This window comes from Musca domestica, unplaced genomic scaffold (genome assembly GCF_030504385.1).
Source record: "Musca domestica strain aabys unplaced genomic scaffold, Musca_domestica.polishedcontigs.V.1.1 4, whole genome shotgun sequence".
Taxonomy (NCBI): domain Eukaryota; kingdom Metazoa; phylum Arthropoda; class Insecta; order Diptera; family Muscidae; genus Musca; species Musca domestica.
Window position 1 is genome coordinate 15,142,031 of NW_026712328.1, and position 72,089 is coordinate 15,214,119.

General features: G+C 34.1%; 1 protein-coding gene across 2 annotated transcripts; it reads left to right on the forward strand.

Annotated features, from left to right (window-relative positions):
* The first annotated feature begins 27,674 nt into the window (after positions 1-27,674).
* Positions 27,675-42,607, forward strand: LOC101899593 (calcyphosin-like protein). Of its 2 annotated transcripts, none has more exons than XM_059126883.1 (6): positions 27,675-27,768; positions 41,157-41,305; positions 41,407-41,526; positions 41,600-41,657; positions 41,820-42,032; positions 42,352-42,607. In XM_059126883.1, the coding sequence occupies exons 1-6, from the start codon at positions 27,733-27,735 to the stop codon at positions 42,451-42,453; spliced, it is 678 nt and encodes a 225-aa protein (XP_058982866.1). In that variant the 5' UTR covers positions 27,675-27,732; the 3' UTR covers positions 42,454-42,607. The 2 variants fall into 2 exon arrangements, with proteins under 2 accessions (XP_058982866.1, XP_058982867.1); XM_059126884.1 differs by lacking the exon at positions 27,675-27,768 and adding an exon at positions 33,960-34,099.
* The last annotated feature ends 29,482 nt before the right edge of the window (positions 42,608-72,089 follow it).

The following is a 72,089-nucleotide window of genomic DNA, read 5'->3' on the forward strand; positions in this document are numbered from 1 at the left end:
CCATGAAGTGTTGCAGTAAATGGAAACGGGTTTAAACAAAGATAAAGCGAAAAAAATATTTTGTGGAGAAATTTATTTTACATTTTGCTACGAGGGGAAGAGATTATCACTAGTTTGTTGTGGCCAAGAACTTTCTTCACAGCCAGAAAAATATTAATATAAAAAAATACAATTTGTTATAAGGATCATAATATCACATTATTTTCAGTATTTCAAATACATAAGAGGCATTTTTGGGCTATGGGATAAAATAAGCACCAGAAACATTCAAATCAAATTTATGATATTGTTCAGAATTCTATAGATAGATCCACATTTAAGTTTGGCCCTATATAATTGCTGATATTTTCAAAGGGATTTCGAAACCAATAAACTGTAGTTTAATATTTCCAGTCCGCAGTGGAGATTAAATCCTCATAAAAATATTCGTTACAAGTGCACTCCTCCATATAACGGTGCTTTTAGATTTTAGCAATAACATCGGGATAACGACAATAACTTTACTATTGGAATAGAACCTAACAAGTAAACCAGTAAAGAAAGTCTTAAAGTCGGGCGGGACCGACTTTGTGATACCCTACACCACTTTGCTAATTTAGTAGAGCTTCATATAACAATTAAAAGTTTTTATGGGAGAATTCAATCAAACACGCTATGATTATAATTATAATTTAAAGTTCAAATAACTAAATATTCCGAAGCATTTGTATCTTTTAAATGAGACTTGTATTGCCCATTTGATGTAAAATTAATTTGAAATCAGATAAAGATATACATGGGAGCTATATCCAAATCTGAACCGATCTCGATAAAATTTGGCAAAGATATTTCTGAGCTGTATATGATATATTTCCATGAATATCGTTGTTACGGAGTGCATATTACGGCTGTGGGTAACAAATACAACAAATCGGATGAACAATATGTATGTGGGAGCTATAGCTATATCTGAACCGATCTTCACCAAATTTGGCACACTACCTTCTAGACAATTTCAATTCGGTCGTATGTGCCAAATTCCATCCCATTTGGACAAATATTAGACGTTTGGTACACAATAAAAGGTAAATCGGATGAAGTTATATATGTGAGCTATATCCAAATCTGAACCGATTTCGATAAAATTTAGCAAAGGAATTTCTGAGCTGTATTTGATGTATTTCCCCAAATATTGTTGTTACAGAGTGCATTTTACGGCTGCGGAGGACAAAAATAACAAATCGGATGAGCAATATATCTGAACCGATCTTCACCAGATTTGGCATACTACCTTATAGACTCAATTTGGTCGTATGTGTCAAATTCCATCCCATTTGGGCAAATGACGTTTGGTGCACAATAAAAAGCAAATCGGACGAAGATATAAATCGAAGCTATATCTAATTTTTACCGATTATCTCCAATTTCCATAGGGTTCGTTCTTGGGCCAAACAAATGTTGTTTGGAAAATTTCATCTCAATCGGATAGTAAATGCGACCTGCATTTTGTTCACAAGAATACATGGACAGACGGACGGACGGACTGACATGCATAAATCAACTCAGAAAGTGATTCTATGGAGATCCTCAAAAGTAACTATGGGTCTATCTCGCTTCCTTTTCCATGTTACAAACAAAGGCACAAGGACATAATATCCTTACCACTATGAGGTGTAGGGTATAACAAGTATCGGTCGGTTTTGCCGATAGATGTATACCCTCAGCCAATGTTCGATTATTTAAATATCTGTTATGATTATTCAAATTGTTGTCTTTCTATGAAGCAGGTTCTGAAGGATTAGGACAATATTGTCCATTTCGTATCGGACATAAATAAAAATGATATAAATATAAATAAATGCAGGAAATATATATTTTTCTTTTTTTTTAAATTTCGAACTTTTGTGGGGAAGGTACCAGAAGAAGTGGACCGATTTATTTCAAAAGAGAGTTATCGCGCGCACCAGCCAGATAGACAGATGGACGTACATCGCTAGATCGACTCCAAATGTCCTGAAACGGATTTGGCTCAAAGAGACCTAGGCTCTAAAGCAGTTATTTTGACTAAGCACGTTTTGACCATATCAAATTATATATACCCTCTCTAGCCACATGGCTGAGAAAATAAAAAATACCACGCTAATATTTAACAGAAAATATTTAAAATCCATATTATTCACATAGAAATTACGTTTGATTTTTTTTCATCCCCACAATTCGAACACATCAGACTCATTTAAATTATCTATTTATTGCTGTATGTCCATATTTAAAAGCTTACCAGACACTTTGCTACCAAGTAGGCCGACACGACCGGAACGCCTACATTACACTTTGATTACTGTTTTTCTATCAATTTTAACTGTTATCTTTTGATTGTTTTATTACACTCTGCTATTTGATAAATCTAAGTTAAACAATAAAATTGTAATGGAGTGTGTATTGTATAATGGGAACGGCTACCATTTTTATTGTCGTAAATCCATTGAAAAGTTTTTAATAGCCTGTGCTTTATGGATTTGTGTAATTGAAATTCATCCGAAGAGAACGAGAGACATGCTCGTGCATGTTATGCTTCAATTAAATAAAGATATTAATAGTGTTTGCTCTCCGCGGACTTACACTAATTGTCGCAATTCCGGACAGCGAGCAACGAAAATCTTGTAAAGTGCTGAAATTAAAAGATATTTGAACATAAGTAAGCATGTTGTTACATGAATCAACGAATTTACACAATGATCTATTCAATTTATTTTAAGAAAAAAACAACAAAAAGAGGCGTTTAAAATCTATATTATTTAAATGTTCATAAACATGAGCAAACATGCGCAATTATAAACCATTAATGAAAAAACAACAATTGGGCGAGACCGACTAAATTATACCCTACAACACAATATTTGTATTAGGAATTAGCGTGAAGTAAATCACATCAACTATGATAGTTATTGTATCAGGGATTTGGAACGGCTTAAATATGAAACCGGATTGAAATCATAAATTGGAGCTATATATTAATCTAAATAAATTTTCAAAAATCATCAGTTTGGTCTATAACGCTGTGCAACACAAAAAATAAATACGGGGGAAATCTAGCAGATTCTGAAAGTAGAGCTAAAAAGAAGACACGTGTATCGGTGCTTTGAAACTTAACGTCGAAAGTAACCAAAATTAAGGAGGCAATTTCCCCCCTCTCTCACAATTTCGGAAGTTTTCAGATTTAGATTCCTCGGAATCCGTGCATTTTAGGTATATAGCGTCGTCGGCAATATTGCAAATAAAAATAAAGGGAATACATTGATTGAAAATTATAACCCTTAAATTAGTCAACAAAGGATAATTTTTGGTCCTTTTTATACCCGACCCCACACTGTGGTACAGAGTATTAATGTTTTTTTTTTTTGCATTTGTTTGTAACATGGAGAAGGAAGCAAGATTGTTCCTTCTGATGATCTTCATAGAATCTCATTCTAAATTGATTTATGCATTTCGGATAAGATGTGGATATAGCTCCCATATATGTTGTCATCCGATGTGTGTATTATTCGTCCAAATGGAATGGATTATGACACACCCGATTGAATTCATCAAGTACTTAAAATTTGGTGAAAATCGGTTCAGATATAGCTACAGTTCCCATATACATATATGTTGATATATGCCGATTTGGATTCTAAGTTCCTCACATTCGTAATATGCACTACACAACAAGGATATTTGGTACCATACATCAGTTACAGCTTAGAAATATCTCTGCCAAAGTTATTGATATCGGTTTAGATTTGGATATATCTTTATCTGATTTGAAGGTTATTATGCACATATTATGCACATATATATACAGGGTGAGATAAAAAAACTGCAACCAACTTCAGACTGCTGTCATTTCTAAGTCACTCGTCCTACAGCTGTTAAAATTATTCAAGCGTGATAATGTGATTTCCTTACATTTGGCTGGAAAACCATTAGTGACTATCGTTAGAGCACTCCAGCATTTAAATATGTATAACTTTTTTGTGTCTCGTGCCATTGCTCGCTAGCGTGATAGTGGTAGCGTAGCCCGACGTCAAGGAAGTGGACGGAATAAAACAGCAACATCAGCAGAAATGGTACGAGAAGTAATGAAGCGACTTGAACGAAACAACGCACAATGGCCACTAAAATCTCCGGATACCAATTCGTTGGACTATTGTGTCTGAAGTATTATGGAAAGCAAGGTTGGGATTAAGAAATACCAAAGTGCCGATCACCTCAAGCAAGCGCTTCGTCGGGAATGGGCCTAAATACCGCTGAGCAATATTCGGGCAGCGTGTGACGTTTTCATTGGCCGTTTGAAGGCCATAATTCGTGCCAAAGGTGACCAATTCGAACAAATCTAAAACTATTCTAAAATTTGATGAAATTTCCGACATTTTTTTGCTTACACTATATATATATATATATATATATATATTTAAAAAACAAGAAAAAATAAAAATTATTGCGTTTTGTTGCAATTTTTTACCTTACCCTATAGTTCCTACACGATATTTTGTAAAAAATCGTTATAACATCTGACCATTTAATGTCGTGTCGGTTAAAGCCCAAAAGAATATTTTACATTATTTACCTTAGGCGTATAATTTTTTATTGACAAAATTTACATTATGGAAGTAGCGATTTTGGAAGCTAGACCTTTTTTGGACTCAATTCGAACATATTATTCTTAGCCATATAAGCCATATTATTCCGCCCGTCTGTTTTAAACTATGCAACTTCATCAAATTTCAAACTTGGCCTTAGAAAAGTTTCTGTCAAGAGCAAAATATTGGCCCATTCATAAAAGTCCAAATATTGGACAATAACAACTGCTTGACACACTGTCTTGAGTATCTCCCCCACAAGAACAACATGTATATCTCTCATTTAAATAATATATTGTTCCGTATAGTACACACCTCGTCCCTGATAATATTTACATTAAAAGCAGACCAGTAGGGGTTATGGAAAATATTGGCACACTGCTCCTCGTACTTCCCCCAAAGATACCAATTTTGAATAATAAATCTAGTGAAATGTAAAATTAGTTTCCAATTTTTTTTTGTTAAAACTTAAAATATCGTAATCATACAGCACTAGGTCTAGCATCATGATGTAAGATAATTTTGAGCAAAGCATTTAAATGTTTAAAAATCACTCACTTTTATAAAATGAAAAATTATTGCAGTTCTCTTCATACTTGTAACTTGTACATTACCAAACAAGAAAATGTCCTACAGGACTTATGGAAATTAATACGAAAATATAATTAGTTCCTGATTTTTTTATTGTTTGGAATCGGATGGAATATTCATCCTTCAGAAACAAATATCTTTAATATCTAATATGGTGCAATGTAAGTTTAGTCAACATTTTCCAAATTTTGCCACTTCCATCAAGCAACAAAAAAAAGTCTTGTAAATGTAAAACCCGAAAAACCAAGTCACGAATTAATCTTTTTTGGCAAATAAAATCATAGGCCCCTAAGAAAGTTCAAACGAAATCACAATTTAAAAAATCGGTATCACACTTTTTCTTTTAACATAGCCTTAAGCCTTACAGGATTTACGCAATTATGTTTTGCAGTCATCGCAACTGTACCGCGTTGCAACAGAATGTCGTTCCTTAACTGCCAATACAATGGGTCAGAACAACATCCAGACAAACCTTCAACTTGGCATATCATTGGATATGGCTTGGTGTCTGCTATCTTGGCAGGATTCTATTTAAACATTTGGAAAACTTAACGGGCACACAGAACGTTTACGACACATTCGCATCGCAACATGAACTTGCCTTGTTTGTTGTCGATGGTATTGTAATTGTTGCCTTAGTTAGAGTGCGATATGGGAACACCATTGCTGCACCTTCCAAACAGCTTCAGGATATCTTGGTGATAGCAGTTTACAACTGTTGCGAATTGTGCGCAATGGCAGTAAATTCGGTTTGTCGTTTCTGGCAATGGAGTGTCTGGTGTATCTATATCTATATGAAACGTATTTTAAAGATTGTTTACTAATATAAAAGCTTCATTCGTATACAAAATATTGTGAATAATATTTTTTATGAATTTTCGGAAAAAAGTTTTAATATAAACACTAGAATTGGTTTAGACGGCCAAAATCATTTCAGTTTATAACTTGCAACGTATTTTTTATATTTATTGTGGGACTTATATTGTCTTCAATTTTTCAAATCAGGAATTATACGGATTAAACCAGCAAGACGGTCAAACAAGAAGATGATTGTCTTTTCTCACGAATGATTTGGTCTTCTGGTAGACAGTATATCTCCAAGATGTCAAAAATGACAAAAACTCCACGATAATGAAAAGTCTTTAAACTGCAACGTAAATATTTTGCGATCATCTCCAAAAGCAAGAGGCAGCTCTGTATCTCCAAATTCAGGCTCATGCTAGTCTAGTCTACGGTATTTGGATATATTCGTCAACGAAATCAGCATAAACAAGCCAGAAGTTCGCGCTTTGTGTATTTTGGATTTCGCCTGAGAGTTATTTTCAGCGTTTCGGTAGAATGGAAATGTAGGCTTTTTTGCACAAAATAGTGGTCCATTCTACCTCTATTTCGTGTCCTTTGATTTCTATTTGTGACCTTTTAGTTGTCGGTCCATTTCAACTCTAAAAAAATACTAGAAAATGAACACTGCAATATTAAAAGTCAAATTGAAAAAATCGCATTCAATAAAAAGTATGAAAAAAAAAAATAGAAAAATATCACATAATACTACAAATTCTATATTAACATGGTCAATAATTGCGACCTGTAGAGCAACTGCAAAATCAGGAATTTTTTCAGGTTTTGGTCCATTTCAATCTCTTAATATTATGCGATCATGTCCAAAAGCAATAGTCTTCTATTCTGATCTTAACCCCACCCACATTTTTAATTTCGTGAGTATGGGGCCATAATTACGACCTGTAGCTTGATTACAAATTAACATGGACTGACATACGGAGGGACGGATGTACACAGCTAGATCGACTCAGTTCGGCGAAATAGGAAGATCCATATATACTTTCCTATGTGGGTAACCAATATTTACATCGCCCAATCAAACTTATAATACCCCCAACACATAGTGTTGTAGCGTATAAAACTTATGCGCAACGGAATTTTGAATTAATCGACTTGCAGGTACTATACAATGCATTTCATTAACGTGGCTTTAATTTCTTTCTACAATAGTTCCAAGAGCCTATTTTCCAAAAACTATACAATAATTTTGAAGTTGCAAATCATTCTTTATTTTCTGGGTGTCAGCCTGCCTTAATTATTTCTCAACAAATTTATCGAGTACAAATTGAAAAGAGTTGGACTTCAATACTTAGCTATTGTTGATTTTGTTTTAGTTTTTTTATGGATAAATGTTTAATAAAGCATGTCTAAACATTAAGCGGTCATATAACAAATCCCCCTGATCGAAATCATGTTACTACCAAGTTTCTAAATTAAAAACATCATTGGTCAATTTTTAGTTTTATTTTATTGCCAGGCAAAACCGATACTCGGAAATGGTGGTTCTTTTTTTAGAATACCAAATTTCATTTATATTGTGAACTAAAAAACCCGTTGTTAGAACAGCAATTTCTCTGATTCATTTAAAATTTCTGTTTAATCACAACTGGACTTTTTTGGTCTTAGGCCTTTATTTTTCAGTGAGCACTACAGTGTTGTCGTTGTCATCGATAAAGCAACACTTCCTGTCATTTCATCGTCTCCATCAAATGAAAAACATCCATTGGACAGCATTGATAACATCGATGGTGTGCACTTTCACAGCAACCAAATAAAATATTGAAAGTTCCAATCAAAATATACAATCAATCTTTTTTCCTACACACCACTCAATCAAATTCACACACTGCGACCAATAAACTTCACTCGTGCTCGTGTCGCAAATGCTGGTGGAACGTGTGCCGAGCCGTTTGTGCTGTAATAACAGGGAGCGAAGAACAAAGTTAATACTTGGAACAGTGTGATAAATGTCAAATGCAAAACAAAACAAAGTCGGAGCATTCGGTACGTATAAGTGATCACATCCAAATGAAAATCGATTGACACCACGGCGTAGAAGTGTATCCAGACACGTACTCATTTTGAAATGAGAACTCGTCATGTGCCATGCCAAATGTCCAGTGGCAGCAACTGGGCTCGGATGAAACTTTGTCAATTGTAATTGTAAAATGTTGGCAAAAAGTTGAACGTTGACACGCTCATACATAAACTATTCTAATAACTCTAAATTGAATCTAAATGATAGACAAGCTTTTCATTTCATTGACACATGCAACTGCGCAAAGATATTCGCAATTTTCCTGCCAATAATTGGGTCATTTAATATCAAAACCAACAATAACCGGAATATACAAAACCAAATCCTTCACTAAGCAATTTTAATTATTATCATTGCATTAACAAATAATTGCATTTATTGTTGTTGTAATCATGCACGTATTTATGTACATTTGTGGCTTCTTGGAATAACATAAGGTTTTCCAATGTTTATGTACTTGGGAAACGTTTTTCGCCAATTTTCACATACGACATTTTTCTCAATCAAATTACATTTTTTTTTAATTTATTCTCTCTTTGGTAACCCTGGCTCTACATGAGTGCAATCATCTTTCACATATGACATTTTTCTCAATCAAATGACATTTTTCTTTAATTTATTCTCTCTTTGGTCACCCTGGCTCTACATGAGTGCAATCAGCTTTCTGCGGCACACGGTGCGTATGCTTAACTTATTCACTGAATATACAATATTAAGCATACGCTCCCATGCACAAACCTATAATTCCTACGAATTCCATAAGTAATACCAGTGCTTAATATTTATATACACAAAAATTTTAAAAACAAAACCAGTAAAGAAAAGTTAAAAGTCGGGCGGGGCCGACTACATGATACCCTACACTACTATGCATATTTAGTAGAGCTCCCGTAACAAAATAACTTATTTGAAGTAGATCATACCACCTATAAACATTTGGCTTTATTGCAGTTATAGTTTGGTTTCAGAAGGAACTAATATATAGGTGGCATATCAAATTCTAAATCGATATTCACTAAATTTGAGATAGACATTATAATCTTTTGTACCAAATAACATTGCTAGAGAGTGCATGATATCATCTCGAGAATTATTAATCTAAAAAATATATATCGGAGCCAAGTTCCACAAAATGGGAAGGTACGTCCCGAAATTTGGGCTGATATAAGTGATTATTTGCACAATAAACTTGAAATCGGATTCCAAATCTTAGCCGTCCTCGACAAAATTTGGGAAATGTATTTCTGAGCTCCATAAGATATCTGGTACCAAATATCAGTGTTTTCGAATGCATATTGATCATGTGAGGGACTTAAACACTCCAAATCGGATGAAATATATATATGGGATCTATAGCTATATAAAACTTACACCGCATTGGAAAGAACATAGACTCAAAAGAGTTAAAGAGCTCCTTCGCTTGGCCGAAAGTGGTTAATTGGCGAATTTGGTTTTCTCCGATGAGAAAACATTCGTTGTCCAGCAGATTGTAAACAATCGTGTTTACTTTCCAAAGAAGTTAGCTGAAAGTGTGCACCTCTGGTTGGCCACCAGAACCCAAGCGACGGCCATGGTGATGGTGTGGGCCACAAAAAAAGTAAAAATTATGGCTTTTGACTTTTTTGCTTGTTTGGATATAGCTGATATATATATTTTCGTCCGATTCCATAATTTGATGCACCCGCTATGTATCTGCAATTTCAATGAAATTTGTGATGGAGTTCAGTCAACAAATAAATTTGTCATATTATATTGATATCGCTCTGGAAATATGAATTTACGGCCGATTTCATACATTTACGCACAGCACTAAGAAAAAATCGTCAATGGCTTAAGTACTCCAATAATGCAAAATCATTAATTGGTGTAAGTGACAATGAGCTATAATCGTTGGAAGCTCTGGATCATACTTTGAAATATTTGAGAAACAACACGGGACTCTTTGAGGAAGGAAGTAAAATGTTAACTAACCGGTGCTACATAGATCAACATCAGCAGATAAATTAGATGCATGCGTTAAATTATATTTTCTTTATACGAATTCAATCTAACGAATCGATTCATCAAAACGAATCATTCTAAACAATTGCTGAATCTAGGAAGTGACAAAAATACAGTTGGTCCAGGTACAAAATGTATAACATTTCCATCTGACTTCTGTAGATTAACCAAGTATATCGAATAATTAGTATATTGCGTATTTCTCAATATTGATTGCTCCCAAAAACATTGACGTTGCATTCTAAATAGAATTACAGGAAATGCAAGAATATATAAATCTGTCGACACTGTGGCAACTGAATTCCTAAATTCCTTAGATCTGCCAGGCTTTTTTTCAATCGCATTATTTAGTAATCAAAGTTTGTGTTCCTATAATTTTATTAAGGAACATAGATCAACCACACTTATATAGCAACATCGTAACAGGATAACAGCAAAAAACCACACAACAATTTTATTGAGGCTACGATTATTATTTTGGGAAATATGTATGTTAAGATGCATTTCTACCTAGAATCCCTATAATGGCAACACAAATGCCAGACTAAATTTGGCATGATCCTTTTTTTGTTTGATTACTCCCCTGAAGGAAAAACAAAATTCTTAAAGTTGTTTTATTTCTATTAAAAACCACAAAATATTCGTATATAAAATTTTGAAAGCATATAAAATCAAAAGGTGTACGAAGCGGACCGGATTCAGTTAGTCTGTGGCAGAGGCTATAAAACCGCTAAATATGAATTCAATATATTTTATATGTGACTCCCACATGGTTTATAAGCTGCCATAGCTCTGTTAATTAGCTATAGTAGAACAAGTATTCAAATTGTTGGCCACGCCCGACTTTATCTTTTCCTTATTGTTAAAAAAGAAACAAAAAACCACAAAGTCTCGTCCAAACAGCATATTTTACACTTTTAAATTCATTCTAAATGCCCAATGTCTCCAGCCGGTTTCTTAAAAGTCATCGTTCTCTTAAATTGCTCTTGCAAGTATCATTTCTTGCTTTAGTTTATCTCTCAGATGCATACATTGTTGGTGGGCCACCTTTCTTTTCTGCTGATTTCACCGTTTACTATCTGGGCATTGTTGGATGCATTTGAAAACGATAACAGAAAATGACCATTGTACTCGTTATTGCCGCAATTGCACGGCATTTGATACGAAAGGATTCGATGGCTGCAACTGTAACGGCATTAACTGTTTGCTGTGGCCATTTTATACTTGACAAAAGCAATTGGCTTGGGACCAAGCATTCATCACGTTGGCAATGTGTTTTACTAGCAACGAGTGCACACAACCGGAGGGACCTAGGAGGAAACTCGGAATGGTAAAGCAACGCCAACAACAGCAAGCACAACTCCAATAATGTGTTTTTACGGTGCGGCTGGCGGAGTGAACAAAGTGTAGTTTTCAGAACACTTGGTACATACCCAGAGGGAGTGCAGTGGAAAACATTGTGTTCCAACAAACAAACATGGATGCATTGCCCGAAAAATATCACCGGCTACAGCATCAGAAACAATGTCATCAGCAACAAAGGCAGCAACGGCAGCGAAGGCAACCAACCACACAGCGTAATTCTAATGTGTTGTGCTGTGCTGCTGCTTCCAAAAGCAAGCAAACGGAGTGAGGTCGTTTACGCCTGGTGGACAGGCTAGTAAGTTAGCTAGCTTGCCGATCAGAAACTAGTAGAATAATGTGTATGCGCCAATTAAAAGAGTAATGGCCACTCGGAGCTGCTGTGTGAATTCAGTGCAAAACACAAAATAGTCATGTCATTGCTTGCACAATGGAATAGCTAGTGTCGTAAATTCGACTACGCGATCATGGTGATATCGGATGTGTTTTTAAAAAATGCTAAAAATAATGACAATTGTATTGGATTCGAGACAATTCGTCTTAATTTTTTTGTATTTATAGTTATGATACAATAACGACAGAGTTTATAATGTATTAACTCTGTCTCGTCCAATCTTTATACTTCTATGTCTTTGCACCTAAAAATTAGGAAAAAACTATTTTATTTGTAACCCAGCATAAAATATTACTTTAAACAAGGTTTTATCGTTCGATAGAAAAGACATCATATTAAAGTCATATCTAATATTACATTCAGACAACTCATTTAAAATTGCCTCGATTTCTAAATCCAACTAAAAAACTTACTTGTTAAGGCTAGTTTAAAATTATATAAAATGTTAGCCAGATGATCTGTGTTTACGCATACATATGCGCTATTTTATCTATATCTCTTAAAGAGAAAGATATTTGTATGTTTGTAATTTATAAACTCGAAACCCGCTGATGGGATTTTCCTGAAAATTTCCAAGTATACTGCAACATTGCCTGAAAGCAGCATAGGCTATATACATTTTTGAAATTCCACATGGAACTGGAGATATGGCATCAGAATAGGATTACAGATACAGGCTCCATTCCAAATTTGGAGCCAGTATCTGTAATCGATCAATAGATATGTGCATAGATTTTATATGCTCCAAATTTGGAATGGAGCCTGTATCTGTAATCCTATCTTGATGCCATATTTGGAATGCGTAACGGAATTTGCAAAAAAAAAAAAAAAAAATTGCCAAATTATATTGAAATCGGTTAAGAGTTGGATATATCTCTCATATATATTTTCAGCCGATTTCATGAACGCCACATTTCAATGAAATTTGTAATGTATGATGGAATGTCTTACAAATTTGCTTCTTTATAAGGAAATCGATTCAGATTTGAATAAAGCATTTTCGGCCGATTTCGTATATTTGAAGACCCAAACACGATACATATGTTCGATTCCAATGAGATTTGAAATGTGTGACGGGATTTGATTTGAAAATAATTTTGCCAAATTATATTGAGATCGGTTCAGATTTGGATATAGCCCCCATATATATTTTCGGCCGATTTTACATATTTGATGCACCCAGCGCGATATATGTATGTCCGATTCCAATGAAATTCGGACAGAGCCACAAAGAAAAATTGCAGATTTCTATTGAAATCGGTTGAGGTTTGTGTATAGCTTTTGCTACCTCGAGTTCTTTCATTGCAACAGAAATGCCACCCAACTTCAAAAGATAGCAGTTTCCTGCACGCTTGGCATTTGCTATGAAATTAATAAATCCGAAGGACAAACCCTTCGTGTATGCGGACTACATTTTGCATGTTCATAGTCAGCTTTTCCTGTCATGTACACGCGTTGGTAGACCGAGCTATTTGTTTATTTACGCATTTGTTTATTTACACATATTACAATATATATTTTTTAATTTTTGAATTTTATTTATTTATTATTTTTTTTTGTAACCAACAAATATTCGTATATAAAATTTTGAATTCATATAAAATCATACGGGGTAGCAAAACTCACCGGGCTCAGCTTGTTTATATCATAAACAAGTAAAAAAACCTTAAATTCGGCCGGGCCGACCATTGAGTAAAGAAGACATTTTTATATTAAAGTATTCGGATTCAAACGGGTTCCACTTTAAACTACAAATAGCAGTAAGGCTGTTTGGATAATGCTATTAAACTTTTCAAAAAACCGCTGGGGTCCGTTGTATGGGACCATACCAAAATGGGAACCTCTATAGACAAGTTTATACTTCAAGGAAATATTAAACAATTATGTGGGTAAATGTGACGTGACTATCAAAATACCGAATATTGGTGGGTATCGTTTTATCTGCATTTAAGGAAAACGTGAAACTAAATAATCAATGTTCTGCCACCGGATTTAAACCGATTATAAACTGCAAATACCAATTTTTATTATAATATCGAATAAATGGAGGTAACCTTACATGGGGGCTATACCAAAACGTAGACCTATACATACAATGTTTCGCCATACGAGCTAAAACCCATTGTGACCCACAAATACTAATTTTTAGACAAATTTGTTGGAAAATGTGGCAAAAACCATCAGAATACAGAATATCGCTAGGTATTGATATATGGGGCTACACAACAACGTTATACATACAATGTTTCACCACCGGAGCTAGAACCTATTATGACCCACAAATACCAATTTTTATACAAATTCGCGAAAAAAAATGTGCCAGAAATCATTAAAATACCGAGTATCGGAAGGTACCATTATATGGCGCCTATACAAAAACATGGACCGGTATATCTCATGTTCAATACCAACCATCCTAGACACAATGCAAATTGTTCTGCCAAATTTTGAAGCTCTGCGTCATATACTGTGGGCTGCATCGTGATTGCAACAGACGGACATCGTTAAATCAACTTAGAATTTTTACCTCGGGGTCTTTGAATGTCTGGCTTCTCGAATCATACCCATATTCTTTTCCCAAAGCTCAAGTGAGCAGCCCATACGAGATTGTTTTTGTTGCCTGCGAAAGTAGGTGCATCAGCACATGTAATCATAAACTCTATGGGGGGATATTAAGTTCGTCATTCCGATTGTAACTAATCGATTTAGCCCTGTCCGTCCGTCTGTTGTTATCAGTTTAGGGTCAAAACGAATTAAGATAGGAGGCTAAATTTTGCTCAGATCAGTCTTTTGCCTACAGGCAGGACAAGTTCGAAAATGGGCTATATCGGTCCACAATATTGTATAGCCCCCATACAACGGTATCCCCCCGATATACGGCATTTTGATGATTTTAGTGAAAATTTTCAATGGAATTGTATGAAATTCTACACAAAGAGTTCCTTCTGAGTACTTTACTACCTGGAAGAGAACTGTCTATATAGGTCCATGATATCGAAAAGCACCCGCATTAGCGAAATTTTTTTTGTAATGGGTACTACAGCCTATAACAAAAACGGTTTCCTTCCTTTCCTTTCATTTCAAGTTCCTTCAAAATGGTGGAGAGTATTTAAAGTTTGGCCGGGCCGAACTTATCTGCTTTTTATTTGTTATACCCCCCCCCCCCCCTAACTTTGTCATTCTGTTTGTAACATCCCAAATATTCGTCATAGATTCCATAAAGTATATATTCATGATCAGCATAAAATTCTAAGTCGATTTAACGATATCCGTCTCTCTGCCTGTCTGTCTGTTGAAATCACGTTACAGCCCATATTATTTGACGTAGAGCTTCAAAATTTGACATAATAATTTGCATTGTGTCTAGGATGGTTGTTATTGATAATGAGATATATCGGTCCACGTTTTCGTATAGCCTCCATATAACGGTAGCTTCCGACACTCGGTATTTTTGAAAATTTTTGGCATATTTTTTTACGAATCTTTCTTAAAATTGTTATTTGTAAAACATAAAGGATTCCAAATCGTGTGGCGAAACAATGTATGTATAGGTCTACGTTTTCATATAGCCCCCATATAACGATACCTCCCGTTATTCGGTATTTTGAAGATTTTTGCCACATTTTTCAACGAAAGTGTTTAAAAATTCGTATCTGTTGGTCATAATGGGTCCTAGCATTGTATCTGTATGTGCATGTTTTCGTATACCCCCCATGTAACGGTACCTCCCGATATTCGGTATTTTGATGATTTTTGCCACATTCTAAAAATTTGATCATTCTAAAAATTGGTATTTGTAAAACATAATGGGTTCTAGCTGTGGTGCGGGAGCATTGTATGTATAGGTCCACGATTTGGTATAGCCTCCATATAACGGTACCTCCCGATAGTCGGCATTTTGATAGTTTTTGCATCATTTCTTCGCGGATTTGTCTAAAAATTGGTATTTGTGGTTCCTAATGGGTTCTTGCTCCTTTGGTGTTCTAGCTCCTTTGGAGTTCTAGCTTCTTTGTATAGGTCCACGTTTTTGTATAGCCCATATATCCGTATTTCTCGATACTCGGTATTTTGATGATTTTTGGCACAATTTCCCATGAATATGTCTAAAAATTGGTATTTGTGGGTCATAATGGGCTCTAATATTTCCTTTACCCTAAGGTGGAAGGCATTAAAAGTTGGGCCAGGCCGAACTTAATGTTTTTTACTTTTTTATGTGAAAAAGATTAAAAATGTCTTCAAAAATTTATAGATTTGTTAATCTTTTTTTATACATTGTCGCTTTGAGGCCGTTGTATATGATATGTGATTTTCAACAACCGTTTAATTAAAATAAAATTTCATTTATAATTTTGAATTCCAAAAATATTTTGTCATTGCGACCATGAGTTCACAGTTACTAATTTCGGCAATGGATGTATTTTTGTATTGCAAAATATTTCGATTTATCAGTGGATTTAAAATAGATTCAAGTTTTAAATTAATTTAATTTTGTATGGAAAAACATCGCAAATTTGGGAGGATTAAGCACATAAATAGATAATAACCCTAATCATAGTATAAGGGTATAGTCTAAACGGACTTAAGAGATAATTTTTCAGATCTTATATTTATGCTTTGTATTGTTTTGTATTTTGAGCCGATTATAATTATAATAATGGTAAGGATAACTATAAAAAATGCCACTTTACATATGACTATTATAGTTATTTTCTTGTAGTTACCAAAAAATGACTGATTTTGTAAATAGTATTTGTTTAGCGCAGAGGGCTCCGCCAATGGGTGTAATACGCCGAATGCGTTGAGCAATGGACCGTAGGGTATACGCAAATAAAAATAAATAAAAACACAAGAGTTCTTCTAATATATATGCAACTATTTATTCCTAGTTTGGTTATTAACGATATTATCTTAGGCAACAATATGCCCTTGTATGCACAACGATATGTGCTTGCAAACGATATTGCCGGTTTTGGTACTTGAAAGGAGGCGGCAAAACCGGTGACAAGTAATTATGTTTGGCTTCCAATTTCTCGAATTTTTAAAGTTGGCCCTAACACAAGTCCACTTACCAATTGTGACAGTCCGAACTGTTCTATTCCGATTTACAGACAGGAAAGAAATTAACAACGGATTCTTCGCATTACAGCCATTGTGTACTATTGCCACTATATTTGTATACCTTCCATTCTTCCGTTCCTTCCGTTTGTAACACCTCGAAATAAACATTTTAGACCCCACAAAGTATATATATTCTTAATCAGCATAAAATTCTATGTCGATTTAGCGATGTCCGACCGTCTGTCCGTCTATCCGTCTGTGGAAATTACTCTAGCTTCCGAACGAAATGAAGTAGGTTGATAAAATTTTACTCAAATGTATATTAGTCTGCAGGACTTTTGGTATTGAAAATGGGCCATGTATGTCCACGTTTTGGTATAGCCCCCATATAATGGTACCGTTCTATTGTCGGTATTTTGGTGATTTAGCCGACATTGTTCACCAGTATTGTTTAAAATTTGGTATTTGAAGTTGGTTGCCTATGTAGGTCCACGTCGTCGTATAGACTCTAATATAATGGCTACATTCGGCATTTTTAAGATTTTACCAGAATTTTTAACGGATTTTATTTTTTTTTTTAATTGTCAAATTCGTTCCAAATGGTGGAGGGTATTAAAAGTTCGCCCCGGCCGAATTTTCAGCTTACTTACTCGTTTCGATTCTAATCAATATCATCCCATTGTGTGTATCTAATGTATTCGTAAATGTGGTGGTATCCTACAAATGTACGGATGTGACACCATTAAAAAAGAGTTAACACATAAGCGGTAATTATGTGTGTTTCTGCCATCTCCTTGCATTGTGCCTTCCACCGCTCTGACGAAGTTCCAACTTGTTCTTTCGTGTGGAAATGTGTCGTCTGGTCATGTGGTGGAACTGCCGTGCGGGAAGTATGAGCGAATGCGTGAACGTGGTTGTTGGCTATTATCTAAATTCTCGGCGGATTTGTCGACATTAAAACTCATTAAATGTATTTTTTGTTCGTCGTTTTTTTACAATGCCCAGAGATCAAATGCTCGGTATCCTGACATTAAAAATATGTATCTGCCCGCAGTAATTGAGTTTTGGTGTAGCACACTGTATTCCCTTACATTTAATGTATTTGTCAAATTAATGTTGTTGTCGTTTTTGTTGTAATGCAATGTACAAATGACACGGAATGGAATTAAATTAGCGTTTATTCTCAGTTATCTGAATGTCAGTTGTAAGAGTCACAGAAGTGATTACATTTCCACACGATTTACAGAAGTAATTTGAAGTGTGTGTTAAAATTTCATTTTAAACATATGCCTCCACAAAAATAAAATCCTATGTTGAGACTAATTGAGAACAAGTATCTGTCAGATCTCCGAAATAATAACGAAGGGAAGCTCATTTTATGTTTTAGTTTTCCAAGAAACAAAATACGGAAATAGGCAAATTCAAAAGAATTAGGAATACATTTAAAGAAAAAACTGACTGAATTTTTTGATCTTAGATAATATCTTGTTATATTCAATATATTTTTCCTAATGCGAATGTTCTGATTTCAATCATGTTTTGTGAATTATATAAGCTTTTCAAATTATGAATTTATCCGTTTTGTTGCTACAAAATTCTTAAAATTTTAAACACTTTTAATTCGAATACAACCTTAATAGAGACAGAGCTAAAAACACAATGAAATATGTATTCTGGCGCCAGGTTTATCCACGCAGAAAATTTTCGTTCCATATTTTTTTTTTTTGGAAATAATGAAAAAATCTTGTTGTTAACAAACATTAATGCGAATTTTTTTGTCCTGCTCAACGGGGTGTTAACCCTAATAAAGAAATACTTTTGAAATAAACTGTTCTTCAACAAGTTTTTGATATACTTGAAATGCTCATTAGTAACGATTTTGACACGTATACAAGGCACAAAACTTTTAACATTACTTGACCACACATACATTTTCTATTTTCGTTGGATGTGTGTGTGCGTGTGTGCAATCTCTATTTACACTTAGAAAAATGAATACCAAATTAAGAGGATTTCTTTGCGCTCAAAAGAAACTCCAATGCAAAAGGAAAACACCATTTCCATTTTATACCCTTCACCATACATAGTATGGACGATGTCGTCATTCCGTTTGCAATTCATCGAAATAATAATTTTAGACCCAACAAAGTATATATATTCTTGATCTGCGTAAAATTTTAAGACGATTTAGCACTGTCCATTCGTCCGTCTGTTGTAATCACGCTACAGTCAAAACGAATTAAGATAGGATGCAAAAATTTTGCACAGATATGTCTTTTATCTGCAGGCAGGTCAACTTCAAAGATAAGCTATATCGGTGTACGATATCGTATATCCCCCATATAACGGCACCTTCCGATACTCGGTATTTTTATGCTTTTAGCCACATATTTCTATGGAGTTGTCTGAAAATCCACACAAGGAGTTCCTTGTGAGTACTTTATCTTTGAAGAGAATAATCTATATGGGTCCAACGGTACCCCCCGATATTCGATATTTTGATGATTTTAGCCATATTTTTCAACGCAATTGTCTAAAAATTCACACAAGGGGATCCTTCTGAGTACTTAACCCCGTAGAAGAGCATTGTCTAAATAGGATTATATTTTAGTACAGCGCCCATATAACGGTATCTCAAGATATTTGGTATTTTCATGATTTTTGCGACATTATTTACCGGAAATGTTTCAAATTCCGTATGTAAAGTTCGGAACCGTTGCTGTAGCCCATGACACAAATTACTTATGCAGGACCACGTGTTCGTATAGCCCCAAAAACGCTCTTCATTTGAGCGGCATAGCAAAGCGTGGACCAATATAGACAATTTTCATGTTTGTAAAACCCAAATTGTAATCAATTCCGATGATAAATTTTGCAAAGATCGCCAATGTTAAATTCCATACACGCTTGATACTAGGGTGGGGGCATAAAAAACAAAATTAGCTTACATTAAAATATTTTTTTTAAGATTTCGTTTACTAAAATGAATTTTAGGACCTTAGAATCTTTATACCATCCGCTATATAGCTGCAGAGGGTACTTATAATTTGATGCGGCTAAGATGTGCCTCACCGTAATAACGGTTTAGGCCCAAGTTTTTGGACCAACTCCGCTTCAGGACATTTGGAGTCGATCTAATCTGTCTGGTTGGTGGGCACGATAACTCTCGAAGGGAGTGTCCAATTTGTCCAAATTTGGTACATTGTAATAATATTTTCAATCTATCGAGTTCGGAAATGGACAAAATATCGGTCTACTCCTTATGGTACCTTTCCCACAAAAGGTAAAAATTTTCACACAAAATAATTTATCTTATAGAACTAGTAAGGATCATCCCAATAATTTTGTCAGTGTTGGTGGAAAAATGGACTATATTGATCCAATCCATCAGGTAGCTCCCCCACAAAGAGTCAACATTTGAAATAATTATAATTCTTATAAAATGTAAAAAAATTCGCACAAATTTTATAATTTTTAACACAAGATCTGGTTTAAAGATGGAATATACCGGTCCCCACAACGAATCAAAATTTTGAATAACTAAAACGATCATAAAGTGCAAATTGAGCATGCAAATCTCTTAAAATTTCACACATTCCAATATTAACACTAAAACTATATCTGGTGTGAAGATGAAATACATATGACCATTCATTTTCGTACCTCCCCCACAACGGGTCAAAATTTGGAATAACCCAAACTCTCAAAAAAAAACGTATCTGATCTATTCTAAACTTCACGTATTCCAATATTTACACTAATACAAGATCTGTTGTGAAGATGAAATATATTGGTTCACTTCTTCTGACACCTTCTCCCCAAAAGGGTAATTTTTTTGAATAACTATGTTTCTCCAAACATGCGAAACAGGTCAGCGATTGTTTACCTTGGTGAATCCCAATATTTCTATTAGCCATAGATCTAATAAATATTGCGGTCCACCTCTTCTGGTTAAACTTTGGAGTAAAGTTATTCCTATAGAACTGAATTGAAATTTTGCACACCCCAATATTTTTATCACTATTAAATGAGGTAGAATACTTCGGTCCAATATATCTTGTACATAGTGCACATTTGAACACTTTCCAAAAATCATTACATGCCTTATATAAAGTACAGGAAGTAGTCGATATAGGCCAAATCTGGTATCATGTTATAATTATATCAGACTCAGGTAGGATACGAAATGGACACTATTGGCAAAAACAAGCAGATATTTTTTGGGGGTATACATCTGTTGGCAAAACCGGCTGATAGTTTTTAGCTTGTTTAGATACATTTTTAACGGAATTTATCTAAAGTTAGTAATTGAAGTCTCTAATAGGTCAAGCCTTCTGTGGTTCACCTACATTTGGTTTTTGGATAATTTTGGACATCTTTTTGAACGGAGTTTTCTCATGGTTGGTAGCAGAGAGTTATTTGTCCTGGTCCACGGTTCCGTACATCCCCATATAACGGTAACCCATGACTTTCTGTATTTTGATGCTTTTTGACACATTTTGCTATAGAATTGTTTGAAGTTTGGTATTTGGTGAACAAGTTCACGTTTTTGTGTATACTTTATATAACAGAATGTCCCGAATCTCAGCATTTTGATAATTATAGCCACATTTTCAATAGAACAATTTGAAGTGCGGTATTTGAAGTTCGAATTGAAAACCATCCCATAATGTAGTCCCAGCATTTTACATAGCCCTCATGTAACTGTACTCCCAATATTACACACAATTTAGGTTTTGATCCCAAACATTCGTGCACATTTATTTTGAAAACGATTCTCCGATTTAAAGTTACGGTTACTTAAAGCGAGTTTACAGCTCGGGCCTTATGTACAAATATCAGACACAAAAATTCCAAGAAAAGTTATTCTGATTTTTGCGGGATACTGAGATCCATTTATAATAACCACATATACCAAAATGCATAAGCACATGGTGCAAATTACTTATTTTATCTTCTAAAAGTTATTGATTTCATTCTCAAGAGAAGTTCTCCTCAACCTACTCGATGAATTTTAATGCAAACAAATATATTTTTTAAGTGTATATGTAGAGTTGTGTATAAGATTGTCCATGTATATCTATAATCGATGTAGAACTTTTAACGAAAAACTCCCACCGTTGACGTTAAAGGGCACAAGGATATTGATGCTATTTGTAAACTGTACGCGTACGTGAACTGTAATCTAAGGAGAATATCCTGCGCACTTTTACGCTTTAGGTTAAGGTTGGTAGCTCACTCGCTCGCCTCGCGTGTACTTGTACTGTCTCATATGGGGCAGTTAATCCCGGCGTTCTTTCGTTTATACATGTTGTCAGAAATTCAGGCATGCAAGTATGAGTAATGTAAACAGTTTCCCTTGTTTTTCCAAGTCTTTTAATATTGAATTTAGTTTTTCTTTGCCCGTTTTCTCCACCTCTCCTTCCCCCCTTTCCCATTTTACTTGTCTTACTTTGTTCTAATGTTGATTAGCTTTTAAGCCTTAATGAATTACGTGATCATTATGTTATCGAACACATAACCCGTATCCTGGGTGTGCAGAGGATAGGGGGTCATGTACTAACTGTGTGCGATGTGGTGGCAGATAAAGTTTTCTCCGGTGCTACGTAGAATTTTGTTTTCTTAATAATTCGTTGTGTTTATTGGTTTCCAGTTGAGGTTTCCACATTAATAACGTTTTAGTGGAACTTTTCTAATAATTGTAAAAATATACAGTAATCGTTATTGTTGCCATGAAAGTGATCTGGCATTTAAACTTTGCTAATGAAAATGTTTATTTTAGGGAGCTTACAGAAGTTCATGATAAGTTTGGCATTTGTTATATTCTTGGTACAACTAAATTAGCAAAATTTTGTTAAATTATTGGCAATTATTGATTTTGGCATGTTCGATTCTCATTGTAAAGTGTTTCTTAGGGTCTGCTGCTAAGAAAAAATTAAAACAACGAAACATCAAAATACAAACTTTTAAAACAACTCAGAGAATTAGCTTCGCGTGGGTGTTATGACTGAGTATGACTATGATATGTTTTAGGCAAATAAAACAAAATTTGTCTAAAATTCTTGTCACCTGAAAACAGAAATATAATAACATAACTGAATGTAATTGCTAATTAAAATCGTGTTGTTTTACATTATATAGGTAAAATTAGAAGAGAAGCAAATAAATCCTAGTACAGCATTTTAAATAAGTTTATAATATAAAATAGTAAACGTTTGTAACCTTATTGAATTTGCATACAGAAAATTTTATATGAATGTTATATTCACTGGAAGCTATATCCACATCTGAGGCTTTTTTCATTAATATCAACAGGTATTGTGTTTGAAAAAAAAAAAAAAAACAAAAAAAAAAAAATAAATCATTAAAAATGTGAAAAACAAGTAAATAAGCAATCCGATGTTTTGCAACACATATTACAGCACGCAAAAACAACTTGCAATATCAAATATTGGGGGTAGCCCTTATATGGAAGTATACTAATTCGTAGACATATTTGTTCCTATATATAGGGTGAGTTGAAACAAAACTGCATTTCAGACTGCTGTTATTTCAAATCTACTCGTCCAATAGCTGTTAAAATTTTTCCAGTGACAGCTCATTATATTGTTTACAAACGTACAAAAGCATTTTGGTGAGAATTTTCCAGAAAAAAAGTTATTCGTGATGGAATTCATAAAGAAAATAGACTCAAAAGAGGTAAAGAGTTGACTCGCTTGGCCGAAACTTGAGCGAACTGCCGAATTTGGTTTTCTCCGATGAGAAAACATTCGTTGTCCAGCAGTTTGTAAACAAACAAATATCGTGTTTACTTGCCAATGAGGTCAAAATAATTTTTTTTTTGATCTAAAATAATTTTTTCTTATAGTCGAAATAAATGACTTCATTCCGTTAAATATTGTACAGTATTTCATTTAAATCACTTAATCCTATTTTATGTAATTCTTTAACAAATCGCTTACTTGTGTGAAGCTATAATATATTTATATGTGTTCTTAACTTGAATTCCTTAACTATTTTTATCTTCCATGTCGTTGACTGCACATTACTTATTAGACAAACAAACCCCCCACCTTTGGCTCATAAAATATGACATAAACTTCCAAACTCTTTTGGAGAAAGTAAACAACAATAATATATGCACATTCAAACCAATACCCTCATCAATACCGGTTTGTTCAAAAATATACCATTCGGGCCTTATTCAGCCAGTCACCTAAGTGGGGCACAATCACAAATGCTTTCAAATGTATTGTACTGTTGCTTCCATAGTCCATAATTCATCCCTAGGTCTGAGGAGGTACATATTGGCCGAAAAATAAATGAACATATTTTACCTAACATTTATTTCTCAGTCGAGCAAGCAGGCAGTCATGCATTTTATTGAGTGCTACATTTATTTAACTCTCCGTTGCTAAGACATGGCGTCGTTTTACCCCTCGCCGTGCCCTTCTTCATTGTTAAAGTGACCAAACATGTCATTTACCTTTGATTCCAAGCAACCACTATACGTTTTGGAATGAGGCGAACACCCTAGCAATTCGCTGGCCAATGACCATTGGTCTATGTCAAGGTCTATGTTTATGTTCATGGGCTTTTTTTATATATATTATTAATTTGGTCGCCAATACGCATTTCGAAACACACTCAAAAAATTATACTTTCCTAATGGTTCAAAATAAGGTTTTGGGGAATAGATTTAAAATAGGAACATATATATAATCATATTTATCGTTTTCGATTATATTCGATGCATACTAAGTGCAAAAGGAATGTACAACAAGCAGGCAACATTTCCAGTTAAGGTCAATTTTTGGTTCTTTAAATTGCTCCCGAATCTGTTTATTTTTTATTAAAAAGTAATTGACAGAGACTTACAAGATTTTTAGATTCTCACCAAGTATGATCCCCATGCCTTTGTCTCTAAAAGTTACTAGAATGACATACATATATACATTAGTCCTAATTTAGACTAGGCGAGTTTACTGGCCTCAATTTTTATCATTCTCTTTTAAATTTGCTTCTTGCATGTTCACATGTCACACTATGCACATTTAGTAGAGTAGTAGAAGAAATATATGGAAGCTATGTCCTAATCTTAATCAATTTCCATCCAAATTTGGCGCAGTCATTTTTATGATGTACGTGACTTCTCGTACGAGGTATCATAACTTTGTGAGGACCTTAATTAAAATCGGGTGTGGCATGTATATGGGAATTATTCGAACCAAATTTGATGTATTTTCTTCTATGTTCAATAGGGTCGTATGCACACAAATGCATCTATTTTGTGTTCAAATTAAACTTTTAATGCACAACAAACATCAAACCGAGCGAGCATATATATGGGATGTATCCAAATCGGCAACGATTGCTTCAAAATTTGGCAGAAGTGTTTCTGAGCTTCAACAGATATATTATACCGAATATCATTACTATGGAGTTATATAACGGCTCTGAGGGACTTAAATATCAAATCGAATGAAACATATATATATGAGCTATTGCTAGATCTGAACCGATTTTTACAAAATAGACTGCATGTGATATTGTATATCGATATATAAAATGCAAATTACGTTTTTGGGGGACTTCAATATTAATTCGGACGCTATATAAGGGAGCTATAGGTATATCGGATCTGATTTTCACCAAAATTAACATATTACTTATAGTATAGTTTTATATGCTTAAATTCGTTTAATTTGGGCATATATTACGCTTTTATTGCACAATAAACTTGAAGTCGGGCGAAGGTATATAGAGCTATATCTGACCGATTATCACCAATTTCAATAGCGTTCGTCCTTGGACTAAACAAACGATATGTGCCAAATTTCAACTCAATCGAACTATAAATGTAACCTTTGCTTACAAAAATACATAGACATACGGATGGACGGACATTCATAAATCGGCTCAGAATGTGATTCGATGTTGATCATCTAAAGTAACTATGATTTTGCCTCACTTCCTTTTGCCTTTTACAAACATAATAACATGTACAACAGTGGGGGTAAGGTATAAAAGCCCCAAAAGGTATTGCCAGAAATTACTATATCCAATATTGTCTTCGAATAAAATCTCTATAAAGGGTTCTGAACCATAATTTCTGCCATTTTTTGATGGACATAATAACATGTACAACAGTGGGGGTAAGGTATAAAAGCCCCAAAAGGTATTGCCAGAAATTACTATATCCAATATTGCCTTCGAATAAAATCTCTATAAAGGGTTCTGAACCATAATTTCTGCCATTTTTTGATGGAAAACTGACTGATTTTTTAAGTCATGTTTAATAATAATGTGTAAGATCAAAGACTGAAATTGAGCTAAATATGGCCGTTTGATTCGCTTTTGAATATTTTTCTTTTAAGCGTCTGCAGTCCATATCGAATTGTTTGATTCACATTATTAATATTTTTATACCATCCATTTATACCATAGATATAGGTATAAAAACACCAAAAAGTATTGCCAGAAATGACTATATTCAAGCTCGTATTGGATATTACAGCCTACGATGATGATTTTAGCCCCACTTTTCAACGGAATTTTCTGAAATTCTACACAAGGAGATTTTTGTGAATACTTTACCCCCTGAAAGATAATTGTTTATATAGGTTCATAATATCGTATAGCCCCCATATAACGGTACGCCCAATATTCGGTATTTTGCTGATTCTAGCCACATTTCTCAATGGAATTGTCTGAAATTCCGCACAAGAAGTTCATTGTGAGTACTTTACCCCTGAAAGAAAATTGTCTATATATGGGTGCATAATATCGTATATCCCCAATATATCGGTACCCCCCTATATTCGATATTTTGATGATTATAGCCACATTTTCCCATTGCATTGTCTGAAAATCCACACAAGGAGTTCCTTGTGTGTACTTTACCTCCTAGAAAATTATTATCCATATAGGTCCACGATATCGTATAGCCCCATATAACTGTAACCTCCCCCCCCCCCAAAAAAAAAAAATATTCGATATTTTGATGATTTTCAACGGAATTGTCGGAATTTGTTAGTACGTTACCCTAGATATAGATTTGTCTTTATAGGTCCACAATATTCGCTATTTTTAAGATTTTAACAAAATTTTTAATGGATTTTATTTTTTGAAAATTTCTTAATACTTTCCAAATGGTGGAGAGTATTCAAAGTTCGGCCCAGCCTTTGTGCATTTGTTTGTAACAAGGAGAATGTAACGAGATAGACCCATATGAATATCCGTCCGTCCGTCTGTCCATGTATTTTTGTGAATAAAGTATAGGTCGCACCTAGCCCCTATATATCTTCGTACGATTTGTGCTTCATTGTACACCAAATATGTAATATTAGCCCAAATAGGATGGAATTTGACATATGCGATCAAATTGAGCCTAGAAACAAATCAAATTTGATTTTAAAAAGAAAAGACCTAGATCTTTCATTGATTTTTTCGCTTTTTTTAATATTTTGCCATTAAGTCAAATAAACATAGAACTTGTTGCATTTGTATTTATAATACAAGCTATTCAGTCGTGTCTTATTTCCATGAGTACTATTGTATTTGGAATTGTCTGGACGTCTACGGCAATTGTCTTCAACAGACTTTTGTTTTTGAGTATATTATTACAAGCATTTGAAAGAATTAATTCTTTTTACAATAAAAAAAATTAAGTTACATTTAACATACATACATATGTATGTACATAAATGTGAATAAAATACCAAAAAAACATGACAGACAGTTTATTTTCACTTCTTTCCATTCACATTTATTATTGTTGTTGTTTTGCGTCTCAGTTAGTTTTGGTTGGGAACGTCGTCAAGACATAGGTTTGAAATTGTTAAGAAATGTCGCGCTACCGTAAATTGACAAAAAGAAAAGAGGTACAGATTTAAGAAAATATAATTAAAAATCTTTCAACATTAATAAGTTCTTGGCAAATTACGAGAAACGTTCGCATTTCGTCGAAGGAGGAGCTCAACAACATTTCATAACTTTAATTGTCTGATAAGAACCAGGAATATCGATATTACAAAAGAATCCGCAGTTCGAACTACAAGCCAACTGCAAATGTGTTTATTATGCCCATATGTGGGTTGTTGTGGTCGTGTGAATGTGTCTGTTTGCTTCACTTTATTTAAATTTTAATATCTCCGATAAAAAGTTGTAATTAAAGTCATGTTGCATTTAATTGCAATGTTCTCGCACTGGCTTCAGAGTTTCAATATTATCGCCTCAAAATGGCAATCCTTTCGAAATAAGTTCGAAGTCATGTTGATGACGTTTATAGTTTCCCATAAATGGACGTTGCTTTTAAGTGTGTGAGCAAATGTATGTAATAAGTAAAGTGAAAATGTGTGTACATACAAATACTTATACATGTATACATCCATGTAGACAAGTATATAAATGTGAAAGTGTTCTGGTAAGAATAAAACGCGATAAGGTAAGGTGGCGTGTATGACAGATAATGACATACACATACACTACAAATGATTTTAAAACGAACCTGAAACAATAAAAAGTTATTAAAATTATTGCTTTATGACGGGATGTCTTAATGCAGTAAGCTGTCATAACTGGACAAATTTTGTACGAGGAAACATATGAGAACTGTATTTGTGAGCATGTAAACATCCAAGAGTAATTTATTTTGTGATGGTTATGGCTCTCTCTCTCTCACACACACACACCTCCAACAAGGACATGGAGTGTGGAAACTTTACAAACATGACTTACACTTTGGTATAAAACCAAAAATAGTTGGCACTACGACAATCGTTACTGCGCTCATTGCTAGTTGTGTTCTGTTAGTGTTCCCTCCATCAAATATTGTCATTCTGTCTGTAAGTCCTCAAACAATCACCTACTAGGAACTCAGCGAAGAAAATATCGAATAATTTGCTTGAAAATATATTTATTAAATCTGAATATGGCTCATCTTACTTTAATTGAATGTTCGCTCTCTATCAATTAATTTGGAGGTTTGTCATAAGTAAAAATTTTATGCAGTTAAAGATCAGTTATTGGTGAATTTCTTGTGGAATTGCATAAGGAAAGAATGAGAGATTCCCACCACAAAAAGTTACCAATTGTGTGTGTTGAGGATTAGCACTGTAATTGACTCAATTATATGTTGGTTAGGGAGATTGCTGAGAGGTGAACTGTCACACTATTTCTCAACTCTCTCACCAAATAAACTGTCGTTTTAAGCAATTACAATTGCCTAATTTAAAACAGAGGTAAGAGCTCAATATATACATTTTCATGTAGCATTTCCATAAACACGCTATATGCAGTAAATAAAGCGTAATAGTCACGAACATCCAATTGGGATACCGGCAAGGGAAAATGTTATAGTTTGTTTACTATATTCGTAGAAGAGTGTCTTCTATGAACCAAAATCATTTTGAGAAACTAAAGAGCCCCAGGCTGTAAAATGTGAACATGTATATGACGTCGATTAAGAGGGTCATCACAAATGTGGTGAGAGAAAATTAGTAGTATTAATTTTTAAAAATGTCATTACAAATAATGAGGATTTAAAGTACCTTTTTATTATATTAATACCAATTACTCTCTTACTTACCAAACATATACCGAGCTTCAGTAAACAAGTTTAAATATTTAGTAAAGCTCCCGTAACAAAAATATTTATTTGAAGTAGATCATATCACCTATCAACATTTGGTTTTAGAGCAATTATTATTTGGTTTTAAAGGGAACTAATATAGGGGAGGCATATCTAATTCTGAATCGATTTTTACTAAATTTGACGGAGACATTTTAACCTATTATACAAAATGAAATTGCCATAGATTGCATGATATCACTTCGAGAAGGATTATATTAAAATATATATATATTGGGCTGATATTAGGCATTATTTACACAGTAAACCATAAATCGGATTTAGCATATATATGGGAGCAATGTGCCGATCTCCAATTTCTGAGCTTAATAATATATCTGGTACCAAAAATCATTGTTGTCGAATGCATACCACGAATTTGAGGGACTTAAACACTAAATCGCATGAAACATATATATGTGAGCTATAGCTATATCTGAACAGATTTTCACCGAATTTAATGTACTTTTTTATACCCTCCACCATACTATGGGGGGTATATTAAGTTTGTCATTCCGTTTGTAACTCCTCGAAATACTCATGTCAGACCCAACAAAGTATATATATTTTGATCAGCCGTCTGTTTGTCTGTCTATCTGACTGTCTGTCTGTCCCTCTGTCGTAATCACGCTATCTTTCGAACGAATTGAGATAGAAGGCTAAAATTTTGCACACGTGTTTATTTTTCCAGTAGGCAGGTTAAGTTCGTAAATGGGCCATGTAGGTCGACGTTTTCATATAGCCCCCCATATAAAGGTACCTCCCGATATTCGGTATTTGGATGATCTTAGCTACATTATTCACCGGAATTGTTTCAAATTTGGCATTTGAAGTTCGTAATGGATACTACAGCCTACGACAGAAAATTATCTGGGCAGGACCACGTCTTCGTATAGCCCCCATATAACGGTACCTCCTGATATTCGGTATTGTTATGATTTTAGCGACCTTACTCACCGGAATTGTTTTAAATTTGGTATTTGAAGTTCGTAATAAATACTACAGCATAAGGCAGAAATTTGTCGGTGCACGTCCACGTCTTCGTTTTGCCCCCATATAACCATACCTCCCAAAATTCGGTACTTTGATGATTTTAGCGTCATTATTCACCGGAATTGTTTCAAATTACCTATTTAGAGTTCGTAATGGGAACTACAGTCTACAGTCAGTACAGAAAATTGCCCATGCAGGTCCAGGTCTTTGTATAGGCCACATATATCAGTACCTCCTATATTCTGTATTTTTACAAGTTTAGGTACAATACCCACCGAAATTGTTTGAGATATCGTAGTTGACGTTAGTAATGGATGCTATAGCAGAAAATTGTCTGGTCCAGGTCTTCGCACAGCTCCGATATAACGGTACCTTCCTATATACGATATTTTGATGACTTTAGCTACATTATTCACCGTTTATTTCAAGTTTCGAATTTGAATATGCTAATGGCTAATGGCAAATAATGCCTATGTAGGTCCATGGCGTATAGACCCCAATATAATGGGTATATTTGGTATTTTTTGAAAATTTTCAAATTCATTCCAAATGGTGGAGTGTATTCAAAGTTCGGCCCGGCCGAAGTTCATGCTTTTTAACTTGTTGTATACTTAATTCGATCGGATACCCGAAATCGGTAGAGAATATATAAGGGAGCTATATCCCCATCTGAGCCGATCTTGACAAAATTTGATACACTTATATTACAGCTGTATCTGATATCCGGTATCAAATATCATTGTTGTTGAGTCCATATTACGCATGTTAAAACTCAAAATCGGATGAAACAAATATATAAGAGCTACAGCTATATCTGAACCAATTTTCTCCAAATTTGAAATACTTGTTTGTAGCATGAATTCAGTTCGAAATACTTGTTTCTAGGGTAAATTCAGTCAGAATTGTTAAAGTTCAGTCCATTTGGGCAGGTATTAGTCATTTGGTGCACAATAAACATGTTATCTGATAAAGATAATTTTATGCGAAATCATAATTTCCATATTCATCTCAGGTTTCTGGCAAAGAGAGATATTTTTAGATATATCAAGTTGTAAAGAATCGCTGACTTGTTTTACAAGTTATGACAGATAAAAGTATTGCAAAATGATTGGATGTGTGAAATTTGAAAAACGATGGATTCTTATTTCGCTTTCTTTGAGCGTTTTGTTTTTCGAAATCCCTATGTGGGGCAAGTAGCAATATAAATGGTCCGATCTCTACCATCTTTTGTGTTGATGGAAATATTCAGATGTGCCAAGTTTAACTGGAATCGGATGTTAATTTCGTGATGTATGAGCTTAATGAATATTCAAAATTTCGACCTTTTGTGGGGGAGGTACTTGTAGGATTTCACCGATATATTTCATCTTAACATCAGATCTTGGATTTATAAATATATAAGGACGTGTTAAATTTGAAGACAATCGAACTCTTACATCACATTTTATAAGAGTTGTAATTATTCAAAATTTTGACCCTTTGTTGGGGAGGCACTTAATGGAGTGGACCGATATTGTCAATTATCACACCTAACTTCGCACTGACGCAAATACAAGGATTTGCAAAGTTGGAGCAAAATCGGATTATCGTTTCTCTTTCTGTGCAAAATATATATTTTTTGAAAATTTCGACCATTTGTGGGGGAGGTACCAGAAGCATTGGACCGATATATTCCATCTTAACACCAGAACTTGGGTCAATATAAATATTGGGATCTGTGAAATTTGAAGACAAACGGACTCTTGCATCACATTTTATAAGAGTTGTAATTTTTCAAAATGTTGACCCTTTGTGGGGTACGTACTTGATGGAGTAAACCGATATTGTCGATTTTCGCACCAGATCTAGCACTGATATTAGGATTTGCAAAGTTAGAACAAAATCGGATTATCGTTTGTCTTTCTGTGCAGAAAATATATTTTTTGAAAATTTCGACCTTTTATGGGAGAGGTATCAGAAAGAGTGGACTGATATTACCCATCTCCGAACTCGATATTAAAAAAAATATATTTTTATGTACCAAGTTTGGACCAAATTGGATACTCCCTCCGAGAGTTGGCTTGCGCACCAGCCAGACAGACAGACATACGGACGGACATCGCTAGATCGACTCCAAATCTCCTGAAACGGATTTGGTCCAAAGAGACCTAAAACCGTTATTTTGACTAGGCACAATTCGACCATATCAAATCATCTAGCCATATGGCTAAGGGTATAACAACGACTGATCTTTTAATACCCTCCATAATGAACGCAAACGATATCGAGTGGAGAACACAGTTATATAGGGCACTTTTCGAAGTAGTTCAGCTTAATGACAAAATACACATGTGCGCAAACTTCTAGTTTTCGATCTCAATTCGTTCGAAAGACAGCGTGATTACAACAGGCAGACGGAGTAACAAACGAGAAACGAAATAAGAAATTTGTATATAAAATTTGCCAGTTCGTTTGGAAGTCTTTGAAATAATCATAATATAAAGGGTGATTTTTTTAAGAGTTATAGGACAATGCAATGCTTCTAGCTGATCTTTACACAAAAATTAAAAAATACGGCTTATTAAGCTAAAAAAGTGAAATTAAACACAGTTTTTGAATAATGTTAACAGACCAATAAAATTTATTGATTTGCAAGAGTTGTTTCTTTGTATGACGATACCAGACCAAAAAGATGTTTAATAGTGAAACAAAACACGAAAATTGAGTGAGATGTTTAAATCAATCTTTATTATCTTGATCAGCGCAAAGTTCTACGTTGATTTGGCGATGCTGTAAATATCAAGCATGGAGGAGGGTATAAAAACGTTGATTAAGCGTTGCATTTCATCATGCAAATGAGCGGACACGCTTTACATACTATTTCCCTACTAACCATTCTAACTTTAATAATCAAATACATCAAATAGATCCCTAACTGTGTGTATAATGTCTGTATACATAGTGTTGGTGTAACCTTCAATTCGTTGCTACAATTATTCAGTCAATGTTAAATTTAATTTCTTGAAAAAAATTATCAATGCTTTCATAACCCTGACAAAGACTTTAATACATTAGAATAATGGAGTGCAACAAATGACTAACAACTCTCCCCAAATATCCTCATTTTTGCATTATTTATTAAACAGTGGCTTTGATCTGAAACAAAGATATTCTATTCTATTTGTTGGGATTTAATGAACTTTGAAATGACCAAAGCCAACCAAAACAACCAACAAAAAATGGACTCTAATGCATAGCTCCACATCAATATAAATTGCTATTGTGTCGATACCCCACTGCAGGCCACCTACAGTTTAAACTGTATATTTTGTTATTGAAGAGTCATTTTCCTTCCGTCCAGGTCATGGTAAATTAACCATATGGAAGTGTCCTGCCTGAGGGGTGTTTTTGTTGTTCCCATAAGTACACATACACACACACATGCATATCACTTCATGGAAGTCCCCATGGCGTTCTATTCAATTTAAAAGTAGAATTGTTTACAGTCTGTTGTTGTCAGTCGGTGAAGAAAGTTGAAAGGTAGCAGGAATCAAGTTTAAGTTGTCGCCGGAGCAAATAGCACAAAAACTGAAATGTCCGACGAAGAAAGTGTAAGTGTTGTGGCGTGATAACCCAACCAATGTGGCAATCAACCAACATAAATTGTAATTAAAAGAGTCCACAAACTAACAAAGAATGTGATTATCCATTTACCAGATGCCAACATAGACTAATTACTTTTATCACGCAAACCTTTTTTTCCAAAATGACCCCAAAACGAAAGGAGAAAAAAATGTGTCATCATTTGTCCATACCAGTGGCAAGCGTTTGAATTGCTTTGCAATGATGGTGGCGAGTAAACAGTGATATATTCGTAGGAAAACGTGGAAATATAAACAAATGTTTGATATTTCTTTAACATTATTGCGGAAGCTAAAAGAGTTACAAATATTTCTACACAACTTGAAAATATTGGACTTCTTTACCGTGATTATGGATATATAATACGATATACGCAAGGTCGTTATTTACAAGCTAATAAGGCAAAAAAATGGGAAGTAAACAAGTAGAAAAGGTACCCAACACAACACCTTTTCTACATGTTTACTTCCCATTTGTTTGCCTTATTAGCTTGTAAGTAACGACCGTGCTGAACTATCAAAACAAGATCGACATCTAATATTTGAACAAGTCCCTTTTTAATTTGGACATACCAGTGCAATTGGTATGTCATGACCCATTTACGAATTTGACAAAAACCACACATGTGCAAAATTTTTAATTAGTTTGAAAGATAGCGTGATTACAACAAAAATTCAATGAAAATGTTTGTCTAAAAGTAGCAGTAGTTAAGTAATTTACTGTGAAGGATCTGGCCACATGATACCTTAAATTAATAAACATTATATGAATAATGCTCCGAACGTGTGGCCCTCCGATATCTAATTTTTATGGACATAAGGCTTCAAACTTTGGTTTGTTTTGAGACAAAGTGCGAAACAATTTCTGGCAGAGTTTTGGATTTTACGGTGAGGAGTTTTATTTCTGAATTTTGTTATAATCCTCAATTAGTTATTTCTATTTATTCATGTTCCTTCATTTCAATATTTATGCCCACAGCCCTATGGCTAGAAAGGTTATATATGATATGATTAAGCCAAACGAGTCTTAAGCCTAGGTCTCTTTGGACAAAATCCGTTTCGGGACATTTGGAGTAGATTTAGGGCTGTCCGTCCGATTTGGTCCAAACTTGATACATCGTAATATTGTTACCAAGCATGGTCGAGTTTGGAGATGGTCAATATCGGTTCACTCCTTCTGGTGCCTCACCCACAGAAAGTCCAAATTTTCACAGAAAATAATTTACACCAGAGAACAAGAAAGCAATATCCCATTTTATTCAAACTTCAAACAAAATAGGTCAGTTAAGAAAATAGACAATATCGTTACACCTTTTGGTACAGACAAAATTAACATAGGATCTTGTAGGAAGATGGAGTATAACAGATCAGACACTTTTTGGTACCTTCCCACAAAGTGTTTATATTTTGAATACCCATATAGGTATAAAGTACCCACAAGGTACTCCTTGTGTGGATTTTCAGACAATTCCGTTGGAAAATGTGGCTGAAATCATCAATATACCGAATATCGGGGGGTGCCGTTATATGGGGCTATACGATATCGTCGACATATATAGACAAGTCTCTTTCTTTCTTGAAAAATGTGTCTAAAATCATCAAAATGCCGAATATCGGAGGGTACCGTTATATGGGGCCAATACGCTATCGTGGACCTATATACACAATTCTCTTTCAAGGGATAAAGTACCCACAAGGAACTACTTGTGTGGATTATCAGACAATTCCGTTGAAAATGTGGTTAAATCATCAAAATACCGAATATCGGGGGGTACCGTTATATGGGGGCTATACGATATCGTCGACCTATATAGACAATTCTCTTTCTTTCTTGAAAAATGTGGCTAAAATCATCAAAATGCCGAATATCGGAGGGTACCGTTATATGGGGCCTATACGCTATCGTGGACCTATATACACAATTCTCTTTCAAGGGATAAAGTACTCATAAGGAACTTCTTGTGTGGAATTTCAGACCATTCCATTAGAAAATGTGGCTAAAATCATCTAAATACCGAATATCGGGGGGTACCGTTATATGGGGGATATACGATACGATGGACCTACATAGAGAACTCCCTGTCAGGGGGTAAAGTATTCACAATGAACCCAATGAACCAATGTAGAATTTCAGACAATTTAAAAGTGTGGCTAAAATCATCAAAATATCGAATATCGGGGGGTACTGTTATATGTGGACTATATGATATCGAGGGCCTATACAGATAATTCTCTTTCAATAATTAAAGTACTCGCAAGGAACACGTTGTGCGGATTTTCAGACAATTCCATTGGAAAATGCGGCTAAAATCATCGCAATACCGAATATCGGGGTGTACCGTTATATGGGGGATATACGATATCGTAGACCTATATAGACAATTCTCTTTCAGAGGGTAAAGTGCCTACGAGAAACTCCTCGTGTGGATTTTAGAAAATGTGGCTTAAATCATCAAAATAGAGAATATGCTATTAGAAAATGTAGCTAAAATCATCAAAATAGAGAATATCGGGGAGTACCGTTATTTGGGGGCTATAAGAGAACGTGGGGGCTATACGCTCTACATGAAATAACGTCGCTAAGACTTAGAATTTTATGCTGATCATCAATATATATATATATATATATATATATATATATATATATATATATATATATATATATATATATATATATATATATATATATATATATATATATATATACATATTATATATATATATATATATATATATATATATATATATATATATATATATATATAAAATATATATATATATATATATATATATATATATATATATACATATATATATATATATATATATATATATATATATATATATATATATATATATATATATATATATGTATATATATATATATGTATATATATATATATATATACATATATATATATTTTATTATCGAATGTTTGGTTAAAAAAAAACAAATTTAAATATTAAATAAAAAATTATTGCACTACTTTAATGCGTAAAAAACCAAAACCATTAGAAAAGCAGTAACATGACATACATAAACGAAGGGTTTGTCCTTCGGATTTATTTATTTTATAGCAAATACCAAGCGTGCAGTAAACTGGAGTCTTTTGGAGTTGAGTGGCATTTCTATTGCAATGAGTGAATTCGAGATAGCAACATACTTCGCCGTAATAAGCGTATTTCAAATCAATTGTTGTGTTGTTTTTTAGTGCTAGCCTAAGGCGTTGTGGGTCAATGGTTCTTATTAAAATCATATCCCTATCTGATCCGATTTAAATATAATTTAAAAAAAAAATACTTTTACACCAAACTCCGCCACACTATTCATATTTCATTGAAATTGGTGCGTCAAATATGTGAAATCGGCCAATAATATATATATTGGAGCTATATCCAAATCTTAACTAATTTCCAATTAATTTGTCACATTTATTATTGTAACCAAATTCCGCCACACATTCTGAATTTCATTGGTATCGGTCATATATATCATAGTTGGTGCATAACATATATGAAATCGGCCGAAATATATATGTTAGCTATATCCAAACCTCAACTGATTTCAATATATTTTGGCAATTTTTTCTGGTGCCAGATTTTGTCTCTCTCGCTTTGGGTGCATCAAATATGTGAAATCGGCTGAGTATATATATGGGAGCTATAATCAAATCTGAGCGTATTTGAATATAATTTGTCAAATTTATTTTTGTACCAAATTTAGCCACTCATGCCGAATTTCATTGGAATCGGAAATACGTATCGTGTTTTGTGCATCAAATATGTGAAATCGGCGGAAAATATATATGGGAGCTATATCCAAATCTGAACCGATTTTAATATTATTTGACTAATTTATTTTCTAATCAAAATCCCGTTTCATATTCCAAATTTCTTTGGAATCGAACATACATGTCGTGTATGGTGCATAAAATACATGAAATCGGTCGAAAATATATATGGGAGCTATATCCAAATCTGAACCGATTTCAATTTAATTTGTCAAATTCATTTTGGCTCCCAATTCCGTTACTTATTTTAAATTTCATTACAATTGGAAATACATATCGTGTTTGGTCCACCAAATACATGAAATCGGCCGAAAATATATATGGGAGCTATATCCAAATCTGAACCGATTTCAATTTAATTTGTCAAATTCATTTTGGCTCCCAATTCCGTTACTTATTTTAAATTTCATTACAATTGGAAATACATATCGTGTTTGGTCCACCAATTACATGAAATCGGCCGAAAATGTATATAAGAGCTATATTCAAATCTGAACCGATTTCAATATAATTTGGAAAATCAATTTTTTAGATAAAATCTATCACCCGTTTCAAATTTCATTGAAATTGGGGATACATAGCGTGTTTGGTGCATCAAATGCTTGAAATCGGCCGAAAATATATATGGGAGCTATATCCAAATCTGAACCGATTTCAATATAATTTGACAAATTTATTTTCGGATTAAATCCCGTCACATATTCCAAATTTCATTGGAATCGAACATTCATATTGAGTTTGAGGCATCAAATGAACGAAATCGGTCGAAAATCTGAACCGATTACAATATAATTTGGCAAACTTATTTTTGTCCAAATTCCGTTACGTATTCCAAATTTGGAGACTATGTCTTTAACCAATCAATAGATATGTGCATATAAAATCTAAATTTTTGGGAGGTACCTCCGATTCTGATGCTATATCTCCAGTTCCAAGTGGAAATTCAAAAATGTTTATAGCCTATGTTACTTTCAGGCGATGTTGCAGTATATATGGAAATTTTCAGGAAAATCTATTCAGCGGTTTTCGAGTCCATAAATTACAAACAAACAAACATACAAACATTTTCCTCTTTTATAGATATAGAATAAAGAATATACGACAAATATAACATGTTAAAAGCGGAATGACAGAGTTAACATACACTCCTTTTCAAGATGGAAAGTTTAAAAATAACGAGGACTGTATCGTTATTTTAACAGACAGACATAAATCTGTACCGATCATGAAGGGAATGACAAATTTAATATACCCTCTTTTCAATGCGGAGGATATAATAAGATAATAAAAAAATTGTGACGATTGGTCCACGTTTAGGCATTGGTCCTTTATAACTGTACCCTCCAATTTATAAATATTTGATTTAAGGTAAATTTATTTTCCAATATAGCTCCAATAGAACTTTACGTCCGATTTAAATCATTGAACATTTTATTTACCGTATTCAATTAAATTTGCTGAAATTTGATATTCATGTTGTGGATTGAGCAACAAATGAATGTGCCAAAATTGTCAACATTGGTTATATTTTTTATATAGTCCCTATATAACCATACCCTTCGATTTAAGGAATTTTCAATATTTGGACAATATTTTTCAAAATCTTATGCTATTTGGCATTTTGGGTTCTTTTTTGTCAAATTTTAAAGGTTTAAGTGATATTTAGATTTGTGATCTACACACCTATTTCGGTACTTAGGAAGAAAGTTTGAGAATAGATCTTTAATTTTAGTGTACACTGCAAAATAAAAAACAAGTAAGGAGACGTCAAAAGTCGGTCGGGGCCGACTATATGATAGCCTACACAACTATGCATATTTAGTAGAGCTCATGTAACACAAACGTTTATTTGAAGAAAGTTCATGGCCAATATCAGTCCTAATGACCTGAATTTTAGTATATCCGACCGAATTCAGTCTAGAAGCAATATATCAAATTTGGAGAAAATCGGTTCAGATATATCTATAAATCCCATATATATGTTTCATCCGATTTGGTGTTTAAGTTTAAGTCGACAACAATGATATTAGGTACAAGATAACTTATAGAGCTCGGAAATACTTTTGCCAAATTTTATTGAGAACAACTAAGATGTGAATATGACTCGCATATATATCCTGAATCCGATTTCAGGTTTATTGTGCAAATAATGGCTGATATTAGCCCAAATGGAGTGAATTTCGAGATGTAGGCTTCTATTTTGTGCAACTCGGCTCCGATATATATTTTTTAATCTAATCCTTCTCGAAGTGATTTATATCAATGTTATTTGATATAAAAGATTAAAATGTCTCCGTCAATTTTAGTGTTTAAGTTTAAGTCGACAACAATGATATTAGGTACAAGATAACTTATAGAGCTCGGAAATACTTTTGCCAAATTTTATTGATAACAACTAAGATGTGAATATGACTCGCATATATATCCTGAATCCGATTTCAGGTTTATTGTGCAAATAATGGCTGATATTAGCCCAAATGGAGTGAATTTCGAGATGTAGGCTTCTATTTTGTGCAACTCGGCTCCGATATATATTTTTTAATCTAATCCTTCTCGAAGTGATTTATATCAATGTTATTTGATATAAAAGATTAAAATGTCTCCGTCAATTTTAGTGAAAATCGATTCATAATTGGATATGCCTCCTATATATTAGTTATCTCTGAAACCAAACTCTAACTGCTCTAAAGCCAAATGTTGATAGGTGGTATGACCTACTTCAAATAAATTATTTTGTTACGGGAGCTCTACTAAATATCCATAATGGTATAGGGTATCATATTGTCAGCCCCGCCCGACTTTTGACTTTCCCCTACTGCTTTTAACTTGTAAATTGTATTCAATGTGTTATGATAAACAGCTGTAATTGCTCCACCTTAATGTATGTTCTGCGAAGGTTTTAGGTAGGATATTACATGGTCTGACCGCCCTGGCCGACAGTTACAAATTAGTAAATAAAACAGAAGCTGTCTTCAAGATTTTTTGTTTGTTGATACGCGCAAATTCTGTACCTTGAGTCCTATACAACCTTGTCCAAATAATTCCATCAACAGTGTGATGAAAAATATCCATTAGAATCCTGTGGAATTTTAAAACAAAAAATTAAATTGCCTGTTCAGAGGGGATATCAAATGTGTATTATTTGTCAGTTGTTACCCCACTCCACAGTCGAAATGCCTTAACGATTTCGGGTACTAGGGATACTAATTAAAACATTTCGTTTTTTGTTCTTTTAGAGTAAAACCAGAAATCTCTATTCACATGAAGCGAAACTCATTAACAAATCGCAACGGGAATTGACCGATGGAACTGAAAAGGACACATTAACTAAATTGCGTTTATTATGCTTTAGTCGTGGAGCAACCGGCATCTCAGGCCTTGGCAGGTATTTGTCCTGTGCCCAACATAAAATTGAGATAAATATTTTAATACTTTTTCATGTCATTACGTGTGCCTCGTTCCTGAATAATTATTCAACGATGGCAGAGCCTTTCGTAACATGGACGATGACGGCAGCAAGGCATTAAATGAGGAAGAATTCGTCAAAGGTATACGTGATTTTGGCCTCAACTTGAGTGCGGAAGAATTGCAGGACCTGTTCCACCAGTAAGTCAGCCAACACCAAGTAATGGCACCCATTCCCATGAATAATGTTAATTTGGTAACTATGATATTACAGGTTCGACGAAGATGGCAGTGGCTCCATTAATATGACAGAGTTCCTATTGAAGTTACGGGTGAGTATATAATTGCAGTGATGACTTTCGTCATGCAGCTGTTCCCTCTCGTCTGACATACACACATACATACATTACCTCCTACTCAGCAAATGATTTGTTTGATCATATTTCTTATTTATTTCCTTGAAGTTTTTACTAAATATTTGCCTTTTTAAATAGCCACCCATGCCGCAGAGTCGTCTAGACATCATTGATCAAGCCTTTGAAAAAATGGATGTAGATAAAGATGGTGTCATTACAGTGAATGACTTGAAAAATGTTTACTCTGTGAAAGAGCATCCCAAATACCAAACGGGCGAAATGTCTGAAGATGAATTACTTACCGAGTTCTTGAACAACTTCGAAGGGGGACGTGGCAATAATGATGGCGTGGTGAGTAGCATTGTTTTTAGTTAAATTAAATATGCTGTGGACAGTGGAAGGTACAATGTAGAGAATTTGATAACGATTTTTCCTTTAAGGAATTTAAGCTATACAAAGAGAATAGCAGCAAAATATTAAAATAAAAAATAAAAATAATTTCTGCAAATATAAGCTCGGGAGGATATGTTATTTTAATTGAATGTTCACTATTCCGTAGTGTCTCTTAATTGCATCTGTGGACTCGAAAATAATTCCACTGTTCAAAGTACAATTTATCTATGTAATGTACAGGAAATAAAACAATCTTAACCACTCTATCCTTAAATAGATAACGAAGGAGGAGTTTATCAACTACTATGCCACAATCAGTGCATCCACCGACAACAACATGTACTTTGATTTGATGATGAGGCGAGCCTTTGCATTGTAAGAACACTCCTGAAAGTACCTAAATAAAGTATTGTCTCCAATACTTTTGACACATTAAAATTGAAAGTGAAATATTTATTTACTAAAATAATTGTCTAAATATGTATGTCGTATGCTTTATTGTATTTCCAAATAAAATCTTTTTATTATAATTACCTAATAACATATTTATTTTCTATCGTTTTATACCCTCCACCATAGTATGGAGGGTATATTAAGTTTGTCATTCCGTGTGTAATACCTCGAAATATACATTTTAGACCCCACAAAGTATATATATTCTTGATAAAATTTTACTCAAATGTGTGTTTGTTCTTCATTTTGGAATTTTGGTATTGAAAATGGACTATAAATGTCCATATAGGGAGGTACAGTTATATTCGGTATTTTGGTGATTTTAGAGACATTATTCACCGGAATTGTTTCAAGTTTCGAATTTGCACTAATTAATGGGCATTACAGCCAGTGACATGAAATTGTCTATGCGGGTCCACGTCTTCGTATAACCCCCATGTATCGGTATCTCCCTATATTCGGTAATTTTATGATTTTAGCAACACTATTCACCGGTATTGATTGAAATTCGTAATTGAAGTTCCTAACAGGTACTACAGCCTGTAACATAGAATTGTTAATAAAGGTACACGTCTTTGTATAGACCCCTATACCGGTACCTCCCTATATTCGGTATTTTCATGATTTTAGCGACATTATTCATCGGAATTCAATACGAAATCAAATTTGGAATATACACTTCGTAACTAGTACTATAGTCTATAACAGTAAATTGTCTAGACAGGTACAGGTCTTCGTATAGCCCCCAGATAACGGTACCTCAATACAGGGAGATGAAACAACTACAACCAAATTCAGACTGCTGTCATTTCTAAGGCACTCGTCCGAAAGCTGTTAAAATTATTCCAGTGACAGCTCATTATATTGTTTACAAATGTACAAAGCATTTTGATGAAAATTTTCCAGAACAAAATTTATTCGTGATGGAATTCAAGAGTGATAGTGTGATTTTTTAGTAGTTTGAAAACAAACAAAATGATCGTGTTTACTTGCGAAAGAGGTGAGCTGAAAATGTGCACCTTCAGTTGGTCGCCATAACTCAAGCGCCTGCCCTGGTGATGGTGAGGACCGCCATAACAGCCGATGGTCGCCCTCTGCTCGTACGACCGTGGCATCAGAATAAATGCTGAATATAAACGCGAAAAAATTCTGGAGGGTGTATTAAAGCCTTGGGCACGCAAACATTTTGGCCGCAGACCTTGGACATTCCAACAGGACTCAGCACCATCGCACTCGCCACCCAAAAATGGTTACAAAATAAGGTTCCTCGCTTCATTTGCAACGCACAATGGCCACCTAAATCTCCGGATACCAATTCGTTGGACTATTGCATCTGGAGTATTTTGGAAAGCAAGGTTGGCACTAAAAAATATCACCTCAAGAAAGCGCTTCGCCGGGATTGGGCCAAAAAACCGCAGAGCAACATTCGGGCAGCGTGTGACGTTTTCATCGGCCGTTTGAAGGCCACAATTCGTGCCAAAGGTGACCAATTCCAACAAATCGAAACTAATTTTAAAAGTTGTTGCTATTGTGCTTTCATTAAATAAAATTAAAAAAAAAATTAATTATGGCGTTTAAGTTTGTTGCATTTTTTATCTCACCGTGTATATTCGGTATTTTGATGTTTTTGCGACATTATTCACCGGAATTGTTTCATGTTTCGTATTTGAATACTGACTCTAACAAAAATTGCCTATGCATATCCATATTTTCGTACAGACCTCAGGCAACTACCTATATTCTGCATTCAACAAAATTAATAACATTTTCTTGAAAATTTCTGTATTCGTTTGGTGGAGGGTATTCAAAGTTCGACTCGGCCAAACTTAGGGTGTAAGTACATTTGAAGCTTGAAGTCTTGGTTAGGCATATTTTGTGACATTTCATAAAGGGATTACAGAGCAGCACTAAAATCCTGCGGTCGTTTTCTATTATAATTTGACATTAATATGCCTAGCCATGACTTCAGGCTTTTTATGTACTTGCACCTTTACTGATTTTTACTTATTCTTTTTGTTTTTCGTTTGATCGGGATAATGAAAATACATTTCGACAAAAATATAAATTTTGAGGATTGATTCATTGAGTTCTTATTAATTTTTAAGTACCTTAAAAGTATAATTTTAAAATCTACTTTTAATATGCTCAGTATAAAATGGAGGAGTAGGAAAACAGATTTGTTCAAGCAACTAAAATGCAATCCTGAGGCAATGCCCGCTTCCTGTCATAATTATGTATTACACAAACGCAAGCTTTGTTTTTCTTAATTAACGTTTTGATTTTTATACCCTTCACCACATTTTATTTGTAACATGGAAAAGGAAGCGAGATAGACCCATAGTTACTTTTGAGGATTTTCATAGAATCACTCTCTTAGTCTCTTTATGTCAGTCCGTCCGTCCGTCTGTCAATGTATTCTTGTGAGCAAAATGTGGGTCGCGTTTATTATCCAATTGAGATGAAATATTCCAATCATTATTCGTTTGACCCAAGGACGAACCCTATTGAAATTGGTGATAATCGGTTCAGATTTGGCTATAGCTCCCATATATATCTTTAACCGATTGACCAATATCAGTCCAAAAGTCCTGAATTTTGGTACATCCGAACTCTGTCCACATGTAAGTATGTCAAATTTGGTAAATAAAATTTCGGTCCAGATATATATATATATATATATATATATATATATATATATATATATATATATATATATATATATATATATATATATATATATATATATATATATATATATATATATATATATATATATATATATATATATATATCCTTCACCAATGTCGGGTTAATTGAACACCAAATAGTCAATATCAGTCGAAATGGCCTGAATTTTTTTAATATCCGACCGAATTCAGTCTAGAATCAAGTACAGTTTATTTGGAGAAAATCGGTTCAGATATAGCTATAGCTTCCATGCAGAAGTTTCACCCGATTTAGTCTCGAAGTCCCTCACATTAGTAATATGCATTCGACAACAATGATATTTGGTACCAGATATCTTACAGAGCTCGGAAATGCCTTTGCCAAATTTTGTCAAGATCGGTTCAGATTTGAATGTAGATCCTAATTGTTCACCAAATGGCCAATATCAGTCTAAATGAGCTGAATTTTGGTACATCCGACCAAACTCACTCTAGAATCAAGTACATTTAATTTGAAGAAAACAGGTTCAGATATAACTATAGTACCCATATATATGTTTCATCCGATTTTGTCTTTAAGTCCCTTACATTCGTAATATGACTATGACAACAATGATATTTGATACTAGATATCTAATAGAGCTCGAAAATGCCTTTGTCAAATTTTGTCGAGAACGGCTAAGATTTGCATATAGCTCCCACATATATCCTTAATCCGATTTAAGGTTTATTGTGCAAATAATGACTAATATCAGCTCAAATATTTTTTTAATATATTAATATGATATCATGCACTCTATAGCAAAATTATTTGGTATAAAAGATAAAAATGTCTTCGTCAGTTTTAATAAGAATCAGTTCAGAATTGAATATGTCTCTGAAATCAAACTATAACTGCTCTTAATGTTGATAGGTGGTATGATCTACTTCAAATAAATTATTTTGTTACGGGAGTTCTACTAAATATGCATAGTGATGTAGGGTATCATATATATGACCCTGCCCGACGTTTGACTTTTCCTTACTGTTTTTTGCAAACTTTTTAAATTTGTCAAGATTAATAATATGTGTGCTTTACTAGTTAAAAGTAGAATCAATTAATCTATAAATTTTGGCTCTCTTGGAGTTGCTAACCGATTGTGAATTTCTAGATAAACCTTCTAAAAGTATCTGCCGATTTGCCTAGACACACTCACCATATGTTTAAACGTAGGATTTCTAGGGATTGAAATGAACTAAAACAAGAAAGCAATGGCTATGGTCGTGCGGGGCCGACTATGTGATACCCTACAACACTACAATATGATCAAAGTCCCCTTATATCCAAATCCATTCTGGAAGATTACGTTTCTTGAAATAATGTCAAAGCGACCTGCCCAGAGGTTACCCCTAGGTTTTTGATCCAGAGAATTTGACCAATATTTACGCACTCCGTAGTATTGTTAAGTATTCAAAACAATTGCACACGAAAGTTGTGGTTCATTTTACAGCTAAATATAATCCAATGGGCATCCAAAATGCTAGAGTTCTTCCCTGTCCTCAAATCTCTTCCGGTGCGAAATTCCGACCCTAACCCTACCCCCATGCAAAATTTCGTGAGCGTCGGACGATAATTGCGACATGCATAAAATACCCTCAAAACGTAGTGTTGGGGGTATAAAAATTTAGAAAATTTTCAATTCAAAATGTTAAAAAAAAATGACAAAAATTGAAAAAATGAAACAAAAGATATAACTTTTTAATTGGTATATTATCCCGCGATTTACTCAGATTTTATCCTTATCTGGCAAGAGGATTGATAGGAATTGTGATAATCGGCCCAGCGGTTCTTGATTTATAAGCAGAATAAATAAGATCTATTTTTTACATATATGTATATTGTACCTATTTTGCTATATATCAGATCTGAAGTGATCTTTTAATGTATTTGTGATTTGGCTGGGATTAAAAATATTCGCGGTTTAGTGGAAATTTTCCTATTTCCTAACATAAAAGTTAGGGTCTATTTTACCCGCTAATTATTGTCCGATAACCGCCCAAATTGGTAGGTTTCTGCTCAGTCCCAGTCCCAGACTCTTAACTCCATGTTTCGGCGATTGGTTCATAATTGTGGCCTATAGAGGAACTGCAAAATCAGGAAAATTTCGTGCGATCATCTCCAAAAACAATAGGGTTCTATTCTGACCCTAACCACACCTCCATTTTAAATTTCGTGAGGATTGGTTCATAATTGCGACCTGTAGAGTGATTACAAATTAACATGGACAGACGGACGGACGGACATACATAGCTAGATTGCCCCAACTCGGCGAGATAAAAATATCCATATATACATTCCTATGTGGGAAACCAATATGACCGTTACATTGATGCTGATTGCGTTGACGAATATAACCAAATATGGGAGAATCAGGCAATCATAGAGGAATCTTAATTTTTAAATATTGTTTTGAACACTTGTTAACACGACATAGGGCGTACAAATAGAGCAAATGCTACGAAGATTTGCATGACCTCATGGTTTCGGTCAAGAGCCAAGTTAAAACTTTTGGAAGACTATGTGACATTATTTCGAGAATTCCGTAGCAAATATGACTTGCATCATCAAAACACCGAATATCGGTCTGTACCTTTATATAGAAACCGTGGACTAATATGGACAATGTTTAGTGTTTTATTGGAAAATATTGAACTTTTGTTGTAGAAATATTGAGATATACGAAGTCTGAGAACTATTTCCGCATGATATAACAGTATAATTTATTCAAAATGTTGATCTTTTTGTACATATCCGAACTTGATCTAAATTTGGTAGAAAAATTACGATATGCACATTTTAATGAAATCGGATATTTCATCCGAAACTTATTGTCGGAATAGACGCAGATTTCGTGCAAAGAGACTTAAAGTCCAAAACCGTTATTTTGATGAGACAAATTTTGGCTATACCATATTATATATATCCTCCGTAGCCAGGTGACTGGTTTTAAAAATTTTGCTCAGAAAATTGTAAGTACGGTTCTTACAAACAAGAACGCGATATTTCGGTAGTCGCTTTTAACCCACAAAACTTTCCCAATGTCCCCTTGTATAATATACTCACCAAGACCTCTCATATTGTATAATATACTCACCAAGACTTTTTAAATCCGAAAGGAAGTTCCGCAATCAAAATTGTTGGTTCACAGTATCATTATATCGGGAAAGGTATGCCGAATTTTACAACAATCATAACATTCAAATTAAACACTGTGGGCAGATGTGTCCAAGTATGAAATGGTCCTGTTTTCACTTTACTCTATTTTAACCCAGAATATTCCCAGAAAATTCTACCACGTGTATGAATCCCTGCAATGTACATACATGCTAATAATGTCCCCAAATATAAATGCTAATACATTTTCATTATTTTATTAACATTTCGCCCCGCTTCTTTCTGCACCCACATAAAATGAAGTTTTTGTTTTTTTTTTTAATCTTTTTGTTCGAATAACATTAATACAGTTGTCTAGGAAAAAGTACAAAGTTACTGTTCTGTTGTGGATGCTCTTGCTAACAACATCAACTTACTGTTAAAACTTTTAATTGACTATATTTATGCCAAAGCTTTAAACAAGTTATGCATATAACTAGCATTTATGTTCGTACATGTGTATGGATGTCTATGTATGCTGCTCATCAACGTGTGCGTGTGACTGTGTCGGTCGCTTTTGTTTTTATTTTGTTCATCACACTCTAAAGTTGTATAATTTTAAGTTCGTGAAAAAGCACATTTTTCATGTTGTCAAAAAAAAAAAAAAAAGTGAACAAGACTAAATAAATTTCTTTGTTTCAAACGGTTGTGTACATTTTGCTGTTGTGTTTTTTTTTTTTTTTTTGTGCGATTGCCGCTGCTGCTGTTGGTACTGTTTTTGCTGCTGATGTTGAGCGAATGATAAAATAGCGCAAACTTTTAGATGTGAGTGTAGTACTTCGTCGCAGTTGGATACAATTTTTAATTAGTAAACTTTTGCACTTTTGTTTGCAATTTTCCAGCTATATCTATGCACTTTCGTATCGCTATAGACAGCTCCAGTTATGTGTAGAATAGCTATTGATAGCAACTTTCGTGAGTGTTATAAGGACAATTGAGTGGGACTGTCATTCAGTTTAAAATTAATTTTCATAATGTTTTATTGCTTATTGGTTTCACATAAAAATTGACGTTATTTGGAGTAAGGACTACAAGCCTAAAGTAATAATTGTTTATTAAAGATAAAAACGGTTGCCACTTGAACAAATTGCGACCAAATAACCCTATTGCAAATAAGAAGGAACTAATATATCTCTCCCAATTCTGAATCAATTTTCATCAGTTTTGGCTAATGCATTTTTACCTCTAATATTACCTAATAATATTGCTATAGATTGCATAATATCAATTCGAGAAGGATTATATTAAAATATATCGGAACCGAGTTCCACAAAAGGGAAAATTTAGTTGAATGAGAAAAAATCTATCAAATTGTGGATGATAGTATATGTATGGTGAGCTATATCCAAATCCGAACTGATATCGATAGAATTTGGCATAGGTATTTCTGAGCTGTATCTGATATTTAGTACCAAATACCATTCCTGTGTTTTACGCATGTGAGGGACTGTAGCACCAAATCGGATGCTATATCTGAATCGATTTTCACCATATTTGAATTACTTGTTCCACGGCTGAATTCAATCGTATGTGCTTAAACACATCATATTTGGATGAATATCACACATTGGGCGCACACAAAAACTGAAATTGGACGAAGATATATATGGGGGCTATATTAAAATTTAGACCGATTATCACCAATTGCAACAGAGTTCGTCCTTGGGCAAACAATCAAATGATTTGTGGAACATTTCATCTCAAAAGGACAATAACTGCGATCTGCATTTTTTTTACAAAAATACATGGAAAGACGGACAGGCATGCATAAGTCGACTCAGGAAGTGATTCTATGAAGACCATTTTTGGGTGGCGCGTGCTGAGTGCGATGGTGCTGAGTCCTGTTGGTATGTCCAAGGTCTGCGGCCAAAATGTTTGCGTGCCCAAGACTTTAATACACCCTCCAGAATATTTTCCCCATAATATTCGGCATTTATTCTAATGCCACGTTCGATTAATACAAGCAGAGCGCGACCATCGGCTGTTATGGCGCCCACATCATCACCATGGCCGGCGCTTGAGTTCTCGTGGCCAACCGATGCTGCACATTTCCAGCTGTCTCTTTGGCAAGTAAACACGATCATTTTTATACCCTCCGTCATACTATGGAGGGTGTATAAACTTTGTCATTCCGTTTGTAACTCCTCGAAATACTTATGTCAGACCCAACAAAGTATATGTATTCTTGATCAGCGTAAAATTCTAAGTCGATTTAGCCATGTCCGTCTGTCTGTCTGTTGTAATCACGCTATCTTTTGAACGAATTGAGATAGAAGACTAAAATTTTGTACACACGTTATAACGGTACCTCCCTATATTCGGTATTTTGATAGTTTTAGCGTCATTATTCACCGGAATCGTTTCAAATTACGTATTAAGAGCTCGTAATGGGAATTCCAGTCTGTGGCAGAAAATTGTCTACGCAGGTCCAGGTATTCGTATAGGCCCCACATTCCAGTACCTCCCTATATTCGATATTTTTTTTTTTTTTTTGACGAGTTTAGGTACAATACCCACCGAAATTGTTTGAGATGCGTATTTAAAGTTCGTAATGGATGCTACAGCCTATGGCAGAAAATTGTTTATGCTCTAATGATTAGCCACTTGTGGTTATCCAGCCAAATATTAAGAAATTCCACTATCACGCTTGCATTCCATCACGAATAACTTTTTTTCTGGAAAACTCTCACAAAAATGCTTTTGTACGCTTGTAAGCAATATAATAAGCTGTCGCTGGAAAAATTTTAACTCCTGTCAAATGAGAGGCTTAGAAATGACAGCAGTTTGAAGTTTGTTGCAGTTTTTTCATCTTACTGTACCAATTTATATCCCCTGATAATTGGTATTGAAAGTGGGCTACATCGGCCAAATTTAGGTGTTCTATATGCTTCTGGGAACCGTATTTTTTTCTGGTTTTTAAATGTATTTTTTTTTGAAATGTTGCAAATATAAGTTCACTACTTCATATAACTTCCATTCAATGAGACCTGTAGTTAATAAGTATGTATCATTCAGATTCATATTTCACCAAAATTTGAAAGGATATTATCCCACCAGCAATGTATAATGCAATGACATTATACCATGTACTACAGTGCTGTATTTGTTTTAGAATGTACACAAAAAATATCCTCCTATTCAAGAATTCCATGGGCACCGGACGGACAGAGCTAAATCCGAATTAAGCACCAAAATATAGCTCAAAACCCATTATTTCGTTCATTTACAAACTTCGAACATACACCAACTTATTATACACTCTTCAGGTGCTGTTGAAAAAAAAAACGAATCGTTGTCCCCTAATAAAGGGGATTTTCAAAATTATTGGGTCAATGTAAACTCATAATGATTCCATGACCATATGTTTTCCAGATTGATAAATTTTTTTATATATTTGTCAAACCATCATCATTTTACGTCAGATAAGACCAGGTTTTTGTGCCACCACAATATTATGTTGCTGACTTTCGATGATGACTTTTCAAGTTATTCGAACCTCAACACATATGGTTCCACCCGCAGCTACCACGAAGTGCTGTGATATTAATTACACCTACAATGACATCAAGTGAAAAGAGCATTAGCGCCGGCCTGACAATTTAACAGCAATGTAATTATTTGTAATTAATTTCATTTAGTCACATTTTCGTTAAAATTTATTACCGCATTTGTATGGAATGAAATACACGACCATTACAATGGAACAACATCAATGGATAATGACATAAAACAGACAAAAAGAAAAAATAAAACAAGGAAAAAGTTCTGGTGGCAGCCACCTTGGAATGAATACTCGCTGGCATCATTTCCAATGAGCGTGACATTTTCATGTGTTTTAAACAAACAACAAAAACAAAAAGCACACATAAACGCCATGCATTTGGCCTTTGTTTACATATCCATGATATGTTTAATGTGCTGCCCGAGTTGTTGTTGTTGCTGCTGTTGTTTTGTTAACGATTATTTATTTTGCAGTTATTTATATTAATTTGTAGTTATTTGTTCATATTGACGCTTTACAATTTCCCGTATGGCCCATTGAACATTCAGATCTGGAATTGTGTGATATACGATAATTGTATTGCACCGGCGGGCGGATGTGTGCCCTCGGGTTTAAGTTAACTGGATTTAATTAAATAGTTTATTTTTTAACAAACGTGTTTCGCACTACCAAGAAGACGTTTTAAAACTATGGAAAATAGATTAATTTGTTCTCATTGAAGAAGAACTCCTTCATAACCTTCAAAACCAATTAATTATCTATAAATATTTCTGCAAAAAAGGCAACTGCGGATTAATGTAATACGCACAAAAAATGTGGATATTGAATGAAGTGCAAAACTTCCAAAAGGTCAACCTTTTCAGAGAAAATAGTTTCCTGTATAGAAAAAGAGAGGACTGTCCAATTTTGTGCAAGCTTTGTTAGTTCCAATATTTCAGATCAGGTACAAAAATGGACAATATCGACCCATTGCATCATGTACCAATTTATTTTTTTTTCAAGTTCGATTCTCTTTCATACATCCCAATATTTATACTAACAAAAGATCTGGTAGATATCGATTCTTCAGGTACGTTCCGACAAAGGGGTCAACATTTGGAATGACGACAAAGGTAATAAAACGCAAAATAAGCATCCGATACTTGTCCTAAAACTGGTAACTGTAGGTCATAATGGGTTCTAGCTTGCGTGGCGAAACATTGTAAATATAGGTCCACGTTATGGTACAGCCCCCATATAATGGTACCTCTCGATATTCGGTATTTTGATAATTTTTCCCACATTTTCCCACGAATTTGTCTAAAAATTGGTATTTGTGGGTCATAATGGTTTTAGCTCGTGTAGCGAAACATTGTATGTATACCACGTTTTGGTATAGCCCCCATATAAGGGTACATGCCGACATGCGATATTTTGATAAAAGTTAGTATACCCACCGATATTCGGTATTTTTATAATCCTAGTCACATTTACCCACATAATTGTATCAAATTTGGTATTAGAAGATTTGATAGATGACAATCCTTGGAAAATAAAATTGTCTATAGAGGTTCCCGTTTTGATATGGCCCCATATAACGGGTTCGCTCACTATAAGGTTTTTTGATATGTTAAACTGCATTATGCAAAAGGTCTTACTGGTATATGAAGTTTAAAGTGAAACACGCTTGAATGCAGATACTTTTATTTACAAATGTTTCCTTTACCCTAAGGTGGAGGGTATTAAAAGTTCAGCCCGGACGAACTTAATGTTTTTTATTTGTTTTTGGTTTATTTTACAATTTATCCAACCTATGAAAATAATCAAAAATATCCAAATATTTAGTTATTTTAAAAACATTTTTTCAAATGGCCCTCTTTATAGCGATAATTTTGCACAAATGTATGGTGAGGACGCATGTTGTAAGACAGTAAAAATAAAGTATATCGATTTTTTAAGCAATTTCTCTGTAAATTTGCAATTTGATTTCCGAGAGGTACGTAAATAAAACTGGCAAAATTGGTTTACTTCTTGATGTATTTTACAGATTAAGGCGACATCTGGATATAATTTAATATTTTGACTTTTTTGTTGAGAGTAAAACTTCAAACAACAATTTATAAAATTGACCAATATCACAATACTCAGATTCAGCACATAACTGCCAGAAGTAGTGCTACCAAATACCAAAAATCGGACTAAGGATATATATGAAAGCTATATCCAAATCTTAGCCGTTCTCGATAAAATTTGCCAAAGGTATTTCCGAGGTTTATAAGAAATCTGGTACCAAATATCATTGTTGTCGAATGCATACTACGAATTTGAGGGACTTCAACACCAAATCGGATGAAACATATATATTGGATCTATAGCTATATCTGAATCGATTTTCAAATTTAATGTACTTGCTTCTAGACTGAACTCGATCTGATATGGTAAAATTCAGGTCAGTTGGACTGATATTGGCTATTCGGTGCACAATTAACCCGAAATCGGTTGAGGATATATATGGAAGTTATATCCAAATCTGAATCGATCTTGATAAAATTTGATACACTTATTTTAGAGCTGTTTCTCATAACTGGTACCATAAATCATTGTTGTGGAATGCATATTGCGCTTGTGAGGGATTTTAAACCCCAAATCGGATAAAAAATATATATGGGAGCTATAGCTACATCTGAACCCATTTTCATTTTATTCTTCAAAGATTAAATTATTCTTTAAAAGATATGTAACTAAAAACAATCGTAAAAATCTAGTTTTACAAACGATAAGCTGAAAGACATTATATTTTCCTTTACACCATACTATATGGTGGAAGGTGTAATAAAACATATATTCGAACCAATGCCTTAGGCGAATAGACCTCATAAAACAAATAATAAAACAAGTAGCAATATGTCGTGCGGGCCGACCATGTGATACCCTACAACACTACAATAAGTTAAAAGGCTTCTTGTGTCCAAATTCATTTTGGTAGATTTCGTTTTTGATGTGATGCCATAGAGCTCGGGGGCATTTGTCCAATATTTACGCAATTCGTCGTGTTGTTAGGTATTCAAAACAATTTCACATGAAACTTGTGGTCCATTTTACAGCTAAATATAATCCAATGGTAATTCAAAATGCTAGACTTCTTCGCTGTACTTAACTCTCTTCTCATGCAAAATTCTGTGTCGATTGGTTTTTACTGTAGAGCGACAGCAAAATCAAAAATTTTAATTTTTGGTCCATTTTCTGCATCTACATCCTCAAATACAAAAGACTTTAGTTTTGATCCTAACCCTATGCAAAATTTCGTGAACATCGCACTATAATTTCGACCTTTATATAATACCCTCAAAACATAGTGTTGTAGGGTGTAAACAAATTACAAAATATACAATTTAAAATTGTTAGTCAAATTTAAAAAATCGCAAGCGATAAAAAAATATGAGAAAAATTAAAAAAATGTAACAAAAAATTGCTGAGAATTGTGAAAATTAGTCCAGCGGTACTTAACTTATAAGCAGAATAACTAAGATCTATATTTTTTTTTTTTCATATATTGTTACAAATCCGATATCTTGGCAATTAACATCACTGTAATGGTCAGACGGGACCTTCTAATGTAATTTGGTCGGTGTTAAAAATATTCACGGTTTAGTGGCCTATTTCACCCACTAAATATTACCTGATGACCACTAAAATTGAAAGGCTTCTGCCCAGCCCTAAGCTCTGGCCCAATGCTGACTTCCGCGTTGATTGGTCGATAGTAGCGACCAGTAGAGCGACTACAAAATCAGGAAATTTTTCAGTTTTTGGTCCATTTCAACCCCTAAATATTATGCGATCATCTCCAAAAACAATAGGGTTCTATTCTGACCCTAACTTCACCTCCATTTTTAATTTCGTGAGGATTAGGCCATAATTGCGACCTGTAGCGTGATTAAAAGTTAATATGAACAGACGGACATACATAGCTAAATCGATTCAGCTCGGCGAGATAGTAAGATCCATATATATTTTCCTATGTCGGAAACCATATAAACAAATAATACCCCCAACACATAGTGTTGCATTGTATAAACATTCATTAAGATGCATCTTTTGTCGTAGGACACTGTTTAATTTTACAATTTGTTCCAATCTGTAAGATTAACTCTCGAAGTGTTTTCAAATATATCCATAAATATTAGTACACGATCGTGTGCAATACAAAGGTCACACTAATATATATTACACCTTTATTCTATTGTCACCTTTCCGCGAAATCAGTTAGGATGGCTATCCGCAATGACCATCGCTGCACGCCGATTCATCGTTCCGACCAATTGAACATCATGTTTGTTTATGTTGGTAATTTATTTTAAAGCAATTTTTAATGTACCACTAATTGGCAGCTAATGTTTGCTAATGGAACATGACAATGCTGTGGCCGTCCATTGTGCCCTGCCAATTCGATCCTTTTTATTATTGTTATGTATCCTGGAGCATGTAAATGTTTATGAGTGTTTGGCCGTCTGCATCTGTGCAAATACATAATGTGTACATGCATGTGTGCACATACACACATGTGTATGTTGTAGCAGTAGTGATGCTTATACATACAATTATCACATGGACTGTTGTTTATGTTTTGATAAGAATGTGATAATACAACATTATTTCCGCACAAGCGAATGGCTGGTTGGTTGGCTGGATGGCTGGCCATAGGCGCAAATGAGAGCGTCATCGACACAATTATTAACATTAACAATACTATTGGCAGGGATTTACTTCGGCACATTGGATTGCATTGTCGTATATTTGTATGCCGTTGGGATTATTTTAATTTCATTAACTTGTGCACACATATTTCGCATGTATGTATGTATGTAGGCATGTAAGTATGTAGACAGTATTATGCCTTAAAGTAAGTTATTATTAATTTGACTGTTTGAATACACTGACAAGCCTAAATTGGATAGAAATAATGTAATGTTATAAGGCAAGTCAAAAACAACGTACGTATTAACAGCAATTATAATCTCTAATAAGTCAACTAACTCTTTAAAAGTTAAATCCGCATCCAATTAAATCCAATATTTATCACTTTATTCCCAAAATGGGTAATTTATAAAAAAAAAAAACAGTAAGGAAAGGTCAAAAGTGGGGCAGGGCCTCAGTATGAATTTATGTGAAATAGATCGTAACAACTTTGAACTAAATAACATTGCTGTATAGTGCATGATATGACTTTGATAAGGATTATATTAAACAAGTAAAAAGTATCGGTCGGTTTTACCGACAGATGTATACCCTCAGCCAATGTTCGATTATTTAAAAATATTTTGACTTCTGTTATAATTATTAAAATGTTTAACACTTTATGCAGTTGGTTCCGAAGGAATTGGCCATTTCGTATCGGACCTAATTAAATATGATATAAATATTGCGTCGTGATAGGTTCGGACTGTTTTGTGTTAATGGAAATTTTGGGCCATTAAAAGTAGATTTTAAAAACGTAGGTTTTTTATATATATATTTTAAATATCCAAGGCCCCCAACATGGATTAGGAATTTTAAATGGTCTTTAAAAATAGATTTAAACAATTTAAGAAAAAACATAGCTCTTTAAAATTGTTTCAAAATTATTTCAAGTCCTTAACATGATTTTTTTTTAAATTATTTCAAGCCTTTTAAATATAGATTTTTAAATTTTATTTTTAAATGTATACCAAAGTCTTTTAACGTGAATATATCAACATTAATTTTAAAAAGTATTTCAAGGTATTCAAAACAACATTTTTTAAATATTTTTGTTAATATATTACAGGTCCTTAAAATGTGGATTTTTTAAAATATTTTTTATTTTATTATTATTTAAAAAAGAAATAGATATTCTGATCCTATCTCGATAAATTTGGCACAAGTATTTTCGAGCAGTATCTGATGCCCGGTATCGAAGACATATTACAAATGTGAGGGACTTAAAACACCATATATATATATATATATGTATATATATATATATATATATATATATATATATATATATATATATATATATATATATATATATATATATATATATATATATAGATATATAGATATATATATATTTTTTAAATATTTTTGTTAATATATGACAGGTCCTTAAAATGTGGATTTTTTAAAATATTTTTTTTATTTAAAAAAGAAATAGATATTCTGATCCTATCTCGATAAATTTGGCACAAGTATTTTCGAGCAGTATCTGATGCCCGGTATCGAAGACATATTACACATGTGAGGGACTTAAAACACCAAATCAGATATATATATATATATATATATATATATATATATATATATATATATATATATATATATCTCAACTGATTTTTTACTAAATTTGTCATACTTGCTCCTACACTGAATTCGGTCGGATGGGCCACAATTCAGGTCATTTAATCGGTTGAAGATATGTATGAGAGCTATATCTAAATTTGAACCGATTCTCGCCAATTTCAATATGGAAAGGTATAGTAACCTATGGAGGGTATAGTACCTTTGTCATTCCGTTTGTAACTCCTCGAAACACTTATGATAGCCGATTTAGCAATGTCCGACTGTATGTTGTTATTACGCTATATTCTGAACAAATTGAGATAGAAGGTTAAAATTTTAAAAATTTTTGAGATTTTTCAAGTTTTTTTCTAAATGGTGGAGTTTCTTTTCTCATGAGAAATTTTCAAAATTTTGTAATCCCACTATTTGATGGAGCCCCCATAAAACAGAATCTCTGAGTTTAAATATCTTGAAATATTCATATGCATTTTCCAACCAAATTAGTTTTAATATTGCAATCCATGTTTTCAGAGGATATATGCACTTCCTGCTGATATTTTCCAAACTTAAAAAAAAAATCGGTGAATAATGTAGCTAAAATCATGAATATTGGGAGGTATTATTATATGGGGGCTATACCAAAATATGGACCTGCCCAGACAAGTTTCTGCCTGAGGCTGCAGTATCCATTACGAACTTCAAATTCAAATTTGAAACAATTCCGATGAATAATGTCGCTAAAATCATCAAAATACCAAATATCGGAAGGTACCGATATATGGGGGCTATACGAGGACGTGGACCTCCACAGACAATCTCTTTTTAGTGGCTGTAGGATCTATTACGAACATCATATTCCAAATTTCAAAGAATATTGTATTGTGATTTCCACAGACGGAGAGACGGATATGCGGACAGACATCGCAAAATCGACATAGAATATTATGCTGATTAAGAATATATATACTTTGTGGGGTCTAAAATGTATATTTTGAGGTGTTACAAACGGAATGATAAACTTAATATAACTTCCATGCTATGGTGGAGGGTATAAAAAGGTGTATAGTTACGCCCGATTCAAATGCACAGATTTGACAAAAATATAATTTTATGGGATTAAAAGTAAAAAATTTCGTACTATGGTACTATGAAGTATTTCCAGATATCAGTCGTGTGATAAATATAGTTAAATTTCTAAACGATTTCTTAAATCACATCTCTTTCCCATTCTTGTCTTTATTATTTAAAAATGTAGTATGCAACATTTAAAAAAATCAACATCTCAATGTTTCATTGCTTTTAGGAAATATTAAATCGGATTATTTTTTCAACAACTCATACATTATACACTCCTCATTCCCGCCATGCAAATCATGGGCAATGCTTATGTCATGTGAGCATTTCTACGAGACACTTGCATGAAACTAAGCTCCTGTGCAACATGTCATGTATTTGTCATTATTACTGTAAGTATCTTAGTCGTGTTTTATCAAATGTGTCATAAATTATTTCGAATCACAGATAGGAAAAGTTAAGTGGGGAGCTCTGCAGCTCCTGGTAGATGGGGTAACCATTTTACATTTATGCATTATCTCAACTTTTTAGAAGCGTAAATTCGCCTCAACAATTTCTGACAATGTTAACATGGACTAATTAATGCATGCATTCCCAGCGACAAGTGAGAACGTTCTGCCATTAAAGACTTAACTCCATCCATGTGCAAAATGTTTTAGACAATTATGAAAAATTTCCTAATTGGTATTTTGCTCATGAAAATAGCGTTGGCAGATGTTTAATGTTTTATTCAAATTCATTGGAAAAATGAAATAATACAAACACGAAAGTTGCAATAGCCATGGTAATCACAAAATTTAAAACAAAATGTGACGTTGATTAGAAAATTTGGTGAAAATTAAATTAATTTGTTGAAGGGAGTTGGGAGCTTCGTCATCATATATTCATATATAATGTTGTTAACAGTATTATTAACACATAAAAAAACAATCCCTAAAAAGTGGACGTTTGCAGATGGTGATAAGTAAAAGTGCAGTATTTATTTGCAGTAGGTACTTATCGGGTTTTTCCTGTATGTGTGTATTGAAATGGCAAATAAGTTAAACATACGGGTCGTTGTGGCCGGCAGAAGACACTTTCGAATTTCTTTCAAATTCTGCTATCAAGGAATAGAAACAAACTATTCTTGATTATTGTGGCCGGCAGAAGACACTCTCAACTTTTTTTTAAATCTCCAATACTTTCATGACATGTACATCATCATAATTTATGGTCCCGTCCCAATGGAAAAATATTTAATTCTGTCCGAATGATGATCTTTGAACGGCTGCTGGATGCCTACTCATTTTACCTGTCGATCATCTCCACGAGGAGGCGAAGGTCGTACAGGTTGCCGCGAAAATCCTTCCAGTCACTTGAATTACTGCATTATTCGTGTAGATCTGGCTGCAGCCAACTTCAAAATGCTGTCATTTCTAAGCCACTCGTCCCACAGCTGTTACAATTATTCCAGTGACAGCTCATTATATTGTTTACAAGCGTACAAAAGCATTTTGGTGAGAATTTTCCAGAAAAAAAGTTATTCGTGATGGAATACAAGCGTGAAAGTGTGATTTCTTTATATTTGACTAAAAAACCACATGAGGCTATCGTTAGAGGATTTCTCCATTTAACAGTGAATAAATCTTTTGTGTCTGGTATAAATCTTTTGTTTTTCGTGCCATCGCTCGTTACCGTGATACTGGTATCGTAGCCCGACGTCAAGAAAATGGACAGAAGAAACCAGCAACATCAGCAGAAATGGTTCGAAAAGTATAGAAACGACTTGATCGAAACTCGTGTCGCAGTGGCCGAAAAATGGCTTGTGAGCTTAACATATCGCAAGATTCCATTCGGCAAATATTGAATAATGAGCTCGGGGTAAAGCCATTGAAATTCCAAAAAGTGCATGAACTTACACCGCAACAGAAAGAAAATAGACTAAAGAGAAATAAAGAGTTGCTTCGCTAGGCCGAAGGTGGCGAACTGCCGAATTTGGTTTTCTTTGACCAGAAAACATTCGGTGACCAGCAGTTTGTAAACAAAACAAGTAAAAAAAGCAGTAAGTTCGGCCGGGCCGAACTTTGAATACCCTCCACCATTTAGAACGAATTAAAAAAATTAAAAAACAAATTAAATCCATTAAAAATTCTTTTAAAATCTTTAAAATATCTAATGAAGGAAGGTGCCGATATATGGGGGGATATACGATATTGTGGACCTATAAAGACAAATCTATGTCTGGGTGTAAAGTACTCACAAAGAACTCCTTGTTTGGATTTTCAGATAATTCCATTGGAAAAAGTGGCTAAAATCATCAAAATACCGAATATAGGGGAGTACCGTTATATGGGGGATATACTATATTGCGGACCTATATAGACAATTCCGTTTCAGGGGTAAGGTGCTCACAAAGAACTCCGTGTGTGGATTTTCAGACAACAGATTGGAAAATGTGGCTCAAATCATCAAAATACCGAATATCGCGGGGTACCGTTATATGGGAGCTATACGTTATCGTTAACCTATGTAGAGAAATCTCTGTCGGGGGACAAAGTGCTCACAAAGAACCCCTTGTGTACAAAGAACCCCTTGTGACCATTCCGTTGAAAAATGTACCGTTATATGAGGGCTATACGATATCGTGGACCTATATAGATAATTCTCTGCCGAGGTATAAAATACCCACAAGGAACTCCTTGTGTGGATTTTCAGACAATTCCGATGAAAAATGTGGGTAAAATCAAAAAAATACCGAATATCGGGGGGTACCGTTATATGGGGGATATACGATATCGTGGACCTGTTTAAAAATTCTCTCTCAGGGGGTGAAGTACTCACAAGGAACTACTTGTGTGGATTTTAAGACAATTCCATTGAAAAGTGTGGCTAACATCATCAAAATACCGAATATCGGGGGTACAGTTATATGGCGGATATACGACACCGTGGACCTATATAGACAATTCTTTTTGAGGGGGTAAAATGCCCACAAGGGACTCCCTTTGTAGAATTCCAGACAATTCCGATGAAAAATGTGGAAGAAATCATCAAAATACCAAATATCGGGGGTACCGTAATATGGGGGCTATACGATATCGTGGACCGATATAGCCCATCTTCGAACTTGACCTGCCTGCAGACAAAAGAGAGATCTGTGAAAATTTTAGCTTCCTATCTTAATTCGTTTAGATTGTAGCGTGATTACAACAGACGGACAGACGGACGGACAGGGCTAAATCGTCTTAGAATTTTACGCTGATCAAGAATATATATACTTTGTTGAGTCTAAAATGATTATTTCGATGAGTTACAAACGGAATGACGAACTTAATATACCGTCCATACTTTTTTGGTGGACGGTATAAAAAAAATGATCGTGTTGACTTGTCAAAGAGGTCAGCTGAAAATGTGCACCTTCGGTTGGCCACCAGAACTCAAGCGCCGGCCATGGTGATGGTGCGGGCCGCCATTACAGCCGATGGTTGCTTTCCGCTCTTATTAATCGACCGTCAGCACGCGCCACCCAAAAATGGTTACAAAATGAGGTTCCTCGCTTCATTTCCAGCGCACAATGGCCACCAAAATCTCCGGATACTAATCCGTTGGACTATTGTGTCTTGAGTATTTTAGAAAGCAAGGTTGTTTATAAAAAATACCAAAGTGTCGAACACCTCAATCAAGCGCTTCGCCGGGAGTGGGCCAAAATACCGCAGAGTAACATTTGGGCAGCGTTTGACGGCTTCATTGTCCGTTTGATGATCATAATTCGTGCCAAAGGTGACCAATATTAAAATGTCTAAACTTATTCTAAAATTTGATGCTATTTCCGACATTTTTGCTTTCATTCAATAAAATCAAAAAAATGTACAAATTATGGCTTTTGACTTTGCTGCAGTTTTTTTGTCCTACCCTGTAAGGTCACTTGCTATTATTTTAGATATTGTTTTAGTACTTTTTAAGGTATATTTCATCCTAGTTTCGCATATCCTTTTTGATCTTTCCGGAGTACATATTAAGGTAGCTTCCAATTTTCCCATAGTAATACATATTGATTCTCCTGTAGACGCAGCCTTGCTCTTCCTCGTAAGTCCTTCTTAAGTATTTATTAAGTTCTCTAACATAAAAAAACCATCCGGTAGCCCTGTATCATCCGGAATCCGGAAGACTGGAGTACTTTTCCACGCCTCTAGAATACCAACCCCCTGCTTCCGTGCCCCGTGACTCGAATGCTTACCCAGGTCCCGAATCGAAGAACCATTGCTAATCCCTATGATAACTACAGGATAAGTTAAACTTAGAATAAGTAAATTGTAAATGCCTCAGAAATAAAACGTATATTAAAGTAAACAAGTGTCTTTCTTTCTCTGCCTAGAAATATAAATGTCTGTAGGAACCGTTGGCGAGCGTGGACGATATTCTACCAATATTATACAATTTATCAGCAAAATTTTAAGTATCCATATAGATATATCAGTCTACGCATTGAAGTCATAAATTACAACCCTATAGAAGATTTAGTTTTGGAAATTAGCAAAGATATAATAATACTAATATTACGAATTATTTTTCACATCTACTTTTTTAATTTCTAAAGCACCATTATTATTTATCGGATCTTAGTATTTCTATGCCAATATCAAAACTCATTTAGCGAAACATGTTTTTGTTGCTATTGTTATAATATCGAGAAAGTTTGGTCGGTATTATTTCACAAAACCTATAATTAAGATGTTAAACTAATTTAAAACTATATTATGCTGTGAGCAACTGAATCCGCAATCCAATCCACTATCAAACTCTAATTTCAGCACATTCAAACCCAGTGACATATACCGCATATGTATGGGTGAGTGGATATGTGAGCCGTACCTGCCTGCCATGACTGATATCTTACATGCTAGCAACATCTAGCGGTATGACAGTAGATATCATTGTCTGTTGGTTTCCACTGTCACTCATTAGGCATAAAAATGAAGGAAACAAAAACTTATTAACTTACATTTTCGCTTCAATTGAGTTTGCACATGTAAGGAATACTAAAAAATGAGGCAAAGTTTCAAAAAAGGTACCCACCAACTACTACACTATCCATATGTATGCTGGGTATGAAATCAGCAAGGATGTGAAATAAAAGTTGAAGAGATATAAAAACACCGAGAGAAAACCTGTAGTGTAAATGCTTCTCGTTTAATAGCGTCGAGATAAAATAGCAGTTTGATTTGTAGCCTCTGATTAATCGGCATTATGATTGTAAAGTATTACTATCAATCTTTTACGACAATTAGTAAATCGTCGCCTGCTACTTCTTATATATTTTTTATACCCTCCACATATATAGTATGAGGGGTATACTAAGTTCGTTATTCCTTTTATTTTATTTATTCTTTATCAGCGTAAAATTCTAAGTTGATTTAACCATGACCGTCCGGACAGACATATCTTTATGGAAGGACACTCTCCATATAGATCCAAGTTATCCTATAGCCCCCATATAATTGTACCTCCCCATATTCGATGTTTTGATAATTTTAGCCTCATTTTCCAGCGGAATGGTTTTAAACTTGAAATTTTGGAGTTCTTAAAGAGTTCTACCTACTGTGGCAGAACATAGTCCATATAAGTTAATGATTTAGTATATAAATTGAAATGAAGATCGGTAGTCACAGCTTATACACACAGGGTTCAACCTTCTGTGGCAAAATATTGTCCACATTGGTTCATGTTTTCCGATAGCCCTCATATAACGATATTTTTCTTTATTTGGTATTTTTCCAATTTTAGCGAAATACCTTTTCCAAATTCAAGTATTAAAAAGTTTGTTATTGTTTAAACCTAAAAAAAGAAAGTTAAGTTTTATCTTACGTAAGCTTGACGTATTTCGGTAACATACATTTGTGGTGTATGTTTGTTTGTTTGTAATTTATGGACTTGAAAACCGCTGAATAGATTTTCCTGAAAATTTCCATATATACTGCAACATCGCCTGAAAGTAACATAGGCTATATACATTTTTGAATTTCCACTTGGAACTGGAGATATAGCATCAGAATCGGAGGTACCTCCCAAAAATTTAGATTTTATATGCACATATCTATTGATTGGTTGAAGATACAGTCTCCAAATTTGGAATACGTAACGGAATTTGGAACAAAAATAAGTTTGCCAAATTATATTGTAATCGGTTCAGATTTGGATATAGCTCCCATATATATTTTCGACCGATTTCGTTCATTTGATGCCTCAAACACAATATGAATGTTCGATTCCAATGAAATTTGGAATGTGTGACGGGACTTAATCCGAAAATAAATTTGTCAAATTATATTGAAATCGGTTCAGATTTGGATATAGCTCCCATATAAATTTTCGGCCGATTTCATGTATTTGGTGGACCAAACACGACATGTATTTCCAATTGTAATGAAATTTAAAATAAGTAACGGAATTGGGAGCCAAAATGAATTTGTCAAATTAAATTGAAATCGGTTCAGATTTGGATATAGCTCCCATATATATTTTCGACCGATTTCATGTATTTGATGCACCAAACACGCTATGTATCTCTAATTTCAATGAAATTTGGAATGAGTAGCGGAAATTAAAACAAATATACATTTGTCAAATTATATTAAAATCGGTTCAGATTTGGATATAGCTCTCATATATATTTTCGACCGATTTCATGTATTTTATGCACCATACACGATATGTATGTTCGATTCCAAAGAAATTTGGAATATGTAACGGGATTTTGATTAGAAAATAAATTTGTCAAATTATATTAAAATCGGTTCAGATTTCGATATAGCTCCCATATATATTTTCCGCCGATTTCACATATTTGATGCACAAAACACGATACGTATTTCCGATTCTAACGAAATTCGGCATGAGTGGCTAAATTTGGTACAAAAATAAATTTGACAAATTATATTCAAATACGCTCAGATGTGATTATAGCTCCCAAATATATATTCAGCCGATTTCACATATTTGATGCACCCAAAGCGAGAGAGACAAAATCTTGCACCAGCAAAAATTGCCAAATTATATTGAAATCAGTTGAGGTTTGGATATAGCTAACATATATATTTCGGCCGATTTCATACATATTATGCACCAAACACGATATATATGACCGATTCCAATGAAATTCAGAATGTGTGGTGGAATTTGGTTATAATAATAAATGTGATAAATTAATTGGAAATTAGTTAAGATTTGGATATAGCTCCCATATATATATTCTCGGCCGATTTCACATATTTGACGCACCAATTTCAATGAATTATGAAAGATGTGGCGGAGTTTTGCGTAAAAGTATTTTTTATTTCGGATCAGATTGGGATATGATTTTAATAAGAACCATTGACCCACAACGCCTTAGGCTAACAATGAAAAACAACACAACAATTTATTTGAAATACGCTTATTACGGCGAAGTATGTTGCTATCTCGAATTCACTAATTGCGATAGGAAACCACTCTACTTAAAAAAAATTGCAGTTTCCTGCACGCTTGGTATTTGCTATGAAATAAATAAATCCAAAGGACAAACCCTTCGTGTATGCATGTCATGTTACTGCTTTTGTAATGATTTTGTTTATTAACGCATTAAATTAGTGCAATTTTTTTTTTTTTTTTTTAAATTTTTAAATTTGTTTTTCTTTATCCAACATATATTCGTAAATAAAATTTTGAATGCATATAAAATCAAAAGGGGTAGCGAAGCGCACCGGGTTCAGCTATAATGTAATAAAAGGGGAAAATGTTTGTATGTTTGTTTGTAATTTATGGACTCGAAAACCGCTGAATAGATTTTCCTGAAAATTTCCATATATACTGCAACATCGCCTGAAAGTAACAGATTTTAAAGATTTTATATGCACATATCAGACAATTCTATTGAAAAATGTGGCTAAAATCATCAAAATACCGAATATCGGTGGGTACTGTTATATGAGGGCTATACGATATCGTGGACCTACATAGGCAATTCTATTTCAGATCACAAAGATCTCCTTGTGTAAAATTTAAGACAATTCTCTTTCAGGCGGTAAAGTACTCACGAGGAACTCCTTGTGTGGAATTTCAGACAATTGCATTGAAAAATGTGACTAAAATACCCAAAATACCGAATATTGGTGGTACCGTTATATGCACTGAAAGAAATAGCTTAATTTCATAAATGAATGCCTACGTTCCGTCAATGAAATTTGTCATTGAATGAAAAAAGTTTCATTGAGTTTCATTAACGTAAAATTAACGAAATTGTTCATTAATATAATGATATTCTTCATTTGATTTTTTCTCCACAGATTTGTCCAAAAATTGGTATTTGTAGTTCGTAATGGGTTCTAGCTCATGTGGCGGAACATTGTTGATATAGGTCCATGTTTTCGTATGTCCACATTTTTCAAAGGGGTTGCTTCAAATTTCGTATTTGAAATTCGAAATTCGTACTACAGCATATGACATAAAAAATACTTTTGCAGGTCGATATCTTCGTAGGCCCATATAAGGGTTTTCATTTAAGTGGTATATTTCGAAGGGTTTTTTAAAATTTTCGATATCCTTCAAAATAATGGAGGGTATTAAAAGTTCGGCCGGCCGAACTTTGCTGTTTTTCACTTCTTAATACCTACACCACACTGTGGTAGAGGGTAACTTGTCGTTGTGCATTTGTTTGTAACAAGTAGAAATACGCGAGATAAACCCTACTTTTTGGATGATCTTTATATAATCATATTCTGAGTCGGTTTATGAATGTCAGTAAGTCTGACCGTCTGCCCACGTTTTTTTATGAACAAAATGCAGGTAATCTTTATTGTCGCCTTTTATTGTGAACCCAATATCGTAACATTTCATTCATTTCATTAATCTGCTTCATTAAATTGGTGCACAAATTTAAATATAACAACTATTAAAATTTTCCCTCTAATTATAAATACTTTGGTCGCGTATTCGTTTGTATCAGACAGCGTTGTTATGTATCATTTCCATATTCACATTTTTTACTGAATTTTGTAAAAATAAGTAGTTTCGTAACATTAATGAAATCCGTTTCATATTTTCAATGAAACCAAAATTCATTGAATTTTAAAGCAACGTACGTTTTCATTGTATGGACAAAATATTTATTATATTAATGTAGTTTTTCATTGCGTCAATGAAACCGGTTAATTGATACAACGAAGAATTTTTCTTTCAGTGTGGGAGCTGTACGATATCGTGGACCAAATCGTTATATGGGATATCTTCGAACTTGACCTGCATGCAGACAAAAGAAAGATCTGTGCATAATTTTAGATTTCTATCCTTATTCGTTTTGACTGTAGCGATATTACAACAGACGGACGGACGGACAGGGCTAAATCGTCTTACAATTTTACGCTGATCAAGAATTATTTCGATGAGTTACAAACGGAATGACGAACTTAATATACCCTCCATACTGTATATGGTGGAGGGTATACAAATAGGTGCTATAAAAAACGTGGGCCTATATAAACAATATTCTGCCACAGTAGGAAAAATCCATTACCAACTATAAAATCTGAATTTTAAATAATTCAGTTAAAAATGTGTTTTAAATAAAAAATGAGTCCAGTACCTTCTACAACCTTAAAACAAAACAGTAAGAAACCATAATGTAAACAGATAAAACATGTTTCGCTTGAATTTTAATTCAATGAGATCCTAAGTAGTCAAATTACAGATATTGCAACTAAAACTCATATATAAAGAGGGGCGGTTTAAGGGCTTATATGATCTTAGTACATCCAACGCGAAATTAAAACTTATTTAGTTGGAATTAGGGATCTATATCGAACATTTTTTTGAAAAAGTTGGAAGTAGTGACACAAATCTTTAAACAAAAAACCAGTAAAGAAAGTCCTAAAGTCGGGCGGGGCCGACTTTATGATACCCTACACCACTTTGCTAATTAAGTAGAGCTCCACATAACAATTAAAAGTTTTTATGGGAGAATTCAATCATACACGCTATGATTATAATTATAATTTAAAGTTCAAAAGATTAAATATGCAGAAGCAAGCACAAATATTTTGAAATCGGTTGAAAATATATATGGGAGCTATATCCAAATCTGAACCGATCTCGATAAAATTTGGTAAAGATATTTCTGAGCTGTATTTGATATATTTCCCTGAATATCGTTGTTACGGAGTGCATATTACGGTTTTGGGTAAGAAATACAACAAATCGGATGAATAATATATATGGAAGCTATAGCTATATCTGAACCGATCTTCACCAAATTTGACATACTAGCTTCTAGACTCAATTCGGTCGTAAGTGCCAAATTTCATCCAATTTTGACAAATATTAGACGTTTGGTGCACAATAAAAGGTAAATCGGACGAAGTTATATAAGGGAGCTATATCCAAATCTGAACCGATCTCGATAAAATTTAGCAAATGTATTTCTGAGCTGTATTTGATATATTTCCCCAAATATTATTGTTGCATAGTGCATATTACGGCTGCGGTGGACAAAAATAACAAATCGGATGAACAATATATATGGGAGCTATAGCTATATCTGAACCGATTTCGATAAAATTTGGCATACATATTTTCGGGCCTAATTTGGGTGTATATGCAAAATTCCATACAATTCGGGCCGATATTACACGTTTGGTGCACAATAAAAGGCAAATCGGACGAAGATATATATGGGAGCCATATCTAAATTTTGACCGATTATCTCCAATTTCAATAGGTTTCGTCCTTGGGCCAAACAAAAGATCTTTGCAAAATTTCATCTGGATCGGCCAATAAATGTGACCTGTACTTTGTTTACAAAAATACATGGACAGACGGACAGACGGACGGACGGACATGCATAAATCGACTCAGAATGTGATTCTATGCAGATCATCAAAAGGAACTATGGGTCTATCTCGTTTCCTTCTGCCTGTTACAAACAAATGCACAAAGACATAATACCCTGACCACCTTGTGGTGTAGGGTATAAAAATGACAGCAAATAAAAACAAGTAAAAAACATTAAGTTCGGCCGGGCCAAACTTTTAATACCCTCCACCTTAGGGTTAAGGAAACATTAGAGCCTATATACCAATTTTTAGACATATTCATGGGGGGAAATGTGCCAAAAATCATCAAAATACCGAATATCAGGAGGTACCGTTATATGGGGCTATACAAAAACGTGGACCTATACATACAGTGTTTCGCCAAAAAAGCTAGAACCCATTAAGACCAACAAATACCAATTTCTAGAGAAATCCGCGAAGAAATGTGGCAAAAACCATTAAAATACCGAATAATGGGAGGTACCTTTTATGGGGGCTATACCAAAGCGTGGATCTATAAATGCAATGTTTTATAACCTACAAATACCAATTTTCAGACAAATCCGTGAAAAATGTGACAAAAATCATCAAAATACCAAACATCGGAAGGTACCGTTATATGGGGACTATACCAAAACGTGGCCCTATAATTACAATGATTCGCCACACGAACTGGGACTTATCATGACCTACAACTACCAATTTTTCGAGAAATCCGTGAACAAATTTGTCAAAAATCATCAAAATACCGAATATTGGGAGGTACCGTTATATGGGGACTATTCCAAAAACGTGGACCTATACATACAATGTTTCGCCACGCGAACTAGGTCCCATTATGATCTACAAATACCATTTTTTTAACAAATCAGAGAAAAAATTTGGCAAAAACCATCAAAATACCGGATATCGGGAGGTACCTTTATATGGGGGCCATACAAAAGCGTCGACCCATACATGTAATGTCTCGCCACACGAACTAGGACCCGTTATGAACTACAAATACCAATGTTCAGACAAATCCGAGAAAAAATGTGGCATAAATCATCAAAATACCGGATATAGGGAGATACCGTTATATGGGGACTATACCAAAAAGTGGACCGATTTATCTCATTTTCAATACCAAACATCCTAGACACCATACAAATTTGGCGCTCTACGTCAAATAATGTGAGCTGTATCGTGATTTCAACAGACAGACAGACAGACAGACAGACGGACATCGTTAAATCGACTTAGAATTTTATGCTGATTATGAATATATATACATTATGGGGTCTACGACGAATAACTAGACATGTTACAAACGGAACGACAAAGTTAATATACCCTCCTTTCCAAGGTGGAGGGTATAATATATTACAAAATGTAACAAAATTATTTTTATTGTCATATTTTTGTGTGATTTTTTTTTCAAATTTTATCTTTTTTCTGCCAAGCGACCATTCCGAATTTTAAAAAGCGTTCCAGTATTTCTCGAACTATAAGTGTAATAATTTACATCAGTTTTTTCTATATGTATAATCGATTTAGTTCAGAATTAAAGATAGGAAGAATTAGACTCCTTAATTCGCACAAAATTTGAGATTACACTTCTGTTTCTTAATAACTTTATTTGGCATGAGGTCAATTGAAAACATCAATATTTAATCATCTTCAGGAATTTTTTTATTGAGAAAAGCAACAGTCTTGTTTAATCGTCTATGCTAAACTTTTGTGTAATGAAACGAAAATATTTATTGATACAAACGAATTAACAATACTTGAGAATAATACATGCCAGTGTACTAGGAAACTTTGCTAAAGTAAGGGGCTACCGCAAAATGTCAGAATAAATAGACAATTTTTAAAAACCCACCCGATTTTAAAATGTTCTTAACGGTACTCTTTTGTTGGAACTACTTCAAATAGTGAGCTTGTATCGAACATTTTTTCTATAGGGTTAAGTTTTCATTTAAACTAAAAATATTTAAACCTGTGGCGAAACTCAAAACAAACATTTTCTGCAAAGAAGTGAAATATCCATTA

What these genes read in the sequence shown, in the direction of transcription:
- LOC101899593 (XM_059126883.1), top strand. Translation starts at nt 27,733, where the DNA reads ATGTCGCGCTACCGTAAATTGACAAAAAGAAAAGAG. An exon ending in AATTGACAAAAAGAAAAGAG is followed by an intron (nt 27,769 to 41,156) that starts GTACAGATTTAA and finishes TTGTTCTTTTAG; the next exon opens with AGTAAAACCAGAAATCTCTA. An exon ending in AGTTCCTATTGAAGTTACGG is followed by an intron (nt 41,658 to 41,819) that starts GTGAGTATATAA and finishes CTTTTTAAATAG; the next exon opens with CCACCCATGCCGCAGAGTCG.